Raw genomic sequence first — 64,441 nt, 5'->3', positions numbered from 1 at the left:
CACAACAGGGAGATAACTCTGTGAAAATCAGCTCAACGTTTCAATCACGTCGTATTGCTAAGGTAATATTAAGCTTCTCAATGATCAAAATTAGTGTTTGTCAAACTGTTATATAACCAATGATTTTTTTCTGATAACGTGGTTGGTTAAAATTTTTAGAAATTTTGATATTTTTGTCAAAGGATCAAAGTAAACATTTTATCAAAATTTTATCAAAATTAAACGAGGCAAATTCATATTAGTCAAGGTGTTGAAAATCACCTTAACTCTTTCATGTGTTAAAAGGGATACAAGATTATCAGATATTTCGAATGTACTTATTCAAATGGAATCTTTATCTACTCTTTTGTATTCTGTTTATGCCAATGATGTTGAGAATAGAATGATTTATTAAAATTGAAAATCATATGAGCTACAAAAAAGGGGTCGAAATATACCAGAGGGACAAATAAATATAATAAATCATCAATCAAAAATAAGCTGACAACACCATGGCTAAAAAAGTAACAGGAGAAAGACAAACAGACAAATAAAAGTACACAAGACACAACATAGAAGACTAAGTACCACAATTCCTACCAGAAACTGGCTTCATATATTGAAATCGTATCTTCTGATGTACATGTATGTAAATGGTATGAAAATGTAAAAAAAAGAAATAACAGCATTTTATAGATCATGTCATAACTTACTCAATCAATTGTGAATTAATTTTGAAAATAGTAAAAGGTGCAAGCCTAAACCGAAGGAATGAAAATGATAACGTTGTAGATAGATTTAATGAGTTTAAGCAAATAACAATCTATCAATGAACGATTATAATTATAATTTTGAATCTCTTCAATGTCGTGTTTTTCTCAGAGTGTTGACGGCGTATTTACACTAAATCTAGTGGATATCCATTGATTGATTTAAGTCTGAAATGATGATTTATATTTCATTTTCTATTGGCTTTAATTTGTTATCAAAAGTACCAGGATTATAATTTAGTTCGCCAGACGCGCGTTTCGTCTACATAAGACTCACCAGTGACGTTCATGTCAAAATATTTACAAAGCGAAACAAGTACAAAGTTGAAGAGCATTGAGGATCCAAAATTCCAAAAAGTTGTGTCAAATACGGCTAAGGTAATCTATGCCTGGGATAAGAAAATCCTTAGTTTTTAGACAAAATTTGAGACTCATCAGTCACACTCACATCAAAATATTTACAAAATACCATTTAGCAACTGCCAGTACTCTTAGAGATATACTTTCTGCCTGTATTATTTCTGAGAGTTGCTTTGGTTTTATGCTTTGTGTCAAACTGATAATTCATAGTTATAGTCCGCACAATGCTCTATAGGTGCTTAGATATCCGTCATTTCGTATCGGTGGTTATATTAAATAAAATCACAACGACAAGCGGTTGCTCCTAGAGATTTATTTCTGTTTTCCTTGATTTTTGTATTTTTGCTTACTGACTTATATATGTATAACCTCTGTTTCAGAGTTCTTTCAATTGTTTTCAATGAACTTGCTTTGAAGCAAATTCCACCTTTTAACTTTTTGAAAACAAACATATGATTTCTGACTATGGAGGCTCTGTATCGTTCGTTCGTGTACTTCGTCCGTTGACGTAGAAGCTGGACATTCACGACTTCGAAATATAATGTACTTACGCTAAATTGAAACAATGTCTTTTTGTTTATTACCTTATATTTCTTTTAAGTCTTGCAGATTTCTTCTACTTGTTGGGTTTCCACTCCGAATGAAACAGTATTGGTTTAATTCAAAAAGGAAAACGGGAATACCCTCCATACGTCTTGAAGGTTGTTGTTTGCAAAGACTGGTTCCCGATTGCAATATTTAGTATGTTACAATTATACCATGTGACAGCGTACGGCAATCAGCTAAAACCTGGAACCAGGACAGTGTTGATGAAGTTAGTTTTGTAGCAGGTTGTATTTTTGTGCTTTTTGTAATTTCCACAATAAACTTCGCTGCCTTTTCTTTTTCCAATGTCAATGAACCATTGCTCACTTGTGTTTTAATTTTCAATGTCTTTATATAAAAGCTTGAACAATCTACCATTTCTGACCTTGGTACTTACACACCCATTTGGACTTTTTTTTCATTTTGTAAAGAATTATTTCATATGGCGTTGCCATTTGATTTTGGAGGTTTGGTCTTTATGCATCACAATGACTCTCAGTTTGCTTATTTGAAGGGTTTTTGGTAGAGGTTATACTTAGGGACAAACAACATACGACCCCCGTGTGTTGCTGTTTGTTAGCATCTGATCCACACGATTTTTGTCTGCCTTTATTCTAACTTGATATCTGATCATCATCGGCAGAACAAGTAACGTCATCAACAGAACAAGTAACGTCATCAACAGAACAAGTAACGTCATCAACAGAACAAGTGACATGTTTTGCATAAACACGCAAGTAGACACGTTTATAATGTTCGTTGATGTTAGGGTTATTATCATTTATATACTGAGTAGTAAATACAGGTAAATTGTATGTGTAATTTAATCGATGAGATTTGAGCTGTATCAGCCATCCGTGATGATATCGATATCATTCAAGATTTCAAATGCCTTATCAAACCCCTAATCTGTATTATGTCTTATTTTGATCGTGAAATAAAATATCAGAGAAATCGTTGTACTAGAGGTTAATGTATATTATAAAGTGTTTATGATATAGCTTTCTCACCTCAACCAGTATAAAATGTATACTCCCTCAGGAGCCACGGTGGCCAACTAGTCTAAATAGTTCTACTACTATGATAACTAGCCAGTCAACACTGAGGTTGTGAATTCGAACCCCGCTAGTGCGAACTTATTCGACTCTATTTTTTTCTAGGATTGTTAGTTTTCCTACCGAAGGTCGGTGATTTTCTATAGGCAGTCCGGCTTCCTCCACCAACAAAAACTGCCAGCCACAAAATAGCACAAATAAAGCGCATAAAAGTTCGTTAATTCACCAAATATAACCGGGCTCTTTTATAGCAGACTTTACTGTCATTATTTTTTTCATTGACAAAAGACGAACGATAATTTACAAGACAATATTAATAGAAACCAAGGAGTAAACACAGACCCACAAAACCAAAGGACATTAACATTAACAGTTATAAATAATAATAATAAACAACACGAACTCCACTAAAACTGGGAGTGAAATCATGGGCTCCTGCACCGTATATACGGCACCCGTCGTGTTATTTCTTTGTTCAGTTCGGTAGTGATGGAAGGTTATAATGACTGAGGAAGAATATCAGATATGATTTCTGACACACTTTTGTCATAATGGCCAATCAGCTCATGATGGCGACCGTAAAATTTCTTAAGGGATTACCTTAATTTTAATTGATTCATAGCCCTGTCTTAGCAACTTTTGAGAAAGCAGTATTCCTTGTTCAACAAATCAACGTACTTTGAGCTAGCTCTAGAGTAACGTAGCAATTGAGACACATATACTCCATATTATGGTGCTGCTTGGATGTTGCTTCACAGAAATGGAAAGTTGACTATAGGAAAATCATCGCGTTTTTCATAAATTTTGGTATTCAACATACCATCAGTAGTCATTTCAAGAAAAATCACTTCATATGAACTTAGTTGATAGTTGGCAATCATAACACATTTTTTTATATTGTCAATTTCAGTATGAGTAGGTACTGGTCGTCTCTAGGGCTATCGTCAAAGAAAAAATTTGCATGTTTCCAAAACAAATACAGGTTGAACTGAAATTGGCGTATCGTTTAGAATTAACAGGTTTCTAAGTATTCTATAAATGTTTTGATATTAGACCGGCTGTTCTGTTTAACAGCCTCAAGAATTTTTGTTGTGATAAATATCATTTCTATTTTGTTGTATACCTGCAGAAACTACGTTCGGTTGCTAAATACGAACAATGAAATTATGATGAAGAACGGAATGACGGACGCACAGACCAGAAAACACAATGCAATAAATGGGGCATAGAAATAAGAGTGTATGCGTTCACAATATGAAATAAAACAAACAATATGAGCAACCTGTCTTTAAAACTCCCATCTATTAGTTAACGCATTTCATATGGCATTAATATACCAGAATTAATTTTCTGATTTTGATCATTCTTTTTTCAATTTGTGTATACCAACCTAACAAAATGATAAACAAATATCTATCTATGTTTGGAATTATGTATGCTGTGTAAATTTTTACACTATAACTAAAATGTATTTTGAATACTAGTATGTCCGACAAAAGGTCAATTTTCATATCGAAGGTCGGTTTTTTTTTCGGGCACTCCGGCTTCCTCCACCAATAAAAACTGACCGCTACGAAATTGCAAAAGAGGTGCATTGAAGTGGCGATAAAAACGTTGATTCAAATCAAATAACATTTATTTGTTCTCACTACATATTAACATCCTTGAGGCGATGGTTGATTTCCATGTGATCCACCAAGTAACCATGATGGTCTCGGTGCTAAAATTAAAAGATAACAAACACAACAATAGTCGTGTGTTTAATAATTACGACATGTCATTTAATTTAATATTACTGTTATACTGAATGATGGAGATTAAGTATAAAAATAATAAATGTCGTCTTCTCTTACAACCAGCACTTTAAAGAAAACTGTGATGTTATATATTAAGCAGAGTACGTTTTTAAACATTTAGTTTATTGTTTAATTGGTAAGATGTATACTTTGATGTGAGTTGGTATAATTTAATGCACATTTGATAGTAAAATTAAATATGAAAATTCTTTTGTTAGCGGATGAATTATTAAAAACAGATATCCATGATATAAATGTCAATGAGACAAGTATTCAGCAATCTCCAAATATTATAGGCCACGAACAACGAGCAACATCCATAATATAGTGTATAAAGCTATTAAAAGCCCCGACTGCGACTGCGTCTTTTATACAGATGAGATGTTAAGCTAGCTTTAAAACTAGGTTTAATCCACCATTTTCGACATATGAAAATGCCCATTTCAAGTCAGGAATATGACAGTTGTTATCCATTAGTTTGATATGAACTTTTGATTTTCCAATTTGATTAGGGATTTTCCTTTTTGAAGTTCCCTCGGAGATCAGAGCTTTTGTGTTTTTACTTTTTGACATTGCAAAATGTGAAAATCAATGACCGGATTTAGTATTGTATAAGAATGTTTATATTTCAAAATTGCTTGTTTACAAATTAAAATGTAATTAAACATAACATTTCAGAGTATTCGATAGAAACCTATCTATTACTAAGGATCGTGAGTTGACTTCGATATGTCTTTTCATTTTTGTCGTCATCTTTCCATCGCATTGGCGTATTCCACAACCTATTTTTATCCTAAATGGGGTAATTGCAGGAATTTCTCAATGTTTAATTAAGTTTCACTTACTGACAAATGGCGGTCCTACATGATAACGAGGCCCAGTCTGACCCGGAAGTATAGGTGTAGTTAGATGATTACTTTTAACAAATGTTGTCAGCGCACATCGAGTCCGGAAATCTGCATATGGTAGTTTAGGAAAGTTGAAATCGTTTGTAGAATTTGACTGAAATGATAGTTACAATATATGATGGCGTTTGATTTTTAGCTCACCTGGCCCAAAAAGCCAAGTGAGCTTTTCCCATCAATTTGCGTCCGTCGTCCGTCGTCGTGCGTCGTCCGTCGTCGTTAACTTTTACAAAAATCTTCTTCTCTGAAACTACGGGCCAAATTTCACCAAACTAGGCCACAATCATCATTGGGGTATCTAGTTTAAAAAAATGTGTCCGGTGACCCGGCCAACTAACCAAGATGGACGACATGGCTAAAAATAGAACATAGGGGTAAAATACAGTTTTTGGCTAATAACTCAAAAACCAAAGCATTTAGAGCAAATCTGACCGGAGTAAAATTGTTTATCAGGTCAAGATCTATCTGCCCTGAAATTTTCAGATGAATCGGACAACCCATTGTTGGGTTGCTGCCCCTGAATTGGTTATTTTAAGGAAATTTTGCTGTTTTTGTTATTATCTTGAATATTATTATAGATAGAGATAAACTGTAAACAGCAATAATGTTCAGCAAAGTAAGATTTACAAATAAGTCTAATGACCGAAATGGTCAGTTGATCCCTTTAGGAGTTATTGCCCTTTATAGTCAATTTTTAACCATTTTTCGTAAATCTTAGTAATCTTTTACAAAAATCTTCTCCTCTGAAACTATAGGGCCAAATTAAACCAAACTTGACCACAATCATCATTGGGGTATCTTGTTTAAAAAATGTGTGGCGTGACCCGGCCAACCAACCAAGATGGCCGCCACGGCTAAAAATAGAATATAGGGGTAAAATTAAGTTTTTAGCTTATAACTCAAAAACCAAAGCATTTAAAGTAAATCTGACATAAGTAAAATTGTTTATCAGGTCAAGATCTATCTGCCCTGAAATTTTCAGATGAATCAGACAACCCGTTGTTGGGTTGCTGCCCCTGAATTGGTAATTTGTTATGAAATTTTGCTGTTTTTTGTTATAATCTTGCATATTATTATAGATAGAGATAAACTGTAAAAAGCAATAAATGTCGGCAAAGTAAGATCTACAAATAAGTCAATATGACCGAAATGGTCAGTTGATCCCTTTAGGAGTTATTGCCCTTTATAGTCAATATTTAACCATTTTTCGTAAATCTTAGTTATCTTTTACAAAAATCTTCTCCTCTGAGACTACTGGGCCAAGTTCATTATAGATAAAGATAATTGTAAGCAACAAGACTGTTCAGTAAAGTAAGATAGTAAGATGTACAAACACATCACCATCACCAAAACACAATTTTGTCATGAATCCATCTGCGTCCTTTGTTTAATATTCACATAGACCAAGGTGAGCGACACAGGCTCTTTAGAGCCTCTAGTTTTGTAATTCAGAGATTCTGTTATACCGATGTTTTCCTGTTAAACATGTTATAGTTGATGTGTTTCTCTCTGTTTTAGTTTTATACCCGGATGTGTGTTTTTTTCTTAATCGAATTTTGACTATTAAACAGCGGGATGTCACTGTTGTTTTTAGTTATTACATTACTATTGTGGAATACATATTTCTTTGCATTACTAGTAACATCTTTTTTTCTTTCACTGTTAACTCTTAAATTTACGACTACAAGAGGAGAAAGATACCACATCATGCACATGGACATTCACACTAATAGACAAAAACAAATTGACCATGCAATGGCACATAAGAAAAAAAGACAAACAGACAAATATTGGTACACAAAACACAACATAGAAAAATACAGCTAAGGTAATCCATGCCTGAGGTAGAAAAGCCTTAAATGATATCAATTGAATGTAAGTATATCATTCTCAAAGGAATGCAATTGTGTTTTAACCAGCCACTTTATGCAATGTGCGTATTTTACCACCGACCACACAAAGGAATGTTAACTTACTATTATGTTGGAATGGACATCAAACCATGCAGGTTTGTGTGGATCCCACTTCACTGTGTATTGCTTTCCAGAATTGTAAAAGATATTCTTATATATTTGGTTACCTAAAAACCAATTACCATTGCTAAATTATTTATTATCTCATTTGTACGAATTCTGCGTTCATTTGTAATTGTGTTAAACAAAAGTTTCTGCCTTATTATAAAAACTTGTGTTGCATAGATTAAACAATTTTAATTATAGATATAAGAAGATGTGGTATGAGTGCCAATGAGACAACGCTTCATCCAAGTCACAATTTGTAAATGAAAAACCATTATAAGTCACAGTATGGTCTTCGATACTTAGCCTTTGTTCACACCGAACAGTAAGCTATAATGTGCCCCAGAAAATGACTACTGTAACCCATCTTATTTTTGCGTTTGGAATTTCAAGTCGATGTCGCGGCGATTTAATTTCGCGATCTCAAATTTACTTAATGTAGTTCAGTAACGAAAAATCCATTCGCTACGATTTATAATCGCGATATTTTTCTTTTCGTGAAAGGCGCGAAAATAGTATATTATTTACATATTTTGAGTGTAAGGAGCGCTGTTCTCGATTTACCATCATCATGTCATGAACATTTAAAAATGAGTTCTTTCAAAGAAGTAAAAAGTACGAAGAAAAGAAAACATAAAAACAATAGCTAGCTTAATCTTAGGTCAATGTTGACTTTGTTATTTGAACCTTAGTTTCTCAATGCATGCATTTTAAATTGTGATAGTTATAACAGAAATACATGGATCTCACAAACTAGTTCCAGAAGAGGGGCGAAAGATACCAGAGGGACAGTCAAACTCATCAATCGAAAATAAACTGACAACGCCATGGCTAAAAATAAAAAAGACAAACACAAACAATAGTACACATTACATAACATAGAAAATTAAAGAATAAGCATTACGAACCCCTCATGATCAACGATTTTGAATTATGCTGGTTTTTACAGTCCTATGGGGGCCTTGAAAAAAAAACTTCCTAAACTTAAACTTTGACTCTAAATTATCATGTTTGAATTGTGTTGACAATTAGATACTCTTCTATCAATATAAGACTCCAAAATAATAAAATCTGAAAAGTGATAAATATAACAGTAACTAATGGGCCTAACAAAATGTTTTTCAAAACCTTGCGGTTCACAGTAACGCACAAAGAGGAACACATTCAATTGTATTTCATTCTTTTATTGTTGGTCAAATGTAAGAACAAAAAACGACATTTTATAGTCTAGAAACTTCGGGATATTAAATTCAAACGACAGCAACTATCAAATGTACGATAAACTAGAAAACATTAAACTAATCGTTGACCCCACAGCGTTTATATATATATATATATATAGGAAAATGTGGATGTTTTGCCTAAGATACAACCAAAATAACTTTGAATCCAAATTCATAATGAGCTGCAAATTTCTGCAAAATTTTTATTGAAATGCTGTTCTTCGTTTTTACCCATTTACTTGTCTTGGATAATTTCAATCGCTATGGCAACTTGTTCGATACTTTTAATCACAAAGACAAATTCACACAACTTTTATCAATTTATAGACCCTTTTTGTTTTTGCATTAAATGTTGTAATTTAAACGACAAGACTTTCAATTGTACGTTTGAGAATCTAAAGAACCATGTGCAGTTTTATTGTTCGTACCCCAAAATAATGTAACGTCATTGGTTGAATTTTCGTTGTTTATGACTTTTTAACCAAACACGACGTTTTGGTGTACATTTACGAAAATATTTCCCAGGATGAACTAAATTCTGAAACGGCGAATTGAAGAAACGCAGATAAAAATATTGGTAATATACGTGGACTACCTCGTGGTTCCTCAGGATGCTCAATGAGAATGTTTACAAGGTTGGGGTACTTCGACGTCCATAGTGTGTCCTTATATGGTAGTTTCTGTAACCAATGAAAAAGGATTATACATAGTTGTAAAGGAAGTAAGGGAGATCTGTAAAAGTTTGCATTCATAACTTTAAAAGTTGTTCCAATTTTTACTACGGTTCATACACAAAGTCGAGTATCGGTAGTTTTCTATATTTATGTTAAGAGAACAGTATAAGATAACACAGTATGAGATGATATATTTAGATCATGCAAGTCGAGCTTCACGTACTATTCAATATTTGAAATCAAATTTAACATAAATTCAAATGTAAGGTCAGAACTGTAAAATCATAGTCATCCAATGAACAACATCCATATACATAACAAATCTTAATAGTTAAGGGATTCTGACTAATCGACGTCTTGTCAATTCGTTAAATGATTGTTAGTATTTGATTGCTTTTTGAGTAAGTCAGGAGGGTAGTAATAGGGGTACCTTCATGACGTATAACGGTAAAAATTCTTGCCAAATGACGTTAAACGTAATTTTTAGTGTATGACGATAAAATGTATACTTTCTTTAGACGATAAAGAAATCAGCTGAATTTGACCAATCATGCCATTTTTTTTCCAAAAATAGCGGTAACGATAATTGTGCAGACATCTGACGAATCACAATAAGGATATTTTGAGGAATCGCCGTAAAATGTTATCCAATTTGACGCTAACGGTAGCCGAAAATGACTGTTTGACGACTGACGGTAAACGGCATTACCACCCTTAGTCAGGGCACATATACATGATGTGGATGACTTGAAAAAGGAAAACATTTAAGAAATACACAGCAGTTTGCCATTGGAACTCGTAGGGACTAAAATGATCTCCTGTCTTTTATTCCTGAAATGAAAATTTGAACTTACGTTAAGGATGTTCATTAAAGATTTGTCGTTTCTATGAGCAGAACCTCTGCCATCAACTTGGATGGAGAACTTGGTTGAATTATAGAAGATGTTATCTCGAACTATGTTATCGCGTCCTCCACCAATATTTAAATGGCCAGCGTTCTAAAAATAGATTTGTAAACATGTATTAATCAAGTCATAATGTCTACACATGGTCTAGTTTTCACATTCTCCATCAATAATCAAATTTTTCAGCGTTCTAAAGAAAGATATTAGAACATTTTTATCAAAACTATTGTTCAATTGAATGGTTAGTGTTTAAATGAATCCTATGTAAAATGTGTTCAGATCTAAGTGGTTATGCATTTCACCAGTGTGTCCAAGTGCAAAGGTCGGCCAATATAAGGTAATATAAGAGCCATTTGATATTTTTTAATTTCTATTCATACACATAAGAAGCTGTGGAATGAGTGCAAATCTCCATCCAAGTCACGATTTATAAAATTGATCCATTTAATATCAAAGTACGTTCTTCTGTGCTGACATGAAATATCATTGATATGGTCATATTTATAAATTAACTGTTTACAAAACTTTGAATTTTTGAAATTATAAGGCTTTTCTACCTCCGGAATAGATTACCTTAGCTGTATTTGGCAAAACTTGAAGACATTTTAACCTATTTGGATTCGAGCGTCACTGATGAGTCTTTTGTAGACGAAACGCGCGCCTGGCGTAATTACAAAATTTAATCCTGGTATCGGTGATGAGTTGATCTTTATACGATACTATTGCTTTGTAATCGATCTAATAATCTCATCATAGATGCTAGGATTAAACTTTTGTACGACAGATACGTGTTTCGTCTATTTATTAAGACTAAATAGTGACGCTTGATTAAAACTAGAGGCTCTCAAGAGCCTGTGTCGCTCACCTTGGCCTATGTGCATGTTATACAATGGACACAGATAAATTCATGACAAAAATTGTGTTTTGGTGATCATGATGTGTTTGTAGATCTTACTTTACTGGACATTCTTCTTGCTACAAACATCTCTATCTATAATGAACTTGGCCCAGTAATTACAGTGGAAAATATTTTCTAAAAATTTACAAAATTTTACAAAAATTTACAAAATTTTACAAAAATTTACAAAAATTTATGAAAATTGTTAAATAATGACTATAAAGGGCAATAACTCCTTTAGGGGTAAACTAAAAAATTTGGTCATGTTGACTTATTTGTAGATCTTACTTTGCTGAACATTATTGCTGTTTACAGTTTATCTCTATCTTTTATAATATTCAAGATAATAACCAAAAACTGCAAAATTTCCTTAAAATTACTAATTCTGGGGCAGCAACCCAACAACAGGTTGTCTGTTTTGTCAGATAGATCTTTACCTCATAAACAATTATAATCATTATCAGATTTTCTCTAAATGCTTTGGTTTCAGAGATATAAGCCAAAATCTACATTTCGCCACTATGTACTATTTTAGCCATGGCGGCCATCTTGGCTAGTTGGCAGGGTCATGCCACACATTTTTAAAACTATATAACAAAATGATGATTGTGACCAAGTTAAGTTATATTTGGCCCAGTAGTTTCAGAGGAGAAGATTTTTTAAAAGAATACTAAAATTTAAAAAAAATGGTAAAAAATTGACTATATAGGGCAATAACTCCTTAATGGGTCAACTGACAATGTTGATCATGAAACTTATTTGTAGATCTTACTTTGCTGAACATTATTGCTGTTTACAGTTTATCTCTATCTTTAATAATATTCAAGATAATAAGCAAAAACTGCAAAATTTCCTTAAAATTGATAATTCAGGGGCAGCAACACAACAACCGGTTGTCCGATTTATCTGAAAATTTCAGGGCAAATAGATCTTGACCTAATAAACACTTTTACCCCACGTCAGATTTGCTCTAAATGCTTTGGTTTTTTAGTTATAAGCCAAAAACTGCATTTTACCCCTATGTTCTATTTTAGCCATGGCGGCCATCTTGTTTGGTTGGCCAGGTCACGCCACACATTTTTTAAACTAGATACCCCAAAGATGATTGTGGCCAAGTTTGGATTAATTTGACCCTGTAGTTTCAGAGGAGAAAATTTTTGTAAAAGTTAACAACGACGGACGACGACGACGACGACGACGGACGACGGACACCAAGTGATGGGAAAAGCTCACATGGCACTTTGTGAAAAAAAGGTCAAACAAAGTCAGAGCATTAAACCGTGAAAATCGCTTCGGACGCATAAAATTATTTAACGTATTGTTTTCAATTTTGGCTGGTGGACTATCATTCCCCGAGAGTATCATCAGCTCAGAAGTCAGTACTTCGGTACCGATATGATTTATAACAAACCTTTTCTGAAATTATTTGTTGATAAATTTTGAAATTAAAAAAAGAATCTAAGGTTTCAATTACCTCAGGCAAAGTTGACCTTAGATGAATTTGGCTATTTGTTTTAGGTATTTTTTTGTCATATAGCTCTTCAACTGTTTTGTTACTTGTACATCCCTTGGATATCACATGTTTTGCTATTAGCGTTCCTGATGAAGGAAAATCAGGAAAAGTGCCTCGGACGCATGCAATTATTAAAAGTGTTGTTTTCAATTTCTTAAACCCAAAATTCCGAATCATTTTTTCATATAAAACCACGATAATCTAGCTATTACTTGTGTAGACTATCCTCTATATTTTGCAAAAGAATCAGATTTTTTAAAGTAAATATTTAGTTACATGTATGACCATATCAATGACAATAATTCTGTCCCGTAAGATTCGTGCTATGTGGAACGGAACATTGTCTATAAAATTCCAACATAACACCAAAACTGTTAGGTCGCATGAGAATGCAAGATATGCTTTCTTTTGTCCTACACTAACATACTGCAGCAAACGAGTTTCTGCAAATTCGTATCTAAGAAGTAGACAATTTCTGTCAAATTTACATGGCAGAAAAGTTTGAAGACAGATCAATTAAAAAATGTGCTAACAATCGTTGGGGATTTATAATTTTGCTGCTGCCTCGTATTAATGAGATTACAAACGTTTAAGTTAAAGCCATGTAACAGTCTGTTTTCTCACTAACCTTTCAATTGATCTTTTTTTGTAGTCTGTAAGGTTTGACCTTCATACAACATGTCAATTTAATATTTTATGCTTATAAAGTCTACAGGATCTTACGTTATAGACACGTTTTTCTCCACCAGTACACTTGAATATTGGTCATCTAACATCACACCTCGGACATCAGCTCCATAGTAATATTGTAGATTGTGATGAATGTGGTTGTATCGAATAACTGAACCTCGCTGCAGGCAAAATATAGATTCATTGACTAATTGATAGCCATTTAGTAAATGTTAAGTGTTCGATATAACATATAAAAGAAGTTGCCCGTAAAATCACGGTACAATTGTGGAAGTGTTGTCAGAAATGGAGTGGACATAGTAATAGGTTGGACACAGGAAGGATAAGGACATGTTTAATACATTTTATTCTATGTCTTTAAATAGATGAAAATAAAATACATAATACAATAGACCTCATTCATCTCGGTATATATTGAATATTATAAGAAATTTGTGGCAAGGTGAGATTTCAGTAGTCAATGACCTTCTTAACTCAACAACCATAAGAGTTACACGACATTACCGAAACGCATTTGAATGATACACATTGAACAAAAATCGACTGAGCATGTGCAAAAACGTATAAGACACGGGTCGATAACGATCTATTAATTTGGATATTTTCTAAAACAAAATGGTGTTTTCTGTGGGGGAAAAATGTTCAAAGATAAATCCAAGAAGTGCAAAACACTACAATTTCGGTTGTATCACAAATATTTCCGACGTTGTATAATTTCAGAGGAGTTGTGGCTCATTAAAATTGATCTCTTACTTAAGTAATATGAATATTTAGAAAAAAACCAAATAACGGTTATCTAATTATTACTTTTTTTTAAAGAAAATGAATGGTAGCTCTTTCTTATGTCACATAACAATGTCATATGTGCATAAGTTGTTTACGTCTATCATAACCTCACACACAAATCACAAATTTATCGATTCTCTTATTGATTGCCATACAAGTTAGACGTTTAGCTAGCAATAAAACCAGGTTAAATCAATAATCTTCTACATATTAAAATGACTTTACAAAGTCAGATATGTGACAGTTGTTGTCCTTTTGTTTGATGTGTAAGAGCGTTTGATTTTGTCGTTTGATACGGGACTTTCCGTTTCAAAATTTCCTCGGAGTTCAGTATTTTTGTGATTCTATTCTTATAATACATAATACTCATCCTGAGTAAAACGTTTCAAGTTGCACTTATATACTAAGGAATGTACTGCTCTTCGTTGAATATATATATATTAAACATATTATGGCATATGACAGTTGTTGTCCGTTTGTTCGATGTGTCAGAGCTTTTGATTTTGCCATTTGATAACAAAGTCTGTAGATACATCACAATCACATTAAACATATAGTTAATTCATGTATTCAACACTGATACATTGAATAGTGGCCTTATATGTCAGATGCCCAACCCCAAATTACCACACTTCACAATCATTTAAGTTAAAACATATCTCAATGTCTCTAATCAATTAAGTAGTTCCACTATGCATCACGTTATCCTATCTTCCAGCATATTACAATCACGTGACTTTTAACTAATCTTTATCGCGATGGCAATTCGCCTTTTGAAAATCAAAAGGACTACGGGTAATCTCATTGTTCTTACACCAAAAGGAAAATAACGTTACGTCATTGGTTCAATTTCCATTTTTACAACATTTTAAACCAATCACAACGTTTTGGTCTACGATTTTGAAAATATATCCCAGAATGCAATAGATTCTGTAACGGCGATCTTTTAAACATAAGGCTCTATCAGGTTATAAACTTACAGCAGCCCAATCTTTTCCAGAGTGTATCGCTCCACAGTCACTCGAATTCATACAGTTCTCAAAAACATTGTTATATTGAATGCTATGGTCGTTTCCCTGCAAGTCGTACAAATACACGAAGTTACACCGATAATGTCGTATATCGAGACATCGTATTTGTAAAAACAAGTTGATTGAGATTATAGTCCGTTTGACTTCTATAAATCTTCAAAAAATAATTCTTAAAAATTCATTTTTAAAGATAAATAATTTTTTTCTTCATGTATGTTAATGTATGATATATACGAACTCTGACAATGAATATCATAATTTTAAACCTATAATCAAGAAAGTTACTCATTAGGTCTCTATGTTACTTCAATTTATTTTAATATAAAATACTCAATGGAGTACGTATGAGTAGTGTAACAGCCTTCCATTCAAAACAAAAACATTAGACATGTGCTCTTAACCTGTTTCATTGTACCATGTGACTTTACTCATTTAAATAACTCTGGTCATGTGTGCATGCTTTTGTATTTCTCATTGAATACAGAAATCTCAATAATCAAACACATCAAACTTAAAAAATAATTTACCGTCCATCTTATTGCAGTATATTGTCCCCTATATATTATATTATGTTCGATGTGACCACCAACGCCATCTAGTGTTATGGCATTGGCATCAGACGAAGTCACCCGACTAAAAAAGGATATTTCGCTGTCAATTATGAAATTGTTTGACGACGTCAGAGTTGGTCTATCACCACCTAAAGTACAAGATAAACACACATTAAAGTTTAGCTGCTAATTCAATCTGTTACACGTATAAGTCATGACGAGACTATTGTGTTCAAATGATTAGGCGGAGGGTTTTGCTGATGCAATGATATTATCAAGTATTTATAAGGTAGAACGTATCAAATGTTAATTGCACACGCCATCACCGTCAAGTAGATAGCTCTTTGATATGACATTCTATATTCGTATTTTAGTATCAACTTATAACCTTGTAAAGTTACACCGCCGTCACCGTCATGTAGATAACTCTTTAGCATGACATTCTACAATCGTGTCTACGTATGAACTAACCTTATAACGTTACACAGCCGTCATCGTCATGTAGATAACTTTTTGATAAGACATACTACCATGGGATCTACGTATCAACTTACCTTATAATGTTACACCGCCGTGACCGTCATGTAGATAACTCTATGATATGAGATTCTACAATCGTATTAGAGTATCAGCTTATTACCTCATAATGTTACACCGCAGTCGCCGTCATGTAAATAACTTTTTGGTATGACATTCTAAAATCGTATTACGTATCAACTAACCTTATAATGTTACACCGTCGACACCGACATGTAGATAAGCCTTGATATGACATTCTACAATCAGTTCTACGTATGAACCAACCTTGTAATGTTACACCGTCGACACCGTCATGTAGATAGCCCTTTGATATGACATTCTACAATGGAACCAACCTTATAATGTTACACCTTCATTACCATCGTGTAGATAACTTTATGATATGACATTCTACAATCGGTTCTACGTATCAACTTATCTTATAATATAACACCGACATCACCTTCATGTAGATAACTCTTTGATATGATAATCGGTTCTATGTATCAACTTACCTTGTAATATTGCACCGCCGTCACCGTCATGTAGATAACTTTTTGATATAACATTCTACAATCGGTTCTACGTATCAACTCACCTTACAATGTTACACCGCCGTCACCGTCATGTAGAAAACTCTTTGATATGACAATCAGTTCTATGCATCAACTTACCTTGCAATATTACACTGTCGTCACCATTATGTAGATAACACTTTGATAAAACATTCTACAATCGGTTCTACGTATCGAATCACCTTGAAATGTTACACCGCCGTCATCGTCATGTAGATAGCTCTTTGATATAACATTCTACAAACGGTTCTATGTATCAACTCACCTTGTAATGTTACACCACCATCACCGTCATGTAGATAACTCTTTGGTATGACAAAATTTCTACCATCGGTTCTACTTATCAACTTACCTTGTAATGTTACACCGCCATCACCGTCATGTGGATAACTCTTTGATATGACATGCTACAATCGGATCTTCGTATCAACTTATCTTATAATGTTACACCGCAATCACCGTGATGTAGATAACTCTTTGATATAACATACTTCAACCAGTTGTATGTATGATCTTACCTTGTAATGTAACACCACCATCACCGTCATGTAGATAACTCTTTGATATAACAAAATTTCTACAATCCTTTCTGCAGTACACATTATACGATCCTGTAAAAAGAGATGTTTTTCTCTGTTTGATGTTTTGTTGACTTGTACCTTATATCCATGATATTACCTTTTGAAATAAAGGGCAATTGACTCAAGACGGACATTCAAACTTATAGATCGAAAACAAACTGACAACACCCGGGCTTTAAGGCAAAGGACAAACAGACACACAATAGAAAACAGACACAATATAGAAAACTAAAGACTAAGCAACACGAACCCCATCAAAAATTGGGGTGATCTCAGGTGCTCCGAAAGGGCAAACAGATCCTGCTCTACAGATAAAAACTTCCACGTCGTTTTTTCTCTGTTTGATAGCTGTCGATCTAACAACGGCTTTCAATTTCTATATTAGTATATATGCATCTAAAATAATTTCTTTTCGAACAAGACAATTTCCTATTTGTTGACGTTACACACAAAAAAACAGCAACACTTCTAAATGTATTGCATTTCATTTCACTAGTAAATAATTGTTCATGTTCTATGAATTAGCACATACTTAGCACTACAATGATTGTTTTTAATTATTATTGTTGTTTTGAATTATTCTATCATTATTGGTACAATCAGTATCCATTATTTTCTATTAAAAATGGAGGTAACTCAAATTCATCTTCTTTGATATTCCAATTTAAGTGTACGGAATCTATTTTAAAAATGCAGAGACGTATACCTTTCCCCGAACTTTTACCTTGGGAGTTAAATTTTTTCGAGGACATTTTGTATAGACATGAGGAACCCAGGTGACACTATTTAGAGAAAAACTCTCTTTTTTTTAAACATATATTCTAAATTACCTGTATTCCTTATTTCCATACTCTGAATCGTGATATTTGAAGAATCCTGTGCTTGGATTCCAAAATGCCGGCATGCTTCCAAAATGAAATTCTCAAAAACAACATTTGATGTGTATCTGGTTAGCCTGTAATTTAAATATATTAGAAGTAACGAAATTTTGTAACAAACACGTCTTCTGATTTGGCCGTTGAAATAATTTTACCGTTTTTACATAAGTATTTCCTTGAAAATGGAATTTAGAATAAATGGTGAGCACTTTAAGTTTACACGCTACACCGGTTAATCAGTGTTCAACACTTTTTGTTGTTATTTTTCATAGACAGACAAATATTACAGTCGTTCCTTAATTATACTATATTATTAATTAACTACACTGTTATTGGACTTAATATGATGAAAACTGCCTATGCAATATAAGGTGTAAACTCGGCCAATATAGATTTTTTTCTGTATTGGCCGAGTTATTCTATATTGGCCGAGTTGACACAAATACAGGATTTTGAAACGCCTAATTTTTATATCGAAAGTCACGATAAACACAAACTGAAAGTAAACAGTTGTTTGGAAGACGCAGTTTTCATTTAGTCATCATAAACATGCTGTAAATTTCAGTATGGTATATATTTCAGGCTAAAGACGGTCACATTAATCTAAAAAGGATTTTGAAAGCAGACGATGGAATTATTTCAGGTTTGGGGAACGAGTAGATTATCGCAAAGTTCATTTCTTGGCGACCTCATAATTTAACGATGGTACAAATACTTCCGTTCACTTTTATTTTGTAAACTGTCATTTATTTTTAAACCCGAACCAGGCATATGCATTCTATATTTATGCAAATATTCGTTCTTTGGTGATTTGACTTATGGATAGTTGTATCACTTTCAACTCCTACATTATTTTTTTTTAATTTGCTGCATAACAATAAAAAAAAGTTTCTGCATAACACGTGCAATGGCAGTACCTTCCCAATTAGTATTTATGTGTTGTGTTAAATTAAAACTGTAACACTTCATAGTGACTGGAAAGGGTAAAAAAATTCATTAGATGAGAAAATGCTGAAGACACCTGGAAACAGCACCAGATCATTATATATTGCATCTAATAAAAAGAAACTGAGGTTTGGATAGTTCTACTTCAAGGTAAAGATATTTATCTCTTGTGAAATGAAATTAAAAAAATGTTGTAACACTGTAGTTAATTAATAAAGATACTATTACGTGTATTTCTGTATTGGCCTTTTTATTGGTCCGAGGCCAGCTTTATTGGCCTTCGGCTTCGCCTCAGGCCAATACAGCAAGCCTCGGACCAATAACAAGGCCAATACAGAAATACTTACGTAATAATATCATATTACTGTAAAAAAAACAAACTCACCTTTAACAAATAGGACATTAAGTTGAAAATTAAATCCCCTGACTTATAGAAACAGACAACCCCATACCCCTTTTCACCCATTGTAAAACCAAACCAAAACAACAGCACAAAAAAAAGCCAGGGAAAGGGAAACATTTTACACAACTTTACAGTCAGCTCATTTGAATCTGATAAAATATTGGAAATGAACCAAGAAACAAGAGTTGTTCTGAATTTGCATTCAATATAGGAGCACTACTTGTCCATGGCTTTTTCCTTACTATTTACTGTTTGTATTGAATTAAAAAAGTTGAATACCAGGGATGACACGTTTTGTACCTACACACTACACATATAGACCATCAGCAATGGAATTGACCTATATCAAAATTCTAAATAAACGTAGAAAACTCACTGTATACATGTATTTATCATTGAACCATATATCACGTCGTTACTGCTGTAGAGTCCTTTAGAAAATGCCGGCCATAAATACAACATTCCTGTAGTTCTGTCAATAAAATATTCTCCCTACAAAAATAGAAAATTAGTTATTTAACAAATTATATCGTAATTATCAAAAATCAGACACCAACCAAATTGTTGCTTTTTCCAAGTAATAAAACACTTGCTCTAAGGTTTTTATTTCCTAAATAATTTTCATTTGAGAAACATAACTTTTCCGTCGCTTCTTTTTCACAGAAACTTAGAATCAACAACACGAACAACTCGATTGCAGAATTCCATGGCAACCATACCTGCTTTATTACAGAATAAAATAAGAAGAATTTTGGTTCATAAAGATTCCAAAATTATATATAGTATCAACCCTGAATAACTATAAATACTTCGAGCAGTGGTCTTTAATTATATTGATGTCACTTGTTGAAACAGGTGTAACATTGTAATTATATTGATATCTAAGGTCGATACAGGTGTGAGATTGAATAATTTAATATATACTATTTTCTTTGCAAAGCTTTGAATTAATTTGTTTTTTAGTTAATCTTAGTTTTTGGTAACAAGTGAAATATAACGGGAATATGAATACATAACAAAAAAATCGATTTCAAAATATTAACAAAAGAAGTGAACATTATAGATCCCAACTCAGCATGATAAAACAAGAATGTGTCCAAAGTACACGGATGCCCCACTCGCACTATCCTTTTCCATGTTCCATGGACCGTGAAATTGGGTAATTATCTAATTTGGCATTAAAATTAGACAGATCATATCATAAGCAACAAGTGTACTAAGTTTCAAGTTGATTGGACTTCAGCTTCATCAAAAACTACCTTGACCAAAACACTTTAACCTGAAACTCCCACTTTCATTTTCTATGTTCAGTGGACCGTGAAATTGGGGTCAAAAGTCTAATTTGGCTTAAAAATTAGAAAGATCATCTCATAAGCAACAAGTGTACTAAGTTTCAAGTTGATTGGACTTCAGCTTCATCAAAAACTACCTTGACCAAAAACTTTAACCTGGACGGACGAACGGAACCACAGACGGACGGACGGACGGACGAACGGAGCCACAGACCAGAAAACATAATGCCCCTCTACTATCGTAGGTGGGGCATAAAAAACCTCCCCGCTCCCTCCAAAAAAGTATTGATATCAAAATAGCATTCGATTTGCACCTAATGAATACAAATAAACCATCCACATCAAAACGATTGAGACTTACACATACCAGTGAGGTTAACCTATATGAATACTAAAATACCACTATGATATAAAGGACTATTCTTCCTGAAAAGATTGATACCAACATCAATCAACTAAATTACCCTAATAGTGTCCAATATACAATGCTGATAACATGAAACTCTCCATAAAATAGAATACCAAAATATTTAAATAAAAAAGCAGGTCACTTACAGGTTCATCAATTTCATCTAAAATGTTGATAAATCTGAAGTATCCTCCACCAGGGTGCGTTTGTCCTAAAATAATTAATTCAATACGTTAGATGTAAAGTGGTGTTTTCATTGTCTTTAAATAGTTTTCAAGGCTTATAATTTAAATGCCAGGCATGCGTTTCATCTACATGACTCATTAGTGACGTTCAAATCAAAACAGTTAGATAGCCAAAATAAGTACAAAATTAAAGAGCATTGAGGACCACAAATTCCAAAACGTTGTGCCAAATACGGCTAAGGTTATCTATGCATGAAATAAGAAAATCCTTAGTATTCGAATAACTCCTACTTTTGCAAACAGTAAATTTATAACTTAAGCCATGACATTGTTAGCAATATAACTTGAAACAACAACAAGCGTTATGTTTATATTATTAGTGGTACTCAAATAAAAACAGTTGGAATGCCAAATTCGATATGAGATGTTAAAACAGAAAATTCCGAAAATTACTTGTCATAAGTTACTGATTGCATTTTTATTTAAAACTTTGCATTCTTATTTACTAATCCTGTGTAATTATATCAACACCTTCTAATAACGACTTGCTTGATTTCTGCGATCGGTATTAACATCAACAACAACAACGAAAAACAGTAAACATCGTAGAATTTTCACACCTACTGAAAAATACTTCAAAACTATGTGTATTTAGCCATTAAAATAAATTCTTCCAACGGATATAATTAAAAACATCTTGCGAATTCTTAGAAACTAATGAGCATGTACAATTAAAAAAAATGGTAAAGACAAGATGGTGAACATTAATCATACAATCGACAGTACTAATTCAGGTTTATGTCTAATTAATATTATAGAATGTGTATGTTAGCTATAATCAATGTTAAGATCAATACAATATTTTGCATTGTTAGATCGATAACTCTAAAGAATAACTTTATTCAAAGAATCAATAGTTTATAATATAGTTGTTTTTGTATGATATAAAATCGTCAAAAAATCTTTAAGGGTGCAGAAATTCTAAATAATTAGGATCGTTCTTGGTGTATTTGGTGTATATACAATGATACCTGCTCTCAAGCCGAAATGTGTTGGTTGCGCCAGTGAAATTGTTTTATGTGGAACATCTATTGTTTTGATAGGGACAGCCTTATCTGCCCAGCTTTGGTACCTGTAATACAAATATGATAATAAATAATCTTCCAAAGCAACATGTTAACTTCACATTCTCTATAGACAATTTTATTATTTTTATTACCTACTTTTGACAACTTTTTGCAACGTGTTTAGCCATTTTTATTTCACATGCAGCCGTGAAAAGTGTTCGTTATTCACCTTGTGTCGTGAAATCGGTGAACAGATCAACGTGCAAGACATTTTTAATTGTTCGTTCATCGTAAAATGGAAATCTTATTTCGCGTTCGTCCGTGCAGCTATCCACCTTTAGGTCCCTCAGTAAACATAACCTCGTATCTTCCGTATAAAACAGCATGTGTAAAAGGAGACAACCCTAATAACATAAGAAATATATTGTATTTTTGATAACACGAAATACAAATGGTTTCACGTGTAGCACCGGCATTCTAAAATATACACATCAAATGTTGTTAATTGTAAAGTCTCTAGGAGAAGAAATAATACTACAAGAACAAAACGCACAATAGAAACAATATCTCTTTCTATTTGCACATATCATATTCCTGCAGATCAGGCTGACACGTTCTCTAAGTATCATTGATAAATACCAGTAACCATAAACCCAGATATCCGACTGATTGGCCCATTTCTTTGGTCTGTCACTATTATACTGGAACACTGTACTGTATCTCTGTCCTGATGGGACGTTTGTTATATTTATAAAGCCCTGTAAGAAAAATATGGTAAATCATAAAACAATCCGAATTTTAAAAGCTGCAAACCTATATTGACGATCAATGTTCCTTTTTTTTTAATGTTTTCGAATACCTTCAAAAATTACAATAACTACACTAATATACTAAAGGCAAGCTAGCTTAAGCGATCCTTTTATAAAGTAACAATAGTCCTCAAAGGTACCAGGACTATAATTTAATACGCCAGACGCGAGTTTCGTCTACATTAGTGTTATTTTCAACAGGAATAGTATCAGCGCTATAAAAATTGTAAATATATTTTCTACTTTCATTATTATTTGCATGTAAAAGTTCTTTTAGATATGCAATCATCTGTCCGACATTCAAATACCTTTAATTCATTATTGGATTTCGTCAACAGTACTTACGTAATTCGGCCATCTGGAAAGAGTTAAAGGAAACCCATTCTCAAATATTTCTAAAGGAGCCTGCCGCAATATGTATTTTCCATATGGTACTATCTGTCCTATGTCAGTTAAACCAGCGTCTGATAGTTTGGTTTGCAATACCTTGAATAAATTGAATAACTGAATAAATGGTTTAGAAATAGATAAGAATAAACAACAACCAACAAAAAAAAAATTTAAAATATTTACGATATGAACGAAGAAATGTAGAAACACTAAAAATTCCTTCGTTTCATTTTCAGTTTGACGGCAATCAGTGTTATCTTTCAAGACAAAGCATAATTCGCCCGTTTCAGGAACAACACAAATCTGTAGTTTAAGACCCATAAGAAATACCTATACAGAAAAACACGATGGCCTCATTTTATTTCAAACGGACACCAATAACACTTTCCCCGGAAAGGCACGAAGAAGAGTAAACAAAATGCAAAATTATTTTGAAGGATTTCGAAAATGAATATGATATGTTTGTTAGAACTGAAAACAATATTTGTTAATACAGGTTATAATTAATACTCTGTCCATAAAATGCAAGAAATAAACTGTGTACAATTTCAAAATATATCTGTGTTAGGAAAAGTGGCTAAGCATTTGTTGAAAAATATAGTTTAAAACTAATGATATTATAGTTCTTCACTTTTTTCAAATTACCATGTAATCGTCTTACGATGGTGTATGCTAGGGATGGAATTCTTTTAATGCCGTTGCACCATATAAGTATCCATTTAGAGGTTATGGACAATTGCTTTCACTGGGTTTACACTGAAATACTAGTTGTTTTAATGCTTACATGTTTTTGTGCCTCTGGTGACAGTCGTTGTAAAATAGAAGGATCTGTTACTTTGGTGAAATGATTTGATGGAATTCGTTTTCCTCCAGTCTGCAATTATTAAAAGTTCTTCATTTTATAAACAGAGATTACGTTCACTAAACACCATTCAGGAAAATAGACAAAACTTAAAAAATCACTGTACATCATCTACTGTAAACCAACTTATTTTCGCGGATACTTTATTTTGTGTTTTCTAGTCCACTTTTCAGCTATTTAATTTCGAGACTTTCTATTTTACTTGATGTAGTTTTATAAGGAAAGATCCAAGTTTTACGTATTCTCGACGATTAATATTTGCGTTAATAATCTACTCGCGAAAAGTTGCTGAAATAAATCGATCGCGAAATAAGTTAGTTTACAGTATTTGATAAATAAGATTAAAGTAAAACCATCAACTGCAACAAGATCCCTTCATCAACAAAAAGCAGAATAACAACACAAACAAAAATATGTATTGATGTTTATCCATCACATATTTATTTTCGTTCATTTTTTGTACATAAAATTAGGCCGTTAGTTTTCTCGTTTGAATTGTTTTACATTGTCATTTTTGGGCCTTTTATAACTGACTATGCGCACATAATTGGAATACAATAATAATCAATTATAATGATAACGAATTCTTTGAAAATAACACTAGTTAGTAATTTGTTCATTTTTAAAATATGAAATTGTCATGAAATACTTAATAATTAATTATTACCAATATATCATACCCAACGTCCGTTCTTCCCAATTAATAAATCATAGATTTCTTTTAAAGCTAATTTTAAGTATTTATTTACATTATATATATATATAAGTACAGCATTATAAATTGAAATAATAAGGCTATGCAAATGGTTATTATTGTTTAATACTGTTCTTGAATAAGTTGGAACGAACTGGCAAGTTTTGGAAAAAGTTGGAACGAATTGTCCAAGCAATTTGGGACGAATTTGTTGGGACGAATCGGAGTTGGAACGAATCATCCAGATACCTTAATTTCTGTGTCATTTGGTCTCTTGTGGAGAGTTGTCTCATTGGCAATGATACCACATCTTTTTCTTTTATATATAAACCATCACTCTCTCCCTAGTTAAGCGTTCGGTTAAAACATATTACGCTATATTGCACGAATTTCAGTGTTTTGTTTTGTTGGTGTATATGATATATGTTATGTGTTCATTATTATGTGATGATTAAATCTGGGTTGATGGTTACTGGTATTTATCAATGATACTTAGAGAACGTGTCAGCCTGATCTGCAGGAATATGATATGTGCAAATAGAAAGAGATATTGTTTCTATTGTGCGTTTTGTTCTTGTAGTATTATTTCTACTCCTAGAGACTTTACAAGTAAAAACATTATGGCGTTAATTTAAAAGCTGACGCCTATACAGTATTGCTCTTACTTATTGTTGAAGTCCGTGCGGTGACTTATAGTTGTAAATTGTTGTATAACTTGATGACTTGTTGTGCCACATCTTGTTATACCACATCTTATTTCTATATCAACATAAAAGAGGGGTGAAAGATAATCTTATAGATCGATATTAAACTGACATCGTCATAGTTGAAAATTAAAAAGATAAATGAAGTATATGTTTTAATCAATACTTATATAGACAAGCCACTATGGACTGTTTAGACTCTCAGGAATTGATAAGAACTTATAGAGATGTAAGAATACGTAATACGTACTACGTGAACTTTCTGGTTCTGATACGCTCGTATAGTAATACGTCTATAATCATTGCGATGATTGATGATAAGCGTTGAATTAAGATCATGAAATCCCTCCATCAACTCTATCCAAATATCTAAAAAAGTCCCCTTTTAAGTTGTTCATTTTTTACGATTTCAAGCTCTTCAGTAATGATATTTTTACAGCGGGCCTATATTTGTATGTGGAATATGCATACGATAAAGTGAAAGGTTGTAGATATTACATCCCTGAGGGCAAATGTCTCTATTACCCTCTTAAAATTGAAATTCTTTGATGCAATAGGCTTGGTGAAGGTATTTAAAAGGACAAATCTAATTTAAGTTTTGAAGTTATCACATATTTGTTTTTAAAAGATCATTTATGGAGACTATTGCTTATATTGATGGCATCCAAACCCTTTAAGCATATTGCAAATGAATAATAAAAAAGTCAACCAACCTCTCTCAAATTTACATCTGTACCAAGCCATCCTATTTGGAACATGTGCTATTGTTTTGTTTAATTTTTTTTGTCCTGCATGTTCTTGCATATATTTGTACTGTAGTCCTGTCATGTTATTTTGTCCTTTTAGTTTTATATTTTACATTTCCATAATAGCGCGAGGTTTGGCTAGCCACAACACCAAGTTCAACCCACATTTTTTTCTTAAAATGTCCTGTACCAAGTCCGGGAAAGGACAGGTGTTATTTTATAGTTTGTTTCTGTGTGTGTTACAATGTCGTTGGTTTTTATGCACTTTAATGTATCTGTTGTGTCGTTGTTTTCCTCTTTTTAGTTGATGTGCTTCCTCAGTTTTAGTTTGTAATGCGGATTTTTTCTCTCAATCGATTTATGACTTTCGAACAGCGGTAGACTACTGTTGCCTTTATTAGTAAATGGTACTTGTCGTTTTTCTACTAATGTGTTGCCCTTTGGAGGACTTACTTTTTGAGCGAAAAAATCAATGGTTTTGATATACGTTCAAAATTCTGAAGATTGTAATTTAAGAATTCGGAATAGATCTTTGTGTTTACTTTTATCATAGCATCATAGTGTGTGTGTTATGTGTACTTGTGATTTCTGTTATCATTTATACACATAATTATATAATCAAAGTAAGGATTAAAAATTCTTACTTTTGTTCTGTATATCTGGTTCTGATATACGTTGTATAGCTCTGTGAAGATTCCTCATTGGATTAGAGGCATCTGTTCTAAAATCAGAATAGTAAAATAGAATTTAAGTAACTGAAATAATTTCAAGTGGTATGGAATAACACAAATTAAAGTATTTAAGAGATAACATGTTTAGCAGGTTGTATGCAGAGCTTCTATAATGGAGAGCATTGTAAATCAAAATATCTTACCCGACATTTAAATCAGAGCCAGTAGGACTGACGTACAAGTGAACATTTTGAAGTTCGGGTATTAAAAACCCACTGCTGAAATTGAAAAGACTAAAAAGTACAAGCAGATCACAAAGCATCGTTGTTTAAATCAGCTTATGGTGTTTAACCTTTATATCATGACATGTTATTAATAGCATGTACTACCATTAAGTAAGTCTTCAGATAAGACATGATAAAAACATTTAAAAGTTTAGGTCGTTGACAGTAAGTTATAGTTGGTAATAATGTAAACAAAAACGTGTAACCCGTTCAATCCTATTTCACGGCGATTTACTGTTCGATTTCTTTTTGAGGGGAGGGGGATCAATTACTCAGTTTTGATTTCTTTTACTCGGTTTTATTTTCTATTTCTTCGTATGATTTCTATTACTCGGTATAATTTGTATTACTTGGTATGATTTCTATTACTCGATATAATTTGTATAACTCGGTATGATTTCTGTTACTCGGTATGTTTTCTATAACTCGGTATGATTTCTATTACTTGGTATTATTTCTATTACTCGGTATGATTTCTATTACTCGGTATGATTTCTATTACACGGTATGATTTTTATTACTTGGTATTATTTCTATTACTCGGTATGATTTCTGTTACTCGGTATGTTTTCTATTACTCGGTATGATTTCTATTTCTTGGTATTATTTTGATTACTCGGTATGATTTCTATTACTCGGTATGATTTCTAATACTCGGTATGTTTTCTATTACTCGGTATGATTTCTATTACTCGGTATGATTTCTATTACTTGGTATTATTTCTATTACTCGGTATGATTTCTATTACTCGGTATGTTTTCTATTACTCGGTATGATTTCTATTACTCGGTATGATTTCTATTACTCGGTATTATTTCTATTACTCGGTATGATTTCTATTACTCGGTATGTTTTCTATTACTCGGTATGATTTTTATTACTCGGTATGTTTTCTATTACTCGGTATGATTTCTATTACTCGGTATGATTTCTATTACTCGGTATGATTTCTATTACTCGGTATGTTTTCTATTACTCGGTATGATTTCTATTACTCGGTATGTTTTCTATTACTCGGTATGATTTCTATTACTCGGTATGTTTTCTATTACTCGGTATGATTTCTATTACTCGGTATGATTTCTATTACTCGGTATGATTTTTATTACTTGGTACGATTTTTATAACTGGGCATGGTTTATATTACTGGGTATGATTTATGTTTTTGTTTCCATAGCTTCATTCATTCTATGATTTAAGATACTGCTAAATATTTCGGATATATATTTGATTTTGGAAATACTCGATATGCATTTGTCACCTGATTTTTGTACTACAGTTATGTATGCAAAATTTCATGGAGAGAGGCGAATGTCAGATAATGGCTTACTTAGAAGTACATCTGGAGAAAGATTTTTGACATTTTGTAAACACTGAAATGTGTACTTTAATCGATTCAATTAGTTAACGTAAAATATTATTATGTCTTCTTCAAATATGAGTATCACTTTTCTTGATATTTTGAGAAAATAATTGGATAAGTCATCAATTCAAAATAAATCCTTACCGTCCAATAAACGTATTTCATTTTGAGTACACTCTTTAAAAAAAAGTTAAAAAGTTGTCGGTAAAAAAGAACAAATCATTGCGCTGTTGCAACATATTCAAATATACAACTATTTTATATTTATCACATCAAACTCAAGTGATATGTGTCACATTAAACTCAGTCAGACACGGAAGTTTAAGCACTTGCATAATAATATTTCCTCATATTCGTAAAAATAGAATTTATTAATTTAATATTTTATTATCAGCATCTTATGTAGACACACAATACCAATATGTTTATCCTTTTCTGACAATTTAATACCAGTTCTATTTTCCTGACTTGGTACAGGACATCTTAAGAAAAATGGTGGGTTAAACCTGATATTATATATATTTTGGGTTTCTTTTCTCTTAAACCTAGTATATGATTTTGTAATTCGATTGTTTCACGGTTTTAAATCTTAAGATCGTCTTTACTGTTCGTTTATATGTGTCATAATCCTTATCGTATTATTTTGACTATTATGGATCATCATGGCAGATAATGCCTGTATAACAGTAAGTGCTTATCCTGTTGGGAAATCCAGTCTAACACTGGTTGAAGGTCATCATTCTTGATTTGTATAAAATAAAATCACAAGAATACTGAACTCCGAGGAAAATTCGAAAAAGGAAAGTCCCTAATGAAATGGCAAAATCAAATGATAAAACACATCAAACGAATGGACAGCAACTGTCATATTCCTGACTTGGTACAGGCATTTTCAAATGTAGAAAGTGGTGGATTGAACCTTATTTTATAGCGCTAACCCTCTCACTTGTAGGACAGTCCCATCAAATTCAATTATATTGACATAGATGCGTGAACAGAGTGTCACAAATAGGTGAACAACAACAACGCCAACCCCACCAAAAACTGTGATTGATTTCAGGTTCTCTCGAGGGGTAAGCAGATCCTGCTCCACATGTGGCACACGTTCCTCATTATATTACAAAGCCGGTAAATAGTCAAATTCGATAGGTCACATTCGTGAAAAGGGAACGTGTATATTTGAACATGTTGAACTGATTTATAGATATAAGAAGATGAAATATGAGTGCCAAGAGAAAACTCTCCATCCATGTCACAATTTGTAAAAGTAAACCCTTATAGGTTTTAACATCGATAATTCATTGTTGTCTTTATCGACGGTATTCGGATATACGAAGTTATAAAATATTTAAGTTACGTTAATGTGTCAAATATTAGTCTAATCATTATGCGTTTCGTATCTTTGTGTTACTGGCTTAATTTTCCTTGCTACTAACAATAACAATTCCTCTTATCTTATTATAGCACAGTTATGATACATCTTCTTGTATGATAAATCATATTTGAAGGAGCTCATTTACCAGTGTCTAATCATATATTCAGTCAGAAGTCATAACGATATATTTGCTTTGAGCTTATTCTGCTTACATTTTCTTCAATTCTTATTGATAATCAAACTTACATATTACTACACTGTAAAAATAACTAAGATTGCTATTACCAGATTTTTAATTTTTAGTTTTTTGGACAAATAATTCAAAACGTTTGTACGATTTATACTTCTCTGTGTATCAATATTTATGAATTGTACGTTCATGATGATGCAAACCAAAAAAAAAAAAAAAAAAAATGGTTCAGTCGCACTTAATTAATAATGTGTAATTTCCATACAAAGTTGACATCAAAAGTTAGTGATTTATGGTTTAATTTTAATGTCGAATTTGATTATATTGACTCTTTATTTAACATGGTCAACAGGTGTATTTGTTATACGATGGGAAACGTGTTTAATTTGAAATGGTATGTAAGTATCCTTCTGACACACTCATAATCAATATAAATGCAAATTCTGTTAACCTCAATTTTATATTGTAAGGATGTTTTGCTTTTTTTTTTTATTTCTAAACGACGGGAAGAAAAGCAATGAAAAGTGTTGAATTGTTTTTCTGTAGTCTCGTGGTATTTTTTTTTAAGAAGAACAACAGTTACTATTCCTTAAACAAATACATCGGCATTTTGATCAACAACATATTTGTTGATTTTGGTGGATTGATAAATCAGTAGAAATTCGGTATTCCAATCGATACTATAATTATGCACAACTACTTGTTGACCTGATTTTGAACTCATATATTTATTTACCTTCTCAAAGGCAAAGACATACCTTATAAAGTTCTTCAAATGTTGACGATGTCCTAACGTATGGAGTATACACATCTCATTTGATACGTTCTGCTCGTGCATGTTCACACTATATGGACTTCATTAGTAGGGTTTGCTCCTTACACCAAAAATTACACCAACAAGGTTATGAGGACAACAATGTATGCATCTACGTTGTATGCTTTCCACCAGGAACTTGTGGCCCGGCCGAAAAGACATGTTTTTATCTCAACTCTATAGCGACATGCTTTAACAGTTTGAGATCTTTAGACGCCAGAATAGTTCGAAAAATGTGCGGAATGTTCCTGATAGTGACATTTTGATTGAGAGTGGATTTGAATTTCAAATGATGTATTCATAGCAGGAGACGTTTACCTTGTCAATGCATCCGGTCTCATTTTTTTTGTAAATTATGCGATTCAGTTATGTTTGTTGATTTATGTTACCAACCAATTTGATTTGTGAAATTTGCACACTGGTGGACTACACTGTTGCCTTAATTTATTGTCAGATACACGGTGGGTAAGGTTGTCCTGCGAGAAAAAGTTCTGTGCTGGTGATTCGGTCCTAACTGGTGCTGGTTATCATTGAAAAAATGTAAACAAAGATGAAAATGATGATTTTTGACGTTTTCTCTCATAAACAAGGGAAGGAAACAGTTGAGATTTTTCAATTTTGTTTCTTATGGGTTCATAAGCAAACCATTAAAACATTGACCCTCTAAACTGTTTCAGTAAGCGTAACACAAAAGTGCTCATTTTCAGAAAATCTAGAACTGGAAAAATAAAACAAAAATGCTCATGAAGTCCGCTTCCTATACTCAAATCCAAAAGACAAAATTATTTTGTGAAAAACCCGTGCAATTTAAGAAAATTTTGCATTTTCTCAGTTTATTTATGTCCTGATACTGTGCTGGTGGGTCCTGTCATTGTGCTGGTGGGTCCTGATACGGTGCTGGTGATTTTGGGTAAAACGTTTGTCATATTTGAAACATATGTTACAAAATCAATAAAATTTGGCTGATAATTGTATTCAATCGGATCCGTGACTCCTATTTTTACTTTAGTGCATCCATTTGGCTGTTTTATAAACGTTTTCAAATAATAGTAACTTATATTACACAAATGAGCAACATCTTCCGTCCAATAGCAGATGAAAATGTATCTAATTAGAATAGTTTTATTCAAGATATTAAACGTCTTTAAATTGATGATTCTTTACATAATATGTTAACTTAAAGTGTTTTAAATGTTGCTAAAAGTAAAGCAACATTTATAAGAGGGGGTCTTTTATTGACATTAAAGTTTGACTGGTTTATTTAGTTAAATATGCCTTCCACACACCGCTCGCAACTCCATCAAACCAATCCCTCCTCCTTTCGTCATTCATTGGTACAGTGGTGTAAGAACATAACAATTTATCACATAAAACAATAACATTAAGACACAAATTATTAAACAACGCATACTCGCAACTACTGTGAAAGCTAGTCCAAAGCCGCATTTTCAACTAATACCGGTAGATAAACCAAGTTATCTTAGATAAAAATCTCAATCGTACCGATCATAAAGTTCATGTTTTAATGTTTGATAAAGCAGAACTTTGAAAGTGTGCAGTGAATCTTGTGCTCACAACAGTTATTTCATAACTACGTATAAATCAGACATCTTAATAGAGAAGATAACGAGAAGTATTTTACAGTTAATGATTATGAAGGGGTAGAGATTGCATGGAAGTTAAACTACGATAAGAAAAATAAATATAGTATGTTCTTGCGAAAGACTTTAAAAGTCTTTGCATTAAACTCTAAACAGCTTCTTATTGTCGTAAATTGTTAAATTATCAATAAAATCTCAATAACTTTGTTAGAACAAACAGAACAAAGGTGACCATGTAGTTATTAATTTCTGTGTCATTTTGGTCTCTTGTGGAGAGTTATCTCATTTGCAATCATAAGCACATCTTCTTTTTTTTATATTTAAATAAAAATTTTATGGAGTTTGATTTACTTTTAAGCTTCAACCCTGGTGAGCCATGTTAATTGTCGGTATGCTGTTGCACCCATCGCACGTAAATTTTCATATTTCCATCTTTTTTTCTGATTTATTTTACCAAATTTATACGTGCCAAATTGACAGGATTATTATCCTAGTAACGGGTGTTACCCATGTATATATTGAATACAAGTTAAAAGAATAAACAATACTATACTTATGTGTGTGTCAATTTCAATTAAAATTAAAGGGGCACTAGCTGTCAAATTCATGGTCACCGATTTGACTCAAATTCTCATAGTTAATTTATAACAATGTTAAACATTTATCCAAACTATCAAAAGTCTAAAATAAACAGTTTACAGAGCATGGGGTAGATAATATATAGGTTCGTTTTGTGTGTATTTTAGTCCAGACGCTATCTAATTAACTATCGATTTGACCTCAGATGACCATATAAGCGATGTTAACATAAATAAAGATATGAATAGATTAGACCAACACGTGCAATTGGATTTTTATAGGTCTGTTTGATTTTATTTTATAGATTAAAAATAGATGTTTCTCATTCTTTTTAACCGTATAAGAATAATTTTATGTGCATCGAATTAGTAATCAAATGATTTACCGTAGTTTCACTTTCATTGTTGACATTCTTTTTCTTTAAATAACCAGTACACATACAATGCATGCGTTGTCAATCTCTAGCTAGGGGTTAAATTGAAGTTCACATGAATACGGATTTAAAGAGGTCGACTCATTCACTTGCAAGTGAATAACTAATAATCAATGTTTCTTAGCGTAATTTGACAAAATTGAACCTTTTTGGCTGCGAAAAGCGAATTGTCATTTCACTATTTCACTTTCATTATTGGTTGAACCAAAAAAAAAATCAAACTTTTTATTTTTTATATATCTCGTAGCTAGTGCCCCTTTAAGGCATGTTTTTATTTCTATTCATGAAATATATTTAAATATAGAAAAGTAGGACACATCATTCACCCCCCCCCCCCCCTTAATTCTTTATCAAAAATCTTTGACAACAGACTTTCATTTGGAATTATAAAATGCAAAAAAAATATCTTTAAAATCTTATTTCTGTTAGTGTTACATGTATCTAGGTTATATCGTCTTTATTCTCTGACAAATTCAGACCTCACTCCCTCACTCTTACTACCCCCTACCCCCCCCAAAAAAACCACCTTTAAAAACGTCAAAAAACGCAATACTTTAATAGAGTAGTCATCCTTTTAGTCAGCACTAACTTGTTTACAAAGAAATCTGATTGTAGCTGCTGAAGACACATGATTCTAGCGCACAGAAACACGGCCGAGTTTCATTTGGTTGAATAAAAAGAAAAGTATCTACAGTATCATACACATTTGTCAGAGAAACAATATTCAGAATGTTTAGATTACACTGAATTCATTATCCAAACTCATCTAAGAAGTGTTCAGGCTCACCTGAGTCTGATTGTTTGCTTTGATCAACATCGTTTGTTTTTGATTCGTACAAAACATGTTAAATTCCCAAGCATTTTAGCGCCCGGTCCAAGTCAGGCGACGCTTGGATTTGTAAGTCTTGTATGTCTGTTTTGTTTATAATTTCATTTTATAAAATGTTGATAACCGATAACAGCTGTTTTATATAAATCATTTTAAATGCATGAGAAAAACAGAAAACAGTCAATTCAAAAATTATGGGTTTTTTTTTTTCATAATTGCAGTAAACAGATTCTCAATGATGTCAATTTTAAGACTGAAACAGGTAACAGCTAATTGGTCAATTACAGTTAAGCATCAATGATTTTGAATATTTGCCACTTTTGACTAAAATATAAAGGCACAGAACCAGGACATAGGTGCACAGAACCAGGACCGTTTTTCTTATCACCAGCACAGCGTCAGGACAATTCCGTTCAACGAACTTGCACGACTTTTGCAATAAAATATTGTTGTAATATACTTTGCATGGTTCTTATGACGTATCAGAGAAAAATTAAGCAACAAAACAGTCGTTTTATTGTCGTTCTGATAAAATGTAAACAAACCCACCAGCACAGAATCAGGACCCACCAGCACCCGTCAGGACCGAATCACCAGCACAGAACGTTCTCTCGCAGGACAACCTTACCCACCGTGAGATGGATCGTTACTGTACTAAAGTTATGTAATTGTATACTTATAGCAAATGTACATTTTAAGTAATAAAAAAAATGAAAAGTATTTATGATTATATATCTGTTGAACAATAAAAAGTATTATAAATACCAGTTGTGTACTAATATATTTTACTGTCTAAGTAAAAGTAAAAGAACATTTTAAAAGTAAAAAAAGATACTAGTATATGTATAATATAGCATGTCAAGTTCACTTATAGTCAGCATCACCCTCACTTAGTTTGAGTCGTTTACTATTATGTTCAAATAGATAAAATTTATACGCAAACAGCTTCTTTGACTTTTGCCCAGAAAATACCAGTGTCTTGTGGATCATCAGGATATTCTATGTATGACTGATTTTGTATGAGTTCATAAAACACTAAGGGTATATCCTTTGACCTCACGTGCTTGTAAAGAACCAGGAATATAACATTCTTTTTATTTCTTGAATGAATCCCCTCCATTCTGGCCATGTTGAATTCAAACATACAATAGTATGAGTCAAAGAATGATTTACTAATAATACAAATTGTTTTTCTACTTTTTTTAATAGCATTTATAATATTGTCAGTTATATCATCTCCAGGAACAAAGTCGCGATGATTGATACACAAACTAAGATTTTCTTCTTTTTCAAGTTTTTCAATACAATCGGTCAACACAAATGATCTGTCATCTTCTGAATAAGATATAAATGCATCATAGGTGTACTCGAATACATCTGCGACGGCTTTGTATTTATTGTATTTACTTTTAGCAGAATAAAACATGTACCTTAGTTTCCATCTTTGCCTATATACTATTGCTCCTATAATGATACCGAGTATAACAATAAGCAAAGATGAAACTCCAGCTAAAACATGGCTTGTATTTATACATTCTCGTTGTAAATGCCTTGTTGCATCGTTCACTGTTCTATACTCTAAAGACTCACCAGAATAAGCGCAATTGTAATGTTCAAATTGATGAAAATGAACCGGTCCGTTTCTCATCCATAACAAAAAAGATAAAGCAGAGCAACTGCATTGAATTTCATTGTAACTGAGATCTACAGTAAGGCTCCTGTATTTTGCTATTGTTTCTAAGTTCCTCATTGTTTCTTCGGTAAAAAGCATGATATAATTCCCAGACAGATTCAAAGACTCTAGACTGATTGAGTATGATAAATCAAATAAAATTTCACGTAATAAGTTACCACTTAAATCGATAATCCTTAAATTAGGCTGTCCATGGAATATCGGATAATATAACTTGTAGATGGAGTTGTATGATAAATCTATATGTTCTATCCTACTTTCATTCGATTTCATATACCGATTATAAGCAAAGAACTTTCCAAGTGTATTATTACGTAATATAAGCTTTCTAACATTTGCTAGATTTAATCTAAAGTTTACAAACTTGCTATACGAAAAATCAATTATTTTAAGTCTGGGTGACGGTGATGTTGGGTAATTCGGAAAATCCCATTCATACCGTCCATTATGGGTAATATATAACTCCCGCAAAGGCGTGTGTAGAAAAACAATGTTAGCACTGTCCCAGGGGAAAATAGCTATTGTATCGTCATTAATCAAGGCATTCGTTAGTCTGAAGACTTCAATAGCTGTAAATCTTAATTCTTCAACGAACTTACAGAATTCCATATATTTCAGCTTAGATAAGCTATCGTATTTAATCGACAAAGTATTAAGTTGCTTTAGTAAAGCAAACGTTCCATTGTCTACTTGTACTTCTTCACAATTAACGAAAAAATGACGAAGTTGAGTAATATATCTAAAAGTGTTATTAGTCAACCAAAGATTATATGATTGTCCAATATATATTGAATTAAGATTAACTAAATGCGAAAACCCCTCTCCAAAATGCTTGGCCGTCGCAGAACTGGCATCGATTTCTAGTCTCTCCAGCATTGATAAATCTGCCATTGTTTCAGATGGCAATTTAAAGAAAAAAGACCCCAAGGTGATACGATCTATATTAAACTTTATACTTAGATGTATCAGAGAAATGAGAGGTTTGAAAACGCCTTTAGGTAATGTATCCTCACTATAGTTTAATTTGTTATGGTCTAAATTCAAGTACAACAAACCTTTAAGTCCTATAAAGGCTTGTGGAATCAAACTTGATATGTCATTAAACGAAAGATCTAAAACAGTAAGCTTGTTTGAATGTAAAAATGTTTTGGCTTGAATTATGCTTATACTGTTGTGTTGAAGATTCAAACGGTTGATATTTTCTGGTAAAGCTGGGATATCTGTAATATTTTTCCCTGAACAGTCAACATTTATATGCATTTTATAAACTACGCAGGTACATCTTTCGTCGAAATGGCACTGAACTGAATGTTCGAGATCAAAACAGTATATACCATTTTGGAGAAAGACGAGTATGACTGTTAACAACAGATTACATCGATTACCCCTGTAAAATAAATACCACATTTATAAATACATAATTAAAAATAAATCACTGAAAATCACATACTTTTATTAAAAATGCATTCGTAAAAATTTGAGACGTATGGGAGATTTTTGAACAAATGCATGTATATATGTTAGCGGCAATAAGTAAAATTAGGCATTAAGCTTAAATCCTAGGCAATAAGCTAACGCCTAGGCATTAAGTTATTGCCTGAAATTTTCAGGCATTAAGCTTATTGCCTGAAATCTGATGATGATTATTCATCCTATTGCCGAAGATAATTTTAGGCAATAAGTAAACTCTGGAATTTATGCATATTGGGTGATTTATTCTTGATAAAGAGTCGTTTTTTTATTATATTTCTAATTCTACATTTATAAATATACATTCATTTGACAGATCTTCAAAATTAGTAAGTTTATTTAGTAATTTTGAAAAACAGAATAAACTCATACTTTTTTCGTGTTTGTGTGGTATAAATAAGTATCAAAAAGACTTAAAAAAAAAGTAATTTTATCCAATTGAAAAAGGGGGGAGATTCTATAGAATAATTATAATTATATTTATTTGAAAATTTGTACACTTCATTAGTCGAGCTGGTTTGAACTTGTCAAAAGTAGACCAAATAAAGATTGGATTTTTTTTTTATCACACCATTTTCTATTTTTTTTTTTATTGGATAAGTAAATTGTCTTTGTTAATAGTTCGACAATTTGTGATAACAAAATGATTTTTTAACACAAATTTCTATCAAGTTTTTATATTTCTAAATTAATATTTGATGCATTTTAATATAAATAACATATTTTATTTGTTAATTTATTTCTGGTCTCTTGTGGAGATTTGTCATATTGGTAATCATGCCACATCTTCTTTTTTATATTTAGGATGACACTGGGTCCTGTACTTTTGCATTGTTAAAATCGATGAAATTTGATTTTTTTTCTTCTTTTCATTCTCAAACGTATGTTATTTGCAGTAATAAAATAAAATAGTTGAAGTATTCAGTATTTATATGAAGATGCACGAGATTTTCCTATGAACTTTTAAGTATGAAACCGTGACGCTTCGAATTCAGGTCCCTCAAAGCATAACATGATTTTACCGATTATATATTTAATTTTTACTATTTACAATTATTTTGTTCAATTCTAATATAAAACGTAGTTATATTTTTTACTTATATTTTGTTTCAAAGAGTTTATATCTACAATTATAATATAAAAAATATTTATAACCTTTCATTTAAAACTAGTAATTATTTTCTAATAATTAATCGGTGTGTGAATTAATGTTTTTGGTCGAATTTGATACAATATTTCATTTTTTTCATTTGCTATTTTCTTTTACGCCAATACTTAGGACATCCCAGCTAATGAAATCCTCAGATAGCTTTCGATGTGCAGAATGCTAGGAAATTTCGTAAGTCGATCCTAACTATATCATATTTTCTGTCCTAAGAATATCTTATAGGACTAATCTTAGGACAGTGTCGATAAACAGGCCACAGTTATCATAATATTATTATGTAACAAAAATATTTTAATTTAAATGAATAAATGTCTTTTATTTACTCGCATTTACATTTTAGGCATTAAGCTTAATGCCTGCTCACATTTTTCAGGATTTAAGCTTAAATCCTAGGATTTAAGACTAATGCCTAACATCATTTAGGCAATAGACTTACTGCCTAGGCGTTAGCTTATTGCCTAGGATTTAAGCTTAATGCCTAATTTCACTTATTGCCGCTAACATATATACTTAATTAAGTCCTTACTAAATTAAGTCTTATATGCACGATTTAATACGAATCCAGAACATATAATCAATAAAGAATATTTCCCTGCTAATTAACGTTTGTGTTTTATAGCCGACGTTAACCTAACCTGGCATCCTGGCCACACTTCCTTTTCGTGTCAGTACGTCCGGACGTAGTACAATCCACGTGCTCATTTTGCATTGAACTGAATAACTGTATATGTGTATGCGTGATCTATTTACCATTAATTAACCACTGATTCACGATGAAAATCAATAATGTTTGGATTTTAATTACTTTATTTTTCTTATAGTAAAACTACATATACATGTCGTTTATTCCGCCAGCCTCTACTGTCGAGCAGTGAGGCAGGATTGCAATCTAACGTTTACCGAACGTGATCTTTATAAACAACCAACACATACTTAGGAGCTCTGTATAATTTGTACCACATGACTTAAAGGAGACGTGCTTTAAGGGTTAATAAACTTATCTCGTAAATGAGACGACCAGACATCAATCATAGAATAAAAAACAAAGAATCATCAACAACAAGTGGCTTTACGGCCTTGAATGATGACCAAAACCTATACTGTCTGGTAACCAATAAAAGGTCTTTCTGAACACCTGCGCAGTAGTTATAACGGTCTACCTATTAATGATAGTATCAAGAAATATTTAACTCAAAGAACCCTTTGTTCATCATTATCATCATTACCAAAACAATCATTGAATATAACTTGATTTTGGGTCCGTGTTCTTGTGTGGTATGTCGCATAAAATTATTTACCATTCTTCCGGTAGTTACGTTATCTGTTGCTCTTTGATTTTTAGTTGGTTATTGATTCCATGCTCTGCTCTCTCTGCTTTTAGTACCCGTTTCATGTAAATATATAAATACATACTTACATAATCATTACTCAGAAATGTAATTCTCTTCCAAGGTATATGTAATTTCTGAATTAACCGTTTCTGACGTTGGAAACAATGTTCAACTTCTCGGTCAAGTGCTTACTTGTTGCATATGATTAACTACACTATTTAAATAAAATTTATTTATACTTTTTCTACAATAACGTAAATTTTAAATTTCCGTGTTTTGCAAATCGTTTGTGTTTGAAATTCTTCCGTATTATGTACAATACAGATATAATTAGGTTTCCTTTGTAATTTGTTACGCAATCAATTTATTCATGTCTAACATTCAATTTATGTCATTAAACTCATCATAGAAACCAGGATTTAATTGTGTACACAAGACGCATGTTTTGTCTACAAAAGACTCATAATGACGCTCTTATAAAAAGTTGATATGGTCAAATAACTTATGACGTTGAAGAGCATTTAAAAGACCAGTTTTGAAAGCTTTTTTTTACAAAATCTGTTGAAGACGATAACAAAATACATCGTATTACAATGGCAATCGAAAACACAGACAAACGTTGCACCTTAAGGGGGCTCGCGGGTCTAAATCATTTTTTTTCCTAACATAGGATTTCTCTATATTTTTTCATAAATGAACTTTATCATATACTTAAGGTGGTATCTAACACTACAGGGAGATAGAGATGAAAGAAGCATACATTTTTGTTAATGTCCTTTTTTTCTGTTGATCTAATAGAAGAAATAAAGGTAATATCGAAATAAAAAAAAAGAACTTAATTACCGAAATCGCTAAAATTTTACAATTATTTAGTTTATGTTAAGCTTCTTTGAAAACAATTATAAAAAGTATAGGTCACGATGAGTTAAAAAAAGATATTTCAATTTAAATGCCCAAAAATGGCATTTTTGCACCAAAGGGAGATAAATTGGAGCTTTTTCAATGAAAAAAACATTTTAAAACTCATCTGGGGCCAAACCGAATCATTTTTATGGTTGATTTTTCTATCATATCATAAAGTAACAACTAATAGTGTAAAAAATAAAATTTGTAGTGAAAAAACAAATGTTTATTTTTTTGCCGAAATTTGTGTACCCTCGAGCCTCCTTAATAGCAATATACCTACTTCACCTGCATATGGAACTTACATATCCATACTCATTCGGTATTCAAGAACTTGCAGCTTCTACTCAGACTTGTAAAACGTAATCAGTGTCTGAGCAGAAATATGATAAACCAGAGATATGTAAAAGGATGCATCGCCCTTCTTTTAAAAAGACGTTCATCAGAAGATACCAAGCACTTAAGCTTGTTGATAGATATTCCGTATCAGCTACACAAATGATACTTGATGGTCTTGATGTATAGATTAAATGTAATGACGTTGTTTTTAATCTTAATAATGTTTTATAGTATTCTTTTATTTGTCTTTGTAGATTATTACTTGTACTGTTTAGTCTATTTTTGGTAATAACCATTGACGTGGCTCGGTACATGTACATCCCGTCATTGTGTTATTGTGATATCATATTGGTAATTTTTTGTATTCTTGTCTTTAGATCATATAGAAGAGTAAGCAATTCCGCCAATATTGGTGAATTAGTTGATTTTTGGCTACGTCTTTGTGCCTATATTTTATAACCGGAGAAAGACGAGGTGCCGGAGTGCCGGAAGAGAACAACCAAAATTCGGTGGAAAAACTATCATTCACCTACCACATGCGGGATTCGACACCACTGGTGACCTACATGTACGTCAGGTTACACATGACACTTATGAATCTGGCGATTAATCGCATACCCTCACATCACAAACATGTATAGTAGGGTAAGGATAAGACTGTAATATAGTTGTAATCTATGATCTATATATTGCATATGGTTAAGTAAATAACGACAGCGTCTGTCAAACATTTAAAGAGGTTTCTTCACTTTAAATATTCAGAAACCTTTAGTTGTTGAGTTTCCTTGTTTGCAGCAACCGTTTATAAAGAAAACAATATGTAACTCAGGCCCTGACAAAATGTTGGTTCCTATAAAAATGAGGTCTGTCTTTAAATAAACACATAAATGTAGCATATCTATTGTCAGTTACAAATCAAGCATCTTGTGTATGAGTATATTTTTTTTCTAAACAAACATGACAAAGGCAACAGTAGTTCCCAATGTGAAATCATATTTGTTTTGAATAAACATTGAACGACAAAAAAAAAATTCTATGTGACGTTTACATTTTCTGACGTCAGACACGCGAAGCAATGAATGTGTTTTTTAATTTAATAGATGCTTTTGTGCTTCTTTGTAAATAATTGTTTGTTTTGAAATTGTAACACAGTGATGCCTGATGTATCCATATTTTGACTTTTGTTTATTGTCTGTTTTGGTCACGCATCGTTGTAAATATAACGGAATTTGATGCGACTGTCATATAAGTGAGAGGTTTAGCGCTATAAAACCAGGTTCAATCCACCATTTTCTACATTTGAAAATATCCTTCCAAGTCAGGAATATGACAGTTGTTGTCCATTCGTTTGATGTGTTTTGTCATTTAATTTTGCCAATTGATTATGGACTTTACGATTGAATTTTCCTCGGAGTTCAGTATTTTTGTGGTTTTACTTTTTACCGTTATTCAAAAGTCATAAATTGATTTAGAGAAGAAAAAACTACGGATGTGTTACTTTTCTGCAGCACAAAATTCAGGTCGACTAATACGTTGAAATACACTACTTATACTGAATGCATATAGAATATATACAAGGTCGGGAAGTCCAACAACTTTATATTAATACACAAGAAGAAGGACTTAGACTTTTTACAGTCTATATAAGTCTTGATTGCTGATGCTTGTATAAAGAAGAACCAAAGTGCATCACAATAGTTTCAGTTGGGTTCTTAAGAAAAAATAAAGTAAAAAGCAATCAACTATTTATTTTTCTTGAAGAATATGACAACATGTGGGGAGCAAAAAATGAGCATCTGTTTCATTAACCCTCTGAGCGATGTAAAAAATAAAAATTGTACAATATTTATATTAAGACTTTTACTAACAGGAAAAACAAGGAAGAGATTTCAATTATGGTATTTCCTCAGAACTGCGTTCCTTTCGAAGAAATAGCCAATATATCAACTTCCGATCTAATAAATTTCTAAATGTTTCGTACTGAAGAATTATCTTTGTGAAATAATAAAAAAAAATTACAATAATCTGTATATTTTTAATAAATCATTTACACTCTCTTTAAACAAACTATCTATATAAGATGATGTCATAAGAAAATAAATGGGACCAATACTTGTATTCTATCTTCTCCTTTTTTAATGAGACATATTACCACTAAATCATGAAGACAACAGTACATGACTGATGTAAGATACGTGTATAAAAGTCAAAAATTGTAAATAAAGTGAGAATATCAAATCATAACAAAATACTGTAAAATGGCAAAAATATATTTTTAAAAGAAAACATCATAACAATATATATAACATAAACTATTTGTAACTCTTTAATTTATAGTCAAAGATAGACACTTTTCACTCATGTTTTAATGTCAGCTGTTTTCATTTCATATCAGTACCTAAATACTCTGGGGGAATGTAATCCTCAAGATCCTTTCGTATTGTTCGCAGTCTCTCTGCACCTGCAATAATAGATTTTTTTCTTTTCAAAAACTAACTTATTTATTTTGTATTTGCCCTGTGGTTAAACATTGAGTTTTTTGTCGTTTGGTTGCTGTCTTATGACGAATATCCTACTTTTCATATTTCTTTAATTGACTAATTATTTTAATGAAAGTACAATCAAGTCAGCAATAATCAAATGACACAGGAAATGGCATTTTACATTATAGTACAATCCTGGGAGTACAATCACTTCGTCTTCATCTATTTACTAGATTTTAACGTCGGTAAATGTTCGCCCTAAATTGGTCTACCAAAGTTTTTTTTAAATGTATATCTCAATTTCTAAATATTCCTTATCAATAGAAATGAGAATGGAAACTGAAAATATGTTAAAGAGACAACAACTTGACCAAAGATCAACAAACTGTCCATCAAATAGACTGATCGTTTATATGTGATATTAGGGACGACATCAAAAGTTCAATGTAAGAAAAAAAAACTTAAATGAAATAGTTTTTAGGGGGGGGGGGGGGGTGTAATTGCTGCAAGATTTGAGAATCCAAAATCGATTTTACATATATCCATATTGGTCAATCAATTTTTCCCAAATAAAGTTAAGAAGGGGGTGGGGGTCAGTGAAAAAAAACTATGTGAATTACGTGTTTTTATCCTACATTGAACTTTTTAATGTCGTTCCTAAGGGATTTCCAATTTTCTACTTAGGCCAACAAATATTTCAATATATTTTTAGAAATCTTTTGCAAGTCCTGTTTCAAAAAGAAAAGGTTATGCTTATAAGTGATACCCATTTGCATATACCTGATTCAAGGGTAGAAGTTATCATTATCATAGGATTTTTTCAAACGTTTCATACCATTTCTGACAGACGATGTTTTGAATATTTTGTGGTTAAGACACGAAAGTGTAATCGTTATTCGCATTCAGTCATCAATATTTACCGAAACATTTTGAGAATGTGCTTTGTCGTACAAATGTTGATGCATAAAATTTTGAACTTTTTTCTCATAAAAATGATAGAACTTGAAATGACAATAATCTTTATTTTTAAACAACCATGATTCTTATGTGCCACATGTGTAGCAGGATCTGCTTACCCTTCCAGAGCACCTGAGATCACCCCTAGTTTTTGGTTAGGGTTCGTGTTACTTATTCTTTAGTTGTCTATGTTGTGTCATGTGTACTATTGTTTGTCTGTTTGTCTTTTACATGTTTAGCCATGTCGTTGTCAGTTTATTTTCGATTTATGAGTTTGACTGTCCCTCTGGTATCTTTCTTCCCCTTTTTATCCTATATATTTTTCACCTCTTCTCTTGTCTCCTGATCTAACACTAGGTGTTGTAGGTCTTCTGGTTGGATCATCTGTAAAGCTTCTGTCATTTTCTGATATCTTGTGTTGTGAGGCCAGTACTAGTTGCATTTCCTCTTTACTTACACCTGCTACGTCACCAGGTCTGTAAATGGTTACATATATATTATATATATATATATACAACTCGTTTAAACATCAACCTAACATAGTTGATGTTAAGACGAGTTGTATATACATTATGTACACAGCCATGTATCACCATCATTGATGGCGATCCGATGGATACATATATATATATAAGTACGTCTGAGTCAGTGACAACCCTACAACAGATGTATCCATCGGATCGCCATCAATGATGGTGATACATGGCTGTGTACATAATGTATATACAACTCGTCTAAACATCAACCCAACAATGTTAGATCTGTAAATTTGCTTTCGCAAATTTTTGGTTCTTCCCTCGCCGGGATTCGAACCCATGCTACTGTGATATCGTGACACCAAATCGCCTGCACTGCAGCCGTCCCGCTAGACCACACGACCACCTGGGCTCTCAAAAAAAGAGCTTTCGGTGGGCATGTGTTACCTTTCATACCTATATATATAGGAAAGGTAACACACGGCCACCGAAAGCTTTATTATTTGTGAAGCCCAGGTGGTCGTGTGGTCTAGCGGGATGGCTACAGTGCAGGCGATTTGGTGTCACGATATCTCAGTAGCATGGGTTCGAATCCCGGCGAGGGAAGAACAAAAAATTTGCGAAAGCAAATTTACAGATCTAACATTGTTAGATCTGTAAATTATATAAATACAACTCGTCTAAACATCAACCCAACAATGTTAGATCTGTAAATTTGCTTTCAGAAAATTTTTGTTCTTAAAATTTTTTCTTCCCTCGCCGGGATTCGAACCCATGCTAATGTGATATCGTGACACCAAATCGACTGCACTTCAGCCGTCCCGCTAGACCACACGACCACCTGGGCTCTACAATAATAAAGCTTTCGGTGGCCGTGTGTTACCTTTCCTCATCAGTTTTAATCTAGCGTCGTACTACAGTACATAATGTATATGACATGGAGATATATATATATAAAAAAAAACATGCATTGTCTTCAAAAATATTATTATTTTTAAATAGATTAGGAACATGAAGAAAGCGAGGTTTTGTCGTCTTAAACCAGGCGATATACGGTCAGCGACTGTATATTACAAATGATTATACGGTCAATGCAATTTGACTACGCAAAAAAAAGCACATCTGCAGTTTATTATCATAGTTTACTTACATGAATAAATGCTTTACAATATCAAATACGTTTGCGTTCCCTTGAATTCCAACAATTACCTCAATTTCCCAAATTATGCTCCAAATTTGAAAAGTAATTATATTATATAAATGGAAAAACAAAATGTATACCCAACAGAAAACAATAAAAAAAATATCATTTTCTTAAAATGGAATTTCTATTATTTGTATAGAAAACAAATTGAATCCTCAAAAATGTTCTATGAGAATATTCATCCTAAACTATTTATCTATCTACTCATACTTCTGATTAAAGTCCGATGGATGAGATGTTCTTCCACGTGCGAGTATCTCATATATCTTTGCAGCATATTTATCCGTATAACTCTCTGTAGGGAGCTGTTTGTCGTGTCTTTCAGCGTACCACCCCATTGTTAAATCTTTCAGATTTTTTATCACCTTATCTCGAACGTCATCACGGCAACTTTTTATTTGAGTTTCCAGCATCAATAACTGGGCTTCAAGTATTCGTCGTACCTAATCATTTTCAAAACAAACATAAAAAATATACATAAATAGACCTTACAAAATACAGCCGATTTCAATGAGTATGTATCTAAAGGTAATATCTTTGGTTAGCTTGCTTGCTAGCTGAACCGTGAATTCATTGTTATGCAAGTTATACTAACCTCCTTTCGAAGTAGCCTAGTCCTACAGACAGATAGATTGACTATCTGTCGGACTAGGCTACTCTTAAAGTAGGGTAGTTTACCTAACCTATCAATGGCTTCACGGTTCAGCTAGCAAGCAAGCTAACCAAATATATATAACCTTAAGCTACATACTCATTGGAATCGGCTGTAATGATTACAAAACAGTTTTGATTCCACGGTGAATTTTTGATGATCAATTGCATTCAAGCTAATTTAAATGTGCAATAAAAATATATAGCTCCATGTGCTACTTTTAGAGATGAATGCGGTCGACATTCAAGATATTTACAAACAAATGTTGTTATTTTTTTACACTTCTGTCCTTTGGCTAGACATATTGAACTATTGTTTCAAAATATAACCGCATCGGATTTTTGCAATAGCATCTTTGTGTACATTAATACGAATTGTATGCTCTATATTTGTGTAACAATTCGTTGGAAACGTTTCATTTTTATGGATAACAAATATCTTCCTGTGTTTTTATCTAATTCGGAAAAAGCATCGTGCATTTGTTCATACAGAATGGTACAAATAATATTCATTTAAAAAGTGTGTCCATGCATCTTTTTTTCGGTATGTCAGTTTGACCAAAAGGTATGTTAGCAATGTCATTATATAATACAGCCGTTAAAATAATACATCAAACTGTTCAGCGGGGGGGGGGGGGGGGGGGGGGGTAGCGGGGAACCTTTTTCGGGACGTCGGGATCGGATGTGTTTAAGCTCGGGATTTCGGGATTGACCCTTTCGGGACCGGGAAATCTTTTTTTGAATTTCGGGGTTTAATTTTTAGTAAATTCGGGACCTCGGGATTTCATGTTTTTAAGCCCGGGATTCGGGATCTGGACCCCTCCGACCCCCTTCTTCATCCGATTTGACAAAAATATTTACAATCTAAATACGATAGTACTCACGTCATGATCTCCTTTATGAGACTGGTCAGGTAGGCTTATATTGGATTTCGTTAATCTATTTGATTTCTGTTCCCTTTGTTCGAATTCTTCCAAAATAGCTATGCAGTTGCCATATACTTCATAAACCATTTGGGCACTTGCTATTTTAACAATAGAATAAACAACATTGATTACTAACAATATCAATTTGAAAAAACGACTAGACTCGGATTTGTGTTACGCATAATTTTCCAGAATTTCGTTTTACTTAGATTTTAAAGTGCTTCATATACAAAGTAAACACCTCGTTGTTTTCATGCTGGCTTCAAGAACGGTAGATATGGGTTCAATCAACAACCGGGACAAATAAAAGACTTAAGATTTTTTAATTGGTTCGATATTCATATAACGTGCCGCAAATTCAGGTACTCATATATGATCCAAAATCTATGGGAGTGATATTTGACATGTTGCTCTTTTTAACAAGAGACAAAGTATACCTATTCATTGGTGCTGATTTCGAAAAACAAAGGGCCATATAATAAAAGTGTACAACTATAGAGTGTTTAACCGTTTCTAAAACATGAATTTCAAGAGCATCTGGTCCGAGTACACAGTTATCGTCCTTTGATTTTCGTTGTCCACGAATATAGTCCTTAGTGTGGACAGTGTGTTACTTGCCAATTTTTGTTATACCCCTTCCAAATTTATTTCTCCATGTTTTATGCCTCATATAGCAAGTTGGGGGGCGAAATGACACTGTAAAAAAATTTGGGTCATAAATATTAATGTAAAGTAGTGATTAGGTCCAGCTGAAAAAGGTCAAAAATTAGCACTTCGGAAGCTGTCAAAAGATTTCAAGACCCCATTAACATAAGATTGTCCATATTTTGAGTTAGAGCTGATGAAGTTTTCTATAATTTTGATATAATTTGTCCCAAAAGTAGTACAACACACTGTAAAAATATTATTGAGAAAGCGCAGGTGGGATTTTTTTAATTTTCATTTATTGTCTAAAAGAAATGCACTACGAAATAACTGTGTACTCGGACCATCTTGTGTGCAAATATAAGGAATTTTTATATCCAAAAGTCTTATAACAAAACGCTTTACGGGGTATTAAAAATTGCGGAAATTAAATCTCGCCTCATACCACGAACATCTAACATTATATGTGAAAATCCTAAGGCCTCAAAACGATCCATGAATATCCAAGTTTATGATCTAGGCTAATGAATCGAAAAAATTATATGATGAACGCCTGCCTTAAATAAAAGGATGTGATGTTTCGTAACGAAACAAGAACTACTTAGGAGAATAAACAGAGAACGACTTGGACAAAAACTTGAGTGCAGTAGGGTGGCATGTTATCTGTGGACTGTTTCCTTATGAACTAGCATATCAAAAATCCGGCTGAGTGCGTACAAGGCATGTGTCATATTGATATCTGGTGAATATACAAAATGTATGAATATAATACAATTCTGATAAAGATGTAATATATGCCACTGGACGTAAACCAATAACTCGTAATCATCATCGAATACAAGGTAATATGTGAGATCAATATCGATTTATTTAAATATAAAAATACAAAATGTTTTATCTCTAACATATATGAAGTATAAAACGTTTGAATTCCAAAATTATAAAAGTACAAAAATGAAGAACTTAAAAATATGTATTTATAATGAAGATGCGAATAAGTTTAATGAAATAAGCCTAAACATTTTATATCATCTTACAGCTAATTTCCTAATGCTTGTAGAGAAAACAAAATTGTAGAATTGCCTGCTATGTTTCGATAAAATGTTAATTCAAGTTTTATAATTAAGATTGATATCTTCAAACAATATATATTGAAAAAAGAAGATGTAGTATGACATATAGGCACATTTTAAGCTGTATAAATTATATTTAAATTTGATTAAATGTTATCCAATTACAATTGTACAATATACTAACAAAGCAAGCAAGCTCACCAAAGTCTTGGTTTACATGCAGTAGGAAATTAGCTGTAATATAAGCAAAAGTAAATTTGTTTACCGTCTGCTGTTCGTTGACAATACTTTAATTGCTGGGCTTGCTGCTGATAATGTCCTTGGTCTTCATGATGACCATGGTAGCCTTGGTGGCCATGATTACCGGTCATATATTTGCCATTTGACATTTTAGGGAATATTACTCTTCAAATACAATATCTGAAATGAGAAAAGTAGTTTGAATATATGCTTAACATGTGATCTTTAAGACGGTGTTTAGATTGGCTGAGAATCGTTTAAAAATCCCCAAACTATATTTATACTAATTCCTCGAATTCGATTATTTGTTCTGGTAAACGATTAAAGGCGCATGTCGTTAAGCTTATATTCTAAAATTAATTTTAAAATTCCACTACGTTTTAAAATTATCTACAGACTGTGACGTAGTGTAGTCCCTGGACTGTAAATTTTAAATTTCTTTTTATATTATTGCAAGTCATTATACTGCGAAAACGTTTACATACATTTCGTTATATTTAAGATGAAATATAAATAAACTCAAAGTATATGTCTTTAGCATTGGCATTTTGTCAAATTGCGTCGTACATTTCTTTTGTATTGGAATTTTTCGTGTACTCTAGATTTTTGTAAGGTGTTTACTTATTTTCATTTGACTAATATGGTACTTCCTAATAAAGTTCTTTGTAATGTTTATGACAAAGTTCTCAGAAAAATATTCACGGATTCATTGTTTTCGATGTTGACATGGAATTAAATTAAAAGTTACTAATCTAATTATGTACGAATAAAAATATGTTTCAACAACTTGTAGAAAACTATTGTAAATGACTGACTGTTCGTAGTTTTCGTTTAAATTAACAATTAATTAAACTAAGTCTTATTTAGAAGAAACATACAGTATAGATATTTAAAAAAATATATTTTGTAGGTGTCCAAATAGTCCAGTCAATCTAGCATAAATTTGACCATAACCTAAAAGTAATTGCAACAGAAGATTTGTAAGTGTTAATCTTTAGCAATATACCAAAAATATACACAGAAAAAAGTCCAATAAAATCTTAGACGAAGACTAAAAAAATCACGATTTAAAATTCCTATAAAAATTTGCATTGAAAAGGGAGATAACTCTTTAAAAAAGGCAGAAATATCATTTTTTTTTTTTTTAACTTTACCGCTTCTATTCAACAGAATGTATTGATTCTTGATATTTCATTAGTCTTTAGAGTATAACAACTCTACAGGTTTTTCATATCTTCCTTCAAGCAACAATATAGATTTCGTAATTCATTAGTTGAACTTTTATTGAATATTCAACATGCCATGGTAAAGAATCTCAAATTTAATAAATATAATTAAGCATATATTCTTCTTTTTTGCGGTTTAGAGTTTCTTTAAAAAATGTAAATGCTGAACAAATATGATATACAGATATAACAGAACGAAATTTAAAATATAACACTGATTTATTTCATACCATTCCTGTTATTTTACCAGCAAATCAAATAATTTAAACGAAAATTTGATCTAAAATTTCTAATTAAAATGTAACGGAGTTATGTTATTATAGCTTGTAAATCAAACAAAATATAGTATACATTTAATCATATAATTATAGACATGAAACAGCTATAAAACTGCAAATAGTGAATTACTTAAAGAGGAATTTTATTTGTATGAATATTAAAAATGAGCATAGAACTTATTTGAAAAATGACGTTTTCCAAATAAGATATAATCATTTCTTTAAATTAACTTCATAAACAAATACTTTAGCATTGGTTTTTTTTATTATTATTAATTATTATTATAGCTGTATTTCAATTACCTTAAAATAAAACTTCCTTCTTAATTTCTAAGTAAGATAAAGTTCACATTTCTTCCAAAGGGTTAAAAATCTGTGTTAATCGAGTTCTTCGAGTGTTCTGACCAACTTAAAAAAAATACAATAATTTAGTAAAAAGTAAATTTTGAAAAATATATTGACTGAGGTATAGATACAAACAAAATCTGAATAACATTCACTGAGATACAAATAACAGCCATGTAACTCACATTGAAGACTGGCATACAAGTAAGAGGTTTAGCTAGCTATACAACTAGGGTTAATCCACCATTCTCTACATAAACATATGTTCCCTTTCGCGTGCCAATGTGTTATCTGTCTTTTAATTTTGGAAATGGTCACCGTTACCATGGAAGCAACAGAAATGTCCAAAAACTCTCGAAATGCACTAACCGTTAGGAAAATATACAGAGTGCTTATTGGCAAATGTCGAGTTGCTAACTGACTTGAAATCTCCAAAATATCCACCGTTACTGATGATGTACCATGAACATAGGACCAATTAAAGAAAATGCTTCGAACTTATTGAACGTTTATAGAAATATGTGTTTCGTGCAAATATTTGCATTTACTTTTTTAAACATAAGATACATGCTGGTGCTGCATGCAGAGTAGTATCTGCTTACCCATCCGAAGCATAAAGCAAGCTCAGCCTTTAGTCTTCCATTTTTCTGTGTTGTAAATAATTGATTGTCTTTTTTCGGGCTTTTGGCATGGCGTTGTCATTTCGACTTAGGAGTTGGAATGTCCCTTCTGTATTTCCCCCCTCTCTCTAGAAGTCACTTATGTAAACTCTCTATACAAAAATAAAATTGAGAATGGAAATGGGGAATGTGCCAAAGAGACAACAACCCGACCATAGAAAAAAACAACAGCAGAAGGTCACCAACAGGTCTTCAATGTAGCGAGAAATTCCCGCACCCATAGGCGTCCTTCAGCTGGTCCTAAACAAGTATATACTAGTTCAGTGATAATGAACGCCATACTAATTTCAAAATTGTACACAAGAAACTAAAATTAAAATAATACAAGACTAACAAGGCCAGAGGCTCCTGACTTGGGACAGGCGCAAAAATGCGGCGGGGTTAAACATGTTTGTAAGATCTCAACCCTCCCCCTATACATCTAGCCAATGTAGAAAAGTAAACGCATAACAATACGTACATTAAAATTCAGTTCAAGAGAAGTCCGAGTCTGATGTCAGAAGATGTAACCAAAGAAAATAAACAAAATGACAATAATACATAAATAACAACAGACTACTAGCAGTTAACTGACATGCCAGCTCCAGACTTCAATTAAACCGACTGAAAGATTATGATTTCATCATATGAACATCAGGCACAATCCTTCCCGTTAGGGGTTTAGTATCATACCATCATAACATATATGAGAAGAACATAACCCGTGTCATGCCAACAACTGTTTTTTGAATAAATGTGTTTAGTTCCTATGCAAAGACCCTATAAGTGAATCAATATTAACGCCAAAATATGCAATCTTTGATGGCCTGACAACAGTATCATAACTATATCCCTTCTTAATAAGTCTATTCAAAGATTTTGTTAGTTTTTGAGGTGAATACTGACACCTTTGTGCTTTATAAAGAATATTTCCATAAACAATTGGATGTGAAATACCTGAACGTATAAGAAGTTTGCATGTTGAGCTATATTTACGAATGATGTCTAGTTTGTGATATCGAAAACCCTGGTGTAATTATTTTTCAGTAATACATACATTTCTCTCGTTAAAATCTAAAACATTGTTACATACACGAGCGAATCGTACAAGTTGAGATATATAAACACCGTAAGATGTTGACAAGGGAACGTCACCATCTAAAAATGGATAATTAACGATAGGAAATGAAAAATCATCTCTTTTATCATAAATTTTAGTACTCAGCTTTCCGTTAGTGATATAGATATCAAGATCGAGGAAAGGGCAGTGGTCATTGTTAGTATTAGCTTTATTTAAAGTAAGTTCAACAGGATAAATTTCTTTAATATACATACTGAAGTCGTCATTATTGAGAGCCAAAATATCATCCAAATATCTAAAAGTATTATTAAATTTGTTTATTAGATGTTGTTTCGATGGGTCTTTGCTTATTTTTGTCATAAATTGTAACTCATAGCAATACAAAAACAGGTCCGCAATAAGTGGTGCACAGTTAGTCCCCATTGGAATTCCGATATCTACACTTCCAGTATTATAGGTCCTTATTATAGATGTTGTGTGCTATAACAAAAAAATGTATATGTACCCTTTTTATACTCTTATTAAAATTAGAGCAGTTGTGCATTGATTTTTTTGTTGTTTTTGTTTTGGGTTTGGCTTCATTTTTTTGGGGGGGAAAGGGGGGGTGCGTTCAAATTCATTCTAGGCCTAAGACATATAACTGAATTCAATGAGACAATACAAGTCTATTAGATCTGGTTACAGTGAATCAGTTATCTTTATACTAAGTAAAATAAAGGAAGTCATGACACATTTTATATTTTTGAAAGTATTTTTTTAATTACTTGCAAGTATGGCTCTAATAAAACTTTAGACCTATCAAACTTCTAATTATTCAGAAATGTGAGAGGAAGTGATCTTAATATGGATATTTAAACTAGCATTATAAACATTTATGAAATACCATATTTAAAAAATACACGCAAATGATCTATTTAAAACTCAAATTAAATTATCCGTTCAGATCAATAGGATTTCGAATATATATTTTTGTTTTGTATTCTTATTGGCTTAAACAATAACTTCCTTTTAAAGTTCTAAGTACAATTGATTTTAAAATTTAAAAAATATGTAAGAGCTGTGCCAAAAGAGATCGGCAATTTTATAATTCAACTTTTAACAAAATAAGTTGCAACAAGTTTAATGTTAATATCCTCAATATGTCAGAATTTACAAAAAACACATACATGTTTCGTTAAATTCCGCCATTTATAATTCAGTGTTATCATTGTTTCAAGTATGTCATATTTGTTTTTCATTATTTGAATTTTAGTTATTATAAATTACGCCGTTAGTTTGCTCGTTTGAATTTTTCACAAGTTTCATGACGGGGTGCTACAGAGATAATGCAGCATTGTTTTTCTCATTTTCGAAGGCCGTATGGTAATAATATAAGTGACTTATAATTGCTGACATGCATCCATGTCATTTAGAGTCTGGTGGATAGTTTTTCATTGCCAATCATCCCACATCTCTTTATTTTTTATAAAGAAAAGAAGTAGATAATATTATGAAAACATTCTACAAATGATTTTACAACCCCCCCCCCCCCCCCCCTTTAATAAATATAAACTGCATTCTGTTATTAATCAAACGAAACGAAATTAGGATTTCAAATTCTTTTCTATCATATTGGCAGTACATACAAATGTCTCTCATTATATGCGCTTCATTTAACTACTTAATGTCTATCCGTTATGGTTAAATATAGTAACTTGGGTATTCATGTTTCTCCGAACTTTAAATTGAATCGAGTAAATCAAAAAGAAATATGCTATATTAAGAATAGGTGTTTTACGTACGTTAGTACATTTGGATATTTGTATTTGATCGTTAAAAGACTTGAATTTGACAATCTCTACTAAAGAAGATGAGTGTGGAATGGTACCAACTGTCAAATTTTAAGTGTCCAATAACCGGATGCAAGGGGTATGTTCATTTTTGTAATTTTTAAGTACAAAAAAAAATGTATTTAAATTCCTTTTAAATTGTTTGTACCAGTTGTACTTATATGTTTTATAATGTTATACAAAGAAATCTCTGTATTTCATGTTCTTTTTTTCTTTTATACAATGACTACTTCAAGGGGAGCGTAGAGGCGGTACGCACTGTTTTATTTGAAATTGTAAAAAAAAAAAAAACGGCGCTATTTTTGACTATTTAAAACAATTACGCACCCCCTCCCCCCTTTTTTTTTACTCGGACACTTGATTCGCCCCTGCTGTTAGACATTTTGGTATTTTTATTAATACCTTAACGAATATAACAATTTTAAGTCCCTGCCAAACTAGTATTACTTAGTCTTAAGATATTTTGTATAATTTTATATACATGGTGGGTGTTATGTCATGGTCCTTTAGTCGCAATGTGTGTAATGATCACGGATGAATACGAGGAAAGTAGTGCGTACTTTCTAAAAGTAGGGAAACTTTCATGTTTGTTTGTGAAAAATAACATACCAAGAAAAAATCGGAATTCAAATTGGTTGCTTTCCTAGTTACAGACTGGTATAACGTAGAGTTAATCCTTTCAAAGACTCCGAGTCCAACTGTGCAGATGTCGCGGATCCATCATGTATTAAGTAAAAGGGGGAGGGGGTTCCAACTAAACATCCCAAATATGTTGATAGTCCAAAAGTTCTTTTTTACACCCCGACTCCAAACCCCCAAACTCCCACCCCTCACCCCAGTCCCGTAGATCCGACACTGTCCATCATAAACGCAGTGCTGTATGATTGCTGATTGAACATCCTTTAAAATATTTCAGTGCGATTCTTATTGAATGCCATCGTATGAATTATTCTACTGGTAAATATTTTCTGTTTTTATCAGTTTTAATAGAAAATAAGTAATGTTTAGCTTTAACCAAATATATTGTTTTCTGTTGGTTTTTTTTTAGTGCACAGCAACCAACCAGCTGGGTTTGTGCTAACGATGGAACCGACATCTACATCGCTCAAACTGGTAATTTAAGATGCAGTCATGTAAATCAAGGACAGTATAGTCATTTTGCTCCAATTTGCAACTGGGGCTTTGACTGTGGGAATCATGGTGACCATCCAGTCCACAGATTCAAAAAAGCAGATTTACAAGGATTTTCCTTTGCTTTATCTCATGCGCTGCAATTAGTTTCTGAAGCAGGAGCAACTTGGTGTGCGGCTTTAATAACAGAACTGGGGAAACAATATAAGTATGTTTAAAAAAAACATTAAAACAACGATATGATATACACTCGAAAAAAAACAGAAAAAAAACAAAATCTTACCAGAAAAAAATGAAACGATCAATGAAGTATGTTTATAGCAATTTTCATGTTTTTTGTCAAACGTATTTCTATTTTTGTTTATTGTCTATTGCAATTGAGTGATAAACAAATCAATGTACTGATTATGCCTGTAATGGGTCCACTATTGGAAATAAAAAATATATCTTTATAATAATAATTTTGGATAGGCACATACTTTAGTTTAAGGCTTTTTAGCATTCGGTGTATGTCTTGTTTGATATTTGTGTTAATGTAAAAATATAATGTAAATTTGACTTTTGAATACCATGTTAGGTTCTGTCAGCATTGAATAGAACAAAATACAGATGTGTGGTGTCCCGAACTTTGATTTAGGCTAAAGCCTTTCCGGTGACTGTGTGTCTTGCGAACTGAGCTCGGCTAATCTATAAATTCGAAGGTCGAACAGGTTGATTGTGTTATACATACATTAAAATTATGTATTTACTCGTCTTTCACTTCTTAAAATAATAATAGCATTAAGTAGAATGTCGCATGAGAAGAAACACGATAGGTAATGCATCGTACGAACTTCAACTATGAGCACAAACCATAATGTATTCTAAAGATAAAGGGTTCATTCGTCTCAACTCGGCCGATTCCGTACCGTAGCGGATTCTACCGAGGATTGCCGATTGATAAAAGTTTCAGAAATGTCAAAATCAGAAACTATTCAAACGAGCAAACCATGCCATCAATATTTTTATTTCAATTGATTTTTTTCGTCTTTATTTCAGCAAAGAATGAAGATCAACATTATATTCATCTGCCGACTAAATAGTGACATTTTCTGCTGGTTAAGGACATGAACGTTTTGTTAAATATATATGTTTGTTATTTTGTTCATATAAAAAGTTAAAATTCCTGTATGATTTTGTTCGACAATAATGTGAATGAATCCACAAGCCCTCTCCATAATCCGTTTAAATTATGTGTCCTGATCGGATTGCAAGCACAACATTTAGAATTTAACAAATTGCTAATGTAAAAAGGAAAGAAATCACCAAGGTTTATCAAAATCCTGATTCTGAAAAATTTAGACGACATTGACATAAAAAAAACCAAAAAAACAAGAAAAACAAGTCCACAAAACACAATACAGAAATCTCTAACGAATGAGCAACACTGATCACATAATCATGGCAACTGTCCTGCCTCTCGTTGATATATACAGCAGAATGCATTGAGTGTGTAGGTAAAGGTAATATCTTTGGTTAGCTTAAGCTTGCTTGCTTGCTGAACCGTGAAGTCATTATTAGGTTAGGTAAACCACCCTCCTTTAAAAATAGACTAGTCCAACCGATAACCAATATATCCGGCTTTAGGACTAGACTACTCCAAAAGGAGGTTAGTATACCTATCCTAGCAATGACTTCACGGTTCATCTAACAAGCTAGCTAACCAAAGATTCTACCTTTACTTAAACACCCATTGCTTATTGCTGTAAATCCTGCGACCAGTAAGGAAAATTTAAGCCTATAGAGATAGAGATTTCAAAAACACTGTACACAGACAATCCGCTTCACTGATTATTTGTTCAAATGAAGATTTCAGATATAGAAGTCGTGAATTCAAAATTCGATGTCCTAAAATAGAAGCATCGATACAAATGTTTATTATGAATATTACAAATGTTTTGAAAAGGATTTTAGCTGTATGCATTAATGAAATAACAATTCAACCACTCAAACAATCTATAAGGACAGTTACGTGGCCTAAACTATTGCTATATGTAGACAATGAAGAATAATTGTTGATATAAAAATGAGGAGATGTGCTATGATTGCCAATGAGACAAGTATCCACCAAATTTCAAGTGAAATGGATGTAAGCATTTATATATAGCCGTACGACCTTCAACAGTTAGAAATTCCCATGACGCATAGTCGGCTTTAAAAGGTCCAAACATGAAAAATATGAAACACGGTCAATTGGGAATACTAACGGCCTAATTTATAACAAAACAATTTCCGAAAACACTGAAAAATGAGAGACATGAGATGTCAACCACTGAACTTCAGGCACCCAACTTTTCACCGGCATATAAAGGGTGGCGGGGTTAAAAAAATAAGTACTGACGACAAATACTCCCCTTTAAGTGGATAGTGATGTTACAGAAGAACATAAAACTGACAAACTTAGGTAGTTTGTGTTGATGCACCAACTTTAAGGTTTTAGGTGAAAATTATTATGCAAACTCTAATGATTCATATGGCGTGTTAAAAGTCAGCAACAGTCAATGTGACTTTTTGCAGTAACAATATGATTAGAAGGCAACCAAGTTATAAAGAAAACTAAACACCTAAAGTGCTGGAGTAAACCCGAAAGGCCTTACGCCGATTACAAACACGTTAATATGGAAGCGTTTTGTTCTTCCTACAGCATTGTACTCTTGCGAAGTATAGGGACAACTCTCAAATTCTGAAATAGAACTTTTAGAAAGAACACAACGATATGTTGCGCGATATATACAGTGTATGGACAAATATTCACCAACGGACTCAACTATAAGCAACATTGGTTTATGGTCATTGGAAGCTGTAATCGACAAATTCAAACTTTTATTCTTTGGGCGATTATGTAGGAGTAAATCGGGCACAACTCATAAAAAATTGTTCAACATATGCATCAGTCAATTTATTCTGGATGAAAATCCCGAACACTCTATAACCTATAATCTTATAACAACTCTTGTTAAATACGATCTATTTTCTTTCCTTGAAACCTATGTAAATGAGGATTACATACCAGAAAAAGTGCTGTGGTCGAAAATTGTCCGTCAGTCTATTGACATTTATGAAGAGAACAGATGAAAAAGTGATTTAGAAAATAGAAATGAACTCAAAAGGTATTCCAAAATTCATCCTACCCTCTGTGAACATAGATTAATTCGGTTGACAGTTTTATATCCCGATGCAAAACTCGAACTGCTAGTACTTGTGGCTTTAGGATCGGCAGCCATTAAGAAAGCTACATGATTGTACTCTATGTAACAAAGAGTCTTTTGATATCGTTAAACATTTAATTATGGAGTGTCATGTTTTATTAACAGAGAGAAATGTTATCTATAATACTAAAATTACGAGGTCCAATTTGTCAGCCGTCATCACGTAAAAACGAGGAATCACAGAATTCAACTTTATATATAACTAATATAGTACAAAGGTGTAGATTAAAAATTACACCACTCCAGGCCCTTTTGTTTTCCACGTAATTAATATTGCCAATAATGAAGAAGTTCCGGGTCGAGTCCGCTACCGATACCAATAGTATATTCACCTGTTACCTATTACCTTATCTGTACGTTCCGCATCTGACAGGCGCACCACCAAACGTTGTATTCAGGATTAATATGCTATATACACGGGTCATAAGTTAACCACAGGGTTGACACTACTAAATTGTCAAATTGTTACCTATTGTAGTATTTTAATCAGTTAGACTTTCTAAGATAACAATACGAATACTAAAAATCTGGACTAAAAATAAGGCGTATAGGTACAGTTTTCAATTTGTTAGTGGGCATGACGTAAAACAGCGAGGCAAAGAATTCAACTTTACTTATAACTTATATAGGACAATGCTGTTGATTAAAAAATACTCCATTCCAGGACCTTATGTTTTCCAAATAATCAATATTACCAATAATTGATAAGTTCCAGTTCGACGGGTTCAAACAGAAAGACTTGAAAGCAGAGAAAAACTGTGTATCTTATAATCGGCATGACTTTAACAGATGACAATACTAATACTAAAATAAGGCTTGCGCATAGTTATATACTTTAATTCAATCACGGACCCGTGATATCACGGGTGTGTTCTAGTGTTTTATAAAATTGTAGATACTTCCAATTCAAACATCTGTGGACATTTTCAATTTAGACGACGATGACCTTCTTCAAGTACTATTAGGAGCTGTTAATGATACAGTATACAATCTCGATCCTATAGATTGGTCTAGAATGATGTATTACATAGCAAAACATGTTTACCCCATGTTTAAAAAATTCAAACATGTATTATTTGAAAACAGGTTTAATTTTGAATTTTGAATAGACTTTGATTGAAAAACGTTGTGTTTTTGTTGTGTATAGTAGAATATATGTACATTGTATGTTTATCTAAATGTGTGTTTTTTTGTTTTTTTTTGTTTTTGTTTTTTTTTTTTTTTTCATTGGGTATTTATCTCAAAATGTATTCTATTTTGTTTATTGTGTAAATAATTATTAATTTCTTTTTGTATGGAAAATCTTCATATACATGGAGGAAATAAAGATTCATTCATTCATTCATTCATACATTTTTCACATGGAACTTGCTTTTCCTATTTCATGGAGTGTTGTAGTCAGATCATGTTTTTTTTTAAATTTGTTTACACTTGGTGGTCTGATTCGTTTACACTTTCATAGATGCAGACCATCTGTTTTATAAGTTCACACTAAAGTCTTTTATTACACATGACGGAAGTGTGAATCGTTCACACTTACTTAAAGTTCTAACTTGATTAGGCAATGATGTTTGATCCCTAAATACACGTCTTTTTGATTATTTCAAAAATCATTTTGATACCAGGTGGTCTTTTTGTTTGAATCATTCACACTTGCCTAGATACGGAACGGTGTGTTGCTTTTCTTTCATTTATTATTTTCTAGACATTATTATTCACCAGTCCAAAGTCAAGTTACCTGTTGTTCAGTGCATATGGTTGCCGTTTGTGTGTGCGGTTCATAAGTGTTTCTCGTTTCTCGTTTGTTTTTTTAAAGATAAAACCGCTGGTTTTCTTTTTTGAATTGTTTTAAACCAGTCATGTGAAGGCTCTTTATAAGTTTATAGTTTGCTGTTTGGTGGGAGCCAAGGGTCCGTTTTGAAGGCTGTACTTTTACCTATAATTCTTTACTTTTTATACATTATGATTGTGATTTGGAGGGAGAGTTGTTTCATTGGAACTCATACCACATCTTTTTATTTATATACTAGTATAGGCCGTTTGATTGTTTAGTCACTGTGCAAGTCGAACCGGCCTGAATTGCCAATAAAACACTAGACAGTCTCTAACAAACTTCTTGTCAAAAATTCATGCTGTATTACCCGTCCAACAATTTATTGTATTTGCAATTATCATTTGACTTGCGTTAATATTTTTCATGCATTAATTTCTTCAATGAAATCATTGCTCCAAATTGATACAAATTCATTTTGCATTTGTGTAGGTGATAATTTGTTTGTTAGTTTATTATGAGTAAATCATGAAAAAACGTTGATGACGTAACGGTCACATGACAAAATTATGTCTATGAACTGTTAGACAAAACATTGCCAGCCAATCAGAAGACGCGTTACATCCACAATTAAATTATGTTTGTATAATCTATATAAAAGTTAGTTAGTCTGTTAGCAATAAACTGTAACAACTAAAAATATTTAGCCCTTTTCTTTTTGTTGAAAAAAGTAATCCTGTTATAAAAAAAAGTTCTCGTATGTTAAAACATTTTATTATTTGATTTATTAAGATGTAGTCAGTTTCGAACATAATTCTTTGTGAATGAACAACCACGCAAATGTCTCATATGTGTGTACTTGATAACATTGTTTCTTGATTTTCAATTCCATGTTGATTTCATGGTCCATTTTATCATCATCATCATCATCATTGTAGTATATATGTGCTTCCGTTGTTCCTGTCATAAAATACAAATTAAAGAATGTGAAAATCATATAAGGGTAACAATAAAGTATACAGAGGGAAATTTATTCAATATAATGTTTTTGGATTATAAAACCCCGTTTATGAGTGAATTTACATGTGATCAGTCTGTTTTCCTTATAGAAATATTTAGAGCCATCACTCTAAATACATGCTGTCTCAAAATACAAACAAAGTAACTGGATATTTCGAACTGCTTATATCATAACATAGACGTTTGTTAAGAAATGGACCATTTGATGAGGTGATGTTACATATTTCCTGTCATGCAGTTCTCGGCAAGTCATATTGTATAAAAATAAGTACCTATTGAGAAATTTGGGGAGGTAAATGAGAAATATACATTTCTACTTCTGTTAGTTGTAGGTAATTAAGCCTACATTTCATTGCAGTGAACATATCTATGTCATAGACATATATCTTGGGTATATCAAAGCACCAATATTTTCAAGTTTATATGGTAATTTTATAGAATATTTTATTTTTGAAACTTGAGGTTACATGATTACTTAAGTTTGTACACAGGAAGAAAAAGGGTGAACATTTGATTGGTTAACTTCCTGTGATGGTTATTTTCTTATATGCAATAAAATATGATGTGATTTTTTTCCCCTATAGTATTGGACAGGATAAAAACTTTACGCATGCCAATTATTTATTATTTGAAACAAAGATAATATCTGCACAATTTTTTGAAAAGTGCAAATGTAAAGAGGCTAATAGGGGAAATCAGTGGTGTATTACAGCTATACGAGCGATAAAATGGCGGTTTATTTTATATATCAATTCAAAATGTCGCATTCAAAAGGAAATCCAATGGCGGATTTAGGGGGTTCCGAAGGTTGGAACCACCACTCATTTTTTTGGACGATCAATGCATTTGAATGGGGACATCTAGCTAGTTGCCGGAACCCCGCCTTTATACTGGGTTGGGACCCCTTTTAAAAAATGGCTGAACCTGAAATTATACCATATTGATAAAAAGAAAGTGTTGCATTCATACAGAAAAATAATTATATACAGACTGAATGACCAAAACAAATGCTCATGTATGAAATTTACAAAACGAGAACTAACATGCATAAAAATACAAAAAATGTCTACTTTTTATATAAAGATATGATCACATACAGGACAAAGCTTATTTTTTGACTCGATGTTGAATTAATTTTTATTTCTTTTCAAGTTATGAAATCTTGTAATAAAGCTAAGCATAGGGTCGTGCGTGGAACCAGTAACGGAAATTGTTTTGATACTAGTATAAAGTTTTGTTAAACATATTTTTAGATACAAAACAAGAATGTTTCAATAGTACACGGATGTCCCACTCGCACTATCATTTTCATGTTTAGTGGACTCGTGAAATTGGGGCTAATACTCTTAATTGGCA

The 64,441-nt window shown here is 32.3% G+C and overlaps 2 protein-coding genes and 3 long non-coding RNA genes across 5 annotated transcripts in view; 1 reads left to right on the top strand and 4 right to left on the bottom strand.

Annotated features, from left to right (window-relative positions):
- Positions 1–4,367: 4,367 nt before the first annotated feature.
- On the bottom strand, positions 4,368–27,851 carry LOC143055244 (uncharacterized). The gene is made up of 20 exons (XM_076228377.1): positions 27,673–27,851; positions 27,443–27,519; positions 26,303–26,421; positions 24,577–24,666; positions 23,748–23,888; positions 23,233–23,351; positions 22,558–22,658; positions 21,488–21,552; positions 20,017–20,132; positions 18,245–18,369; positions 17,352–17,444; positions 15,716–15,888; positions 15,138–15,233; positions 13,405–13,532; positions 13,105–13,138; positions 10,220–10,363; positions 9,287–9,371; positions 7,427–7,530; positions 5,391–5,547; positions 4,368–4,469 (listed from the first exon to the last, which is right to left on the bottom strand). Exons 1-20 carry the CDS (start codon positions 27,789–27,791, stop codon positions 4,405–4,407), a joined length of 2,151 nt encoding a protein of 716 aa, XP_076084492.1. The 5' UTR covers positions 27,792–27,851; the 3' UTR covers positions 4,368–4,404.
- A 7,849-nt stretch (positions 27,852–35,700) lies between these two features.
- LOC143054151 (uncharacterized) lies at positions 35,701–40,810 on the bottom strand. Its single transcript, XR_012971576.1, has 2 exons — positions 40,687–40,810; positions 35,701–38,018 (listed from the first exon to the last, which is right to left on the bottom strand). It is a non-coding gene; the product is annotated as an uncharacterized LOC143054151 (long non-coding RNA).
- Positions 40,811–43,862: 3,052 nt separating this feature from the next.
- LOC143053923 (uncharacterized) lies at positions 43,863–50,662 on the bottom strand. The gene is made up of 5 exons (XM_076226726.1): positions 50,523–50,662; positions 48,498–48,637; positions 47,173–47,405; positions 45,610–45,758; positions 43,863–44,303 (listed from the first exon to the last, which is right to left on the bottom strand). The coding sequence occupies exons 1-5, from the start codon at positions 50,644–50,646 to the stop codon at positions 44,224–44,226; spliced, it is 726 nt and encodes a 241-aa protein (XP_076082841.1). The 5' UTR covers positions 50,647–50,662; the 3' UTR covers positions 43,863–44,223.
- Positions 50,663–55,695: 5,033 nt separating this feature from the next.
- LOC143053924 (uncharacterized) lies at positions 55,696–58,212 on the top strand. The gene is made up of 3 exons (XR_012971504.1): positions 55,696–55,994; positions 56,964–57,254; positions 58,085–58,212. It is a non-coding gene; the product is annotated as an uncharacterized LOC143053924 (long non-coding RNA).
- A 4,611-nt stretch (positions 58,213–62,823) lies between these two features.
- Positions 62,824–64,441, bottom strand: part of LOC143055484 (uncharacterized) — a 2,536-nt gene continuing 918 nt past the window's right edge. The window contains exon 3 of the long non-coding RNA XR_012972046.1: positions 62,824–63,025. This is a non-coding gene — a long non-coding RNA (uncharacterized LOC143055484). The remainder of the gene's footprint in view (positions 63,026–64,441) is intronic.

The sequence above is a fragment of the Mytilus galloprovincialis genome, chromosome 12, assembly GCF_965363235.1.
Source record: "Mytilus galloprovincialis chromosome 12, xbMytGall1.hap1.1, whole genome shotgun sequence".
In the NCBI taxonomy this organism is placed as follows: Eukaryota; Metazoa; Mollusca; class Bivalvia; order Mytilida; family Mytilidae; genus Mytilus; species Mytilus galloprovincialis.
This window is presented reverse-complemented; position numbering and strand designations above follow the sequence as displayed.

What these genes read in the sequence shown, in the direction of transcription:
- LOC143055244 (XM_076228377.1), bottom strand. Translation starts at nt 27,791, where the DNA reads ATGCTTTGTGATCTGCTTGTACTTTTTAGTCTTTTCAATTTCAGCAGT. An exon ending in CTGGAAAAGATTGGGCTGCT is followed by an intron (nt 13,533 to 15,137) that starts GTAAGTTTATAA and finishes TTTTGCCTGCAG; the next exon opens with CGAGGTTCAGTTATTCGATA. An exon ending in CTTTAATGAACATCCTTAAC is followed by an intron (nt 9,372 to 10,219) that starts GTAAGTTCAAAT and finishes CATTGGTTACAG; the next exon opens with AAACTACCATATAAGGACAC.
- LOC143053923 (XM_076226726.1), bottom strand. Translation starts at nt 50,646, where the DNA reads ATGTCAAATGGCAAATATATGACCGGTAATCATGGCCACCAAGGCTAC. An exon ending in TTGTCAACGAACAGCAGACG is followed by an intron (nt 48,638 to 50,522) that starts GTAAACAAATTT and finishes TTGTTAAAATAG; the next exon opens with CAAGTGCCCAAATGGTTTAT. An exon ending in CTCATAAAGGAGATCATGAC is followed by an intron (nt 47,406 to 48,497) that starts GTGAGTACTATC and finishes GAAAATGATTAG; the next exon opens with GTACGACGAATACTTGAAGC.